The sequence below is a fragment of the Lutra lutra genome, chromosome 12 (assembly GCF_902655055.1).
Source record: "Lutra lutra chromosome 12, mLutLut1.2, whole genome shotgun sequence".
NCBI lineage: Eukaryota > Metazoa > Chordata > Mammalia > Carnivora > Mustelidae > Lutra > Lutra lutra.
This window is the reverse complement of record NC_062289.1, coordinates 23867332-23934673: the sequence shown is the minus strand read 5'-3', so window position 1 is coordinate 23934673 and position 67342 is coordinate 23867332. Positions and strand designations below refer to the sequence as shown.

The window sequence follows — 67342 nt, the reverse complement described above, 5'->3', positions numbered from 1 at the left end:
AACTGCAAATACTAGAGAAGAGGAAAAATCTCAAATCCAAGCTTCAACTTCAGACACCTAGAAAAAATCCAAATAAGCAAGTAAGCAGAAGGAAAGAGCAGAAACCCATATAATTGAAACAAAACCAATAAAGAATATCAATGAAACAAATATCTGGTTCTTTGGAAAGATAAGTAAAATCAACAAACCTCCAGCAAGACTGACCAAAGAGAAGATACAGATTACCAGTATGAGGTACAGGATGTCACTTCCAGACTCTTGAGACATTAAAAGGATAATAAGGGAATGATGAAACAACGTTACGCACATTTGTCAACTTCCATGATTTTAACATCTAATTTTCAACAACTTGTTGAAAAACAAACTTTCACAGTTCACCCATTATGAAATAAATCATTTGAATAGCTCTATAGCTTTTAAGGAAATTGAATTCATAATTATAAAACTCCCAAAAAGAGGGGCACCTGACTGGCTCAGTTGGAAGAGCATGACTCTTGATCTCAGGGTTGTGAGTTCGAACCCAATGGTGGGTGTAGCGATTACTTAAAAAAATAATAAATTTAAAAAAAAATCCCCAAAATGAAATTTCCAGTCCCAGATGGTTTCTCTGGAGATTCTGGCAAACAAAGAATTATAATAATATATAATTATAATAATTACACTAACTACACAGTCTTTTCCAGAAAAGCGAAGTGAAGGGAACACTTCCTAATTCATTGTATGAAGCTAGTATTCTCCTGATAAAAAGCCAAAGGCAATGCAAAAAATATCTCCCTTGAATATACCTGCAAAGAGGTCCTTGACAAAATTTTAGCAAATAGAATTCAGCAACATATAAAACACACAGTGTTTGCCAGAGGCTGAGGAGGGGATAGGCTGGGAGGTCAGTGGGTGTGAAGGTAAGAGAGTAACAGGGATCTTGGTAGTGATGGAAATGTGTATCCTGACCGTCAATGTGGATGTCCCGGTGTGGTACTGGCCTACAGCTTCGCAAGGTGTTAGCGTGGGGAATTTCTCTGTATCTTTCTGCGAATGACTATAATTGTTTCAAAATAAAAAGTTTAAATTATTATTATTTTTTAACTCATTACCGAGTGTCCAACTCCAGGGTTTGGGGCTTTGGGCCCTCAAGAGCTCTGTGGTGAGTGTGCCCCCAGCAGCCCCTGCCTGCGGTTTCTCCTGAGCAAAGTCAAGAGTGGTCCTGAGCGGTGGGTCATTTTCTGGAATCTGCAAAGCTTCCACAAGCAGCATACGGTCTTTAGAACCCACTGCTCCATCTCCCTTTCCACTTCTTAGATACCCTTTTAACTGCCCCTCATCTGATGCTTAATACTATGTTGTCCACTTAAAACATTTGTTCAGAAGGTAGATCTCAATGTTCAGTGTTCTTATGACGGTAAAATTAAAAAAAAAAAAGACAAACCACAAAAAACTTCGGGGTCTCCTGGGTGGCTCAGGTCGTGATCTCAGGCTCGAGCCTCATGTCGGTCTCAGTGTGGAGTCTGCTGGAGAACCTCTCTCTCCGTCTCCCTCTGCTCCTCCCTCTGCTCATGCTATAAACAAACAAATAAAATTTTAAGTCCTTACTGTAACAAAAAAACGGAAAAATTGTCATTACTCTACCATTTGTAATGAAACCATCAGTTATCTCTTCAGAAATTTAAAAAGCAAAAAGAAAATCCTTCATTTTAATCTACGCTTACTATTTCTGGTGACTTTCATTCTTTTGTGTAGATCTGAGTTTCCAGTTGGCATATTTTTTTTATGCTTCAAGAATTTCCTTAACATTTCTTACAGGGCTGGTCTGCGGGCAGTACATTTTCTCAGTTTTTGTTTGAGAAAGTTTTGGCATCGTTTTTTGAAAATTCCACTGGATGAAGAATTCTAGACTTACAGTTTTTTTTTTTTTTTTAGCACTTTAAAGATTTTATTACATTGTGGGTGAAGATGAATGTGTGTGAACTGAAAGGACATGTCAGGAAGAGAAGTAACATGTGGGGTTTAGGTTTGTGAGCAGTGATCTCCTCGACAAAAACAACCAAAAAATCTAGGGCTGGGCAAGACTTCCATTTCAACTCCTGTACTCATGGCTGGAGCAGGAAACTCAGTCTTCATTGCTAAACTCAGAACATCCCCTCCAAAAACAGCTTTTCACCCAAGCAGGGCTGCCTCCCTCCAGATCACAGGACCCAGCCCAAGAAGCCACATCCCATGCTGTGGGCTAGGAACCCAGGAGTCCTGGGGGCTTCATAGGAGGGCAGAGGCCAAAAGGAGGAGAGGACTGGACTTCTCAGCATGACTAGGACCCCATGGTTTTTGTCATACTCTGTGAGTCTTACTGCAGCAGGACCTTGGCACCTAAGCCGATAAGTGGGGTCACAGTTCTACGTTCCCACCTACTTGGAACTATTTCTGGGTTTTCTAGTCAGTTTCATTGGTTTGCCTATTCCTGTATTATTACTATACTATTTAAATTCCTATAGATTTGTAATTTAATACATGTGATTTAATATATAGTCATATTAGTATATTAATATACAATGACATATTTTCAATCTCTGAATACGTAATCACATATTTTATTTTATTGTTTAAAGATTTTAGTTATTTGATTGATGGAGAGAGACACAGCGAGAGAGGGAACATAAGCAAGGGGAGTGGAGGAGGGAGAGGCAGGCTTCCCACCGAGCAGGCAGCCTCATATGGGGCTTGATCCCAGGACCTTGGGATCATGGCCTGAGCCAAAGGCAGATGCTTAATGACTGAGCCACCCAGATGCCCCATAATAATATATTTTACTTTTGTAGGGCTAGTGCTCTATTTTATTGTAAAAAATCCCAACACACATAGAGCATAGTAACAGAAATTTCTTTACTGTTCACCTCCTACTTCATTTCTCCCCCTAAAGCTAACAAACCCTTCACCAATGTTTTATAGCCTTCTATCTTCTAATGTTTTCCCATTGTATATTTATACACATATATAGTTTATTTTCTGCTCACACCAGTAGATCTATACTACAGCATTTTATTAGCTCCAAGATGCCATCAATAATAACTTATACACACACTACCAAGAAGTGACTAAAATGCCAGGTAAACTATGACATATACTTTCTTTTCACTTATAATTTTTATTTGACATTTATTGGAAGAGTTTAGACTGATTTACACAAAGTGGTTCTTTTTTGTATTATTTCTCAAGTCCATACATTAAACAGAAACATAAGTTGGTTCAGGTGTTTGCTACAATTTCTGAATGTTCAGAATCTGGCTTTTCTGAATCTCTTCGGACCCCTTTTCACACGCTGTGTCCTTCTGTGAGCCATCCAGAGCCTTCTGGCAGCCTTTCTTAAAAGATGACTTTGCTACTGTTTCAGGGAGTTTTTTCCGGGTTGCAGTTGTCGATTCTAACACTTTCTTGATTTCCCAGGAATTAACAGAAAGCTGTTAGGTGGTAGGACTCACATTCCTTCATCAGATGGTCCTTAAATGGTTTTGTTAACTAAAATCTTCAGGGTTGGCGTGCCTGGGTGGCTCAGTGGGTTAGAGCTCTGCCTTCAGCTCAGGTCATGATCTCAGAGTCCTGGGATCGAGCCCTGCATCAGCTCAGCAGGGAGTCTGCTTCCCCCTCTCTCTCTGCCTGCCTCTCTGCCTGCTTGTGATCTCTCTCTGTCAAATAAATAAATAAAATCTTAAAAAAAAAATAGAATCTTCAGGGTTCACCCATGCTCAGGCAACATAGCTATATCCTGACTGGCACCAAGCCAATGGCATTTAAAAGAAGCCATTCATTGTAATGTGACTTCTGATTTTCAGGAGGTGTTGAAATGTGTTAAGATGTGAGTCTTGGAGTCAATTGATAAAACATGTCAGTATTTTTTCTGTAACTTCCTTTTCTCACCTAATGACATGTGCAGGAGATCTTCTCATGTTCATTCATAGAGGCCTGCCTGAGATTTTACAGGGAAAACATGCAGCATTCCACAATGCGAATATTCCACAATTTATCTAGCCACTGTTCTATTATGGATATCTGTCTTGTTTCCAAATATTATGAAAATGCTACAATAATTACCGTTCACACTGTTTATTGACAATGGACATTATCAACTTAGAAATTGTGCTAATAACATTGGATTAAGAGTGATGTCTTGCTGTGGTTTTACTTTGCATTTCCCTGATTACTGGTAAGAAAAGAAGCTTTTGTGTGTTTATGGTCCACTTACTTTTTTGGTGAATGGCCTGTTCCTAATCTAGTTGTTTGGAATTTTAAAATTTATCAGTACAGACTTTTATGTATTCTGGGCCTGGATATTTATCCTTTGCTGGTTATACATGTAAATGATTTCTTCCAGGCGGATCCTTCCTTTTAGTTTTGTTATTGGTCTCAATGTTCAATAGAAATTTTGAATTGATGGAGCCAGATCTCTCAGGAATTTCCTTTAGAAGCTTTTGTGTTCTACGTTTCGCTTAGGAAAGCCTCCCCCACTCAAAGATTATACAAATATTCTTTCTTCTGTCTTGTAACATCACAGTATTTTACAGGTTGTGCGGTTATCTCAGTTATTTAATTCAATCCTGATTTTATATATAATGTGAGGTTTAGAGACCAAACTTTCATTTCTTCCAAAGGGATACCTAACTGATTGAGCACTGTTTATTAAACCATTTGGTAACTGATTTATTTCTTGGTATGCCTCCTTTATGATGAACAAAACTTTCATATATGCATGTTTCGTTCTGGGCCCATTATTGCATTCCATTGATCTGATCTATCTGTGTCCTTGAGCCAAGACCAGGAAAGTTCTCCTGCCTTTGAAATGTGTTTGAGTGCCTCCTGGGACAAATTACCCCTCATTGCTTTTCTTTTTCCATTTGCAGGGAAAGGTGTATGCAGTCATTAGAGGGTTGACCACCTGGATTAGCTGCTGTGTGACAAATCACCACATACAGAGCAGACGCAACAATTAAGCCCCATTTGTTTACTCCCAGTTTCCACGGTTAGGGAGTCTGGCACATTTTCTCTGGTTTTCATGAGGCTGAAATCAGTGTGTCGTCCTCACCAGAGGCTCCGAAAGGTCTGCATCAAAGCTTCCTCAAGCTGTTGGCAGAATTCATTTTCCTAGGGTTGGAGGACTGAGGTCCCCGTGGTCTTGCTAGGGGTTGGTTGGGGACTGCTCCTAGGGGACCTAGGGGCAGCACTCAGGTCTGCCGGTGGCCACATCAGCCATGGAGGGCCTCCCTCGGGTCAAAACTCTCACACGTGGCGCTCTTGGACTTCCTCTTCCGTGACCAGCTAAGAAAACCGCTTTTAAAGTGCTTATATGCTTCGGACAGGCCCACCCAGATAATCGCCCTATTTTAAGGTCAACTGTGCCATATAACGTCACCTACTCACAGGCATGAAAGGATTATTCAATTCAGGGAAGGTACACCTGGAGTGCAGGCAATCTTGGGGTCCACCGTACAATTCTGCTTATCACATCACCTAAAAGCGGTATGAAAGAGAGGTCTTTTCCTTTGGGTAGGAGGTTATTTCTGAGCACTGTTCTGTGCTAGGCATGGGTGGCGTGTGTGTGTGTGTGTGTGTGTGTGTGTGTGTGTGTGTGTGTGTAGAGGACCTCCAGAGAAGCCCGGGTGTAGTTTCTACAAGGAGCTCATAGTCTGATAGGGTTAGCGGTTAAAGGAAGCCGGGGGCACATGACTTCCCAGATGTCTTCTCTTTTCCACGTTGAGTATCTCCAGCAACCTCGGTCGCTGCCATCCAGGGATGGAAATGGCCTCTAAACATCTCTCCATTACTTCTCTCCTGCTGAGTAGGAGTAGGGGGAGTGGGGCAAAGACAGAACTTTGCTTCAGGCCTAAGCAATGTGTAGTCCCTGCCTTAAGTGAAGGTCAACCAGGGTCACCAGTCTCCTGTGAAGGAAGCTGGAGGATCTGGGAAAGCTTCCAGGAGGAGGTCGGCTTTGAACTTGGCCTTGAAGATTGGGAAGAATTTCAATAGGAAGAGCTGGGCACAGGAAGGGTGATCATCCAGGACTGACATGGCAGAGGCACGGATGTGGCAGCCTGTGGGCTTTTCCTGGAAGGGCGAACAGCAGGATGCAGGGGGACCCCCCCAGAGAGCGTGTGCGAGGAGGAGCAGGAGCGGGAATGCCGTCGGGTCTGGACTAGATAAGGCAGAGAAGGTCAAACTTTGGTGAGGTTGCCTGCTCCGCTGGATACAGGGTGACCCTAGAATGATTTTTGCCACTGCCCAGGGGGAGAAGCTTTATTCCAAGTTAATATTCCACATTAACACCTAACATGAAAGAGAGAGAGACAGGCATTGCCAAGACCACGAAAGTATCCCTCATGAGCTAGTAAGAGGGGACAGGACTCACAGTGGAAACAAGTACATCTTTGCAGTGTGGAAGTTAGGTACCCCCCCCCATAAGTGCTGCGGGCCTTTAGCTGGCTGGGACAGACCATGCCTCTGGAGCTGTAGTTTTAACTGAGCAAAGTGCCACTTGTTATGGGTTGAATTGTGTCCACCCCGCAAGGGAAAAAAAAAATGTTGAAGTCCTAACTCCTGGTATCTGGGATTGTGACCTTACTTGGAAATAGGGTCTTTGCAGATGTAATCAAGTTATGAGGTCACAGGGGTGGGCCCTAACCTGACAGGACCGGTGTCCTTATTGATAGAACAGAGACAAACTGACATGTGGGGAGAGGGCCACAGGAGGACGGAGACAGAGCCCCGAGACTCATCTGGGAGCCAAGGAATGCCATCACCAGCCGCCACCAGAGGCTGGAAAAGTCAAAGAAGTGTTCACCCCTACAGGTTTCAGAAGGAGTGTGGCTGTGCCCATACCTTGGTATGGCAGAACCTGCAGTTCTGTGAAAGAGTTAAGTTTCTGGTGCTTACTTCTGGTCTAGAACTGTGAGAAAATAAGTTTCTGTTGCTTTAAACCAACTTGTTTGTGGTGCTTTGTTATGGCTGCTGTAGGAAATTAGTACTACATTCATTGTTCATTCTTTAAACACATCACGTGTGCTCCCTGAGCCAGGCTCTGTGCTGGGGGCTTCAGGCCCTCTCTCTGCGGGGGGAGATGCTGGCAGTCCGTGTCACAGGATACCGATGGGAACCCACTGAGAACCGGAGCCTCAGTCTGCAAAGATGTGGGGCACGTGGAGCGGGATGGTAATGACTCTGTGAAGTCACCCAGGACAAGGTTCGAGCAGCAGGACTTTACTGATCACTTCCCTGGGTCCCAGAGGTGCCCTTCCACGGTACCCAGAGGTCCCACAGAAAGGGGTGCTCAGGCAGGATGGGGAGTGATGCCCACAATCTCCCGAGAGTGAAAACAGTGCAGGAATCCCTACGCGCTTCCATAAAGCAGCAGCTGGCAGGAACCTGGAGCCCGTCTGTCCCAGCCCAGGGTCTTGGCATGGGTCAAACCTGAGGTTACTCATTATTACACCTTCAGCAACTTCTAGAACTTTTTAAAGTTTCACTTTCTTTACCTGGACAACACTGACAGACATAGTTAAGATCTGAGGCTTGACGTGGGGATAAAATGAGAACAATGTATGTAAAAGTAGGTAACAATGTGCGGGTGCATAGGAAGGGGCCAGTACAGTTCAGCCACCACGGCCACCAGAAGACTCTTAATGGAAAACCAGCGTGTTTGGGGGATGCCCTTTTTGATGTACAGGCCTGACTAGCACATCAATGTGCCCACTGCAGGGGGACTGCTTTGAGCTCCTCATCTGGGCACTAGTGCCCTCCTCCCCTCCCCTCTGCAGCCCCTGCCATGTGGTGCGTGCCCTGGGACCCCCTGATCTGACACCTGCAGGGCTGCTGCTCCGAGATTTGGACACCGGCAGCCGGATTTCAGGTGACAGCATGAAGCAGAGGACCCCTCGGTCCCCTGGTTGGGGGGCTCTTCTTCAGCGCCGGCTCTAAATTCCCCAGATCTGCCAGGCGAAGGGGCCGGCAGGAGCGGTGTTCGCGGTGGAGACCAACAGGTAGTCCGGGGACAGGTATCCTGGCTGAGGGGAGACTGGAGTCAGAGGTGTGGCCGGTGGGACCCTGGAGCCGGCTTGTCCCCAGGAGGGGCGGAGGAACCGGGGAGAGCGGCCGGGGGCGAACTGGCAGGGGATGGAGGAGCGCGGCCCCGGGGCCGGCTGCGGCGGGGAGCGGAGGGAAGGATCGCGGGGCCCACCAGGCTACAGGCAGAGGCGGCGGGAGGCGCCTCTCCGAGCGTTCGCTTCCTGCGCGGACCAGCAGGTGTCGCTCTTGCCCCGCAAAGGCCGCGGGAGCGTCGGTCCTTCGAGGCTCCGCCTTCCCTCCTTCCCCAGCACCTCCCAAGTTAGACCTGGTCCCGCAAAGATGACCCTCGGCTCATCTTGAATCGTTCGCCGTGGCCCCAAAGCCCGATGGCGGAGGCCTGCGCAGAGTGAACGGGGCCACCGCCTGCGGACACGCGTGGGGGGCTCACCTGCTGCCCCTGCGGCCTGGGAACCGGACTGACTCCGATGTTCCCGACGCCTAGAGTTCTGCAGATCAAGGATGTGCAATCCGATGCTGCAAGGACTCCTGGGAAACACTGTGTGACAGCGGTCGTTTGAGTCCACAAGAGCCGGGGTCCTGAAGAAGAAGTACGCCAGGTCCTTACTTGCCGACGATCTGGAAGCTGGCGGAGTGAGCTCTGCTCAGGACAGACGCCCCCTCGCTGGGACGGTCCAGCTTGGAGGCTTTCAGGTTTCCCGGGCCCCTTCTCTTCCTGGGGCCCAGCGACGCTCCCCAGGGCTCAGAAGCCTCCCCTCCAAGCTAGTGGCTTGGGTTCAGAGCACCCGAAGGGACGTCATTACCCCCACGGGGCGTCAGCTCTCCGAAGAGCCCCTGTGGCTGACAGGGCAGCCGCCCTGAGCCTGGGGAGCTGAAGGCCGGCCAGGAAATTGCACAGCCAGGCCCGGGCGGCAGAACAATCGCTGACGTTTAGTAAGCGCTTACTGCATGCCTCGCGCTGTTGTAGGCGCATTACCTGTAATGACTCACTCCTCCTAAAGACTTTGTAAGGGAATATGATCGCCGTTGTACAGAGGAGGGGGAGCGAGGTACAGAGATCTTAAGCCTCTCTGTGACTCAGTTTCCTGAAAGTCCAACAGTTTTGAAGGAAAGTCCTCTAAAGACCCCACGGGCAGGGAGTTCACTGACCTGTGGATCCAGAGGGAAGAGCCCCATCCCCCACCGCGTTAGCCAGAAATTATTTTACTGAACTAGAAGGCAGTTTCATTAAGTGGCAAGGTGTAAGGGTGAGACTAGGAAAATGCTGTATGTTTTTTGTTTGTTTGTTTGTTTGTTTGTTTGTTTTTTGTATACACTGAGCTGAAAGAAGAGCATTAGAAAAAATTGCTCTAGAGCCTGGGGGAAGCTTCTCGGAACAGCCCGAGAATTTTTCTCCTCAATCGCCCCCTGGTGGACAGGGCGCGCAGTGCCGCCGCCTTGGCAAAGTCCCAGGAGGTCCTCCCGGGACGGGATTTCTCACCCTGGTGATGGAAAGCCTCCGGGTGTGGGCAAGGGGCAGCTTGACCCGTAGACACGACGCTGGAGGGGATCCTCCTTGAGTGACTGTCCCGACTGGTGGCCCCCGACAGGCGGGCATTTGTGGTGTGTGCGCCGTGGGGCGGCGGCGATGCTGGGCAGAGATGGACAGAAGGAGCTGGTGCGCGGTGGTCTGAAGCCGCGAACGGGTGAGAAATTCTATCACCGGAGAGACGAGGGCACCTCACAAGCCCGGGTCTCAAGTCTGCCCCGTCCAGGCCAGGGCGGCCCTGCAGTCACTTCCTTCCAGGCGGGGAGGCCTGGATCCCCCAGGACGGCCTCAGAGGCCCCAGGAGGAATGAGCTCATCAGGTGACTTCCAGCGCAGCACGGGGGGGGGGGGGGGGGGGGGCAGCGGTGAGGAGCTGCCCGGGTGCCCCGGGGGGTTGCCTGTGTCAGCGCCTACTGCTTCCACGGCGGCCCCAGGCCCCTGAGCCCTCCCACGGCCCGCTTGCGTAGGCAAACAGCTTTTGGGTGCAAGCCTCCTCCAGAATGATGTACTCCCATCAGCCAGCGTGCACGGACCTTCAAGGTTATTACAGAAGAGCCCACCGATTGCCAGCTCCAAGGCAAAGAGGCTTGGAGGCTTCCTGGCGGGAGGACCCTCTCCCACAGTGCTGGGTGGACAGTGGCTGGGGCTCCCCGTCAGCCAGGGGTCACGGGGGTCAACGACCAACACACTGACCACCATCTGCACCCACAGGCCATTCTGTTCTTCACTTTCACTGCATGAGATAACCAATTCTTTTTTAAAAAATTATTTTTAATAATAAAAAAAGAATACGTTTGTGAATCATCAGGCTTACACTCTGCACAGCACTCAATTGGTTATGAGATAACCAATTTTTTATAAAATAGGCTTTGGGGGGCGCCTGGGTGGCTCAGTGGGTTAATGCCTCTGCCTTCCGCTCAGGTCATGATCCCAGGGTCCTGCGATGGAGCTCCGCGTGGGCTTTCTGCTCGGAGGGGAGCCTGCCTCCTCCTCTCTCTCTGCCTGCCTCTCTGCCTACTTGTGATCTCTGTCAAATAAATAAATAAAATCTTAAAAAAAAAATAAAATAGGCTTTGTGTGAGACCCTTCTGCCCTAGTGCAGGCTCACCTATGTGTTCTGAGCAAGTTTCCGGAAGGTTAATCTATGGTGTTCCATAGGTTTGCTACAGGAAAAGCATTTTCAACTCAAAGGATTTTCAACGCACAGTGGATTTATCAGGATGTGACCCCATTGGAAGCTGAGGATCAGTTGCAGGTGATTATGTCTGGGAGAGAAACGACGGAGAAAAAGGATGCCGCAGGTTGAGGTCAGAGGTAGGAGCGTTTCCTTTGGAAGGAGCCTCAGAGAGTGAGGCCCAGGGCTCAGCGGTGGTCACCAGCAACAACTCCCAAGCCCCCTCCTCGGGGCTGATCCTAGCTCTTCCACTAACTGTCCTGGCCTTCATTCTTCTGAGCCTTGGTTCCTCATCTGTAGAATGGGGATAATCACACCCCTCACAGGGCTGTGAAAGGATTCAGTGAATTCACGTATTTGACTCACTCAGTGTAGTGACTGGCTTGCGGTGAGCGCTCGGTAAGGGGCGGCTGGTACAGGTGATCCTTGAACAATCAGGGGCGTGGGGGGGCTGATTAGGGGCGTGGACCTACGCCCCCTCAACCCCCGCACGGCTGAAAATCTGAGTGTGACTTCTGACTCCCCCAAAACTTAACTACTAATAGCCTGCTGTTGAGCTGAAGCCTTAGTGAACATGTAAACTGTCAAGGAACACGTGGTTTGTATGTTCTATGGACTATATACTGTATTCTGACAAGAAACGCAGCTAGAGAAAAGAAAATGTTATTAAGAAAATCTTAAGAGAGGGGCGCCTGGGTGGCTCGGTCCATTAATTGTCTGCCTTCAGCTCAGGTCATGATCCCAGGGTCCTGGGATTGAGCCCCGAATCGAGCTCCCTGCTCAGCAGCGACCCTGCTTCTCCCTCTTCCTCTGCCTGCTGCTCTGCTTGCTTGTGCTCTCTACCTCTCTGTCAAATAAATTTAAAAAAAATCTTTAAAAAAACCATAAGAGAAAAATACATTTACAGTACTGTATTTATTAAAACACAGCAACAACAACAACAAAACCCTGTGCACACGTGGGCCCGCACAGTTCAAACTCGTGTTCCTCAAGGGTCAACAGTATTATTTTTCCTTCGAAGTGAAAACTTAGAGAACTAGCGACTATGAGCAGGGAGGGCCCATGGGGACCTCCAGCCTAATCGCTTCTCCTACAGGGGAGGGAACAGCAGCCCAGAAAGCTGCTCTCCCCGCTAGTACCTGGGCCTTGTGCCCAGCCCCTGCCAACTCCTTTCTCTGCTAGGTCACCGCCAAGTCAGGACCGCACTCCGGGGAATCTGGGTCTTGCCATAACGCAGCACCTGGGGGAGGGGTGGGGAAGCACCATGGCCTGTCTGTGCCTTGGTCAGGGTGCCAGGCACAGATAACCCAACCCCGAAGTGTTGAAGCCAGCAGCCACACAAAGGCGACTTGCACATGTCACTAGCAAGTCTGGGGTGCTTTTCAGGGGCAGGTGGACCTGGGACCAGAAACGACACGCTGTCTCTCCTTTGTGCTTCCTCGGGTGGGCTTAGTCCCCTGGTAGGCTCTCTTCGTCGGAGCTCAGGGCAGCCACTAGCAACTACAAGCCTATGTTGTCTTCCTGTTTTAAAATGTGGGTTTATTATTCAGATAAGGTGAGGCCCACCAATCTGGAGGCAATTGCCACTGAAAAGATCGCTGGCTACTCGCTTCCCTAGAAAAGGGATCTCCCTGGAGATCGTTTCCCTAGAGATGGCTCACCACGTCAAGCAGGGCCATGCAGGTCAGGAAGCCGAGAGGGGCATGAAGAAAACCAGGGCAGGAGCCTTATGTTTTTTGTGGGAATGGATACGTCAGGTACGCAGGCTGAGCAGGTTTAGGATTGGCTATTTTGAATAATTTCAGAGGGCCCTGGGGTAATTAAGGCAGAGAGCGAGGCCAACAATGAGGGGTTTGAGGGTGTGGGCTGTGGATGGTTAGTCTGCATATGGAAGGCTTGCTCTCAGGAGAATCATTTGCTGTTTGTAGGAACCAGCTAGCCCTATGAGGGGCAGTCTTGCCAGGGTCAGTGAGGCCCCAGATAATAAAACATCAGATATACAGAAAAAACAAAACAGAATACACCTCACGGTAAAGAATGTGCTTGTCTGCATTGCCAGCTAATGTCCTGGAGAGGCTCTGGCTGGCCCACTTGTGTGATATGTTTAACACTAAATGCTGGAGACGGTGCCGGGAAACTGGGCCTCTCGTGCTTTGTGGACGGGAACGTGAATGGCGCAGACACTCTGAAAACGATCCGTCAGTTTCTTAAAAAACTAAGCCGATGTATGACCTAGCAATGACACATTTATGCCAGAGAAATGGAAGCTTCTGTCCACATGAAAATCTGTACATGAATATTCATAAGTTTATTTTGTAGTAGCCCCCCCAAAAGCCAATCTCAAATGGTCACATACTGTATGATTCATTTATACATTCTTTTAAAAAAAAGATTGTATTTATTTGAGTGAGAGAGTGAGAGAGAGAGAGAGAGAGCACAGAAGCAGGGGCAGAGGGAGAAGGAGAAGCAGGCTACCGGCTGAGCAGGAAGCTTGATGTGGGTCTTGATCCCAGGACCCTGGAATCGTGATCTGAACTGAAGGCAGATGCTTACCCGACAGAGCCATCCAGGTGCCCCTCATTTATACATTCTTGAAATGACAAAATCAGAGAGATTGAGAAGAGGTCCCTGGTTGCCAGGGATTAGGGACGGCTTGGGCAGAAGGGCCCGCACGAGGGAAACCTTTCTTGTTCTGGAATAGTTCCATATCTTGCCTGGGGTGCTGCTTATGGGAATCTGCAGCGAAATGGCTCAGCACAACACACATTGTATCAAAGTCATTTTCTTGTCCATGATAGTGTACTGTACTTATCTAAGATGTAACCACTGGGGGGAGCTGGGTGAAGAGTACCGGGCTCTCTCTGTCCTATTTTTGCAACTTCCTGTGAGTCTATAATCACTTTAAAGTTTTTTTTTTTAATTTTATTTATTTATTTGACACAGAGAGAGAGATCACAAGTAGGCAGAGCAGCAGGCAGAGAGAGGGGGGAAGCAGGCTCCTCACTGAGCAGAGAGCCTGATGTGGGGCTTGATCCCAGGACCCTGGGATCATGACCTGAGCTGAAGGCAGAGGCTTTAACCCACTGAGCCACCCAGGCACCCCAAGTCTATAACCATTTTAAAATGAAAAGTAAACAGATCTGAGAGTATCTTAGTTCTGAAGGGTATGAAAACCCTTGGTGGGAACTCCTGCTGTGTAAGGTCACAATCCCAGTGGCCTGGAGGAAAGGTGTGGGTTCTTCTGCTTGTGTCCTAGGAGGAGACAGACTCTCGTTTTGTTCTTCCAACGACCTGGCTATGATTCTGCTGAGTGATGAGCTTCAAAGCGAATCAACCCCGTTAGCTTCAGAAAGGAAGAAATAAAGACCAAGGGTCTTTAGAAACAAGAAGGCTGATGGAATTTTATGTATCCAACCAAAATGAATTCTTACTGGCAACCTGCGAAACGCTTCCAATATTCAGCGAAGTGATCAGGGGACACTTTTCTGTGTGCTGTGGTTGTAGGCACATATAAAATATAAAAGCATGGGGTGCCTGGGTGGCTCAGTAGGTTGAGCAACTGCCTTCGGCTCAGGTCATGATCCTGGAGTCCTGGGATCGAGTCCCGCATGGGGCTCCCTACTCGGCAGGGAGTCTGCTTCTCCCTCTGACCCTCCCCCTTCTCATGCTCTCTCTCCCTCTCTCATTCTCTCTCTCTCTCTCTCAAAGAAATAAATAAAAATCTTTAAAAAAAATATAAAAGCATACGGATGAGAACAGAAAGAGAATAACCAAAATGAGTATGATTTTACAGGAGTAGGATTAAGGGTAGGAGTTCCTGCTCTGCTTTTTAAACTATTTGTGAGTTGTTTGTGGTATTTTTATTTAGTTGACATTTCATTTTATTTTTAAACGTATACTCCAAGATATATTCTTCTCCCTTGTCCCCCAGCAACTATTTTAGCCAGCGTCTTCTGTATCCTTCCGTATTTTCTTGATGTAAATCCAAGCAAGCCTGAATGAAATTCTTTCCCTGCCCCATTCTACCATAAAAGGAGCTCTAAACCATGGTTTCTGCTTGGTTTTTTTTTTCCCCCACTCAATCCTATCATGCATGGTACTTTCCCCCTAAACAAACAAAAGGGAAAAACAAAGGAGCAAATGGAAGCGTGAATGTTGTGATTAGCAGCAGGGCAGGCAATCCAGGATTCTGCGTTGAGAGCTCACCTGGTTGGTCAAAGAAGTTCGTGCCCCCTCCTTCCACTCCAGAGCTTTGTCTCCGCTCATTTTCTAGTGAAATGAAGGACGTAACATCCTTTGCCATCAAACCAGCAAGCACGGCTCCCCATTCCAGGCAATTGCACAAGTGTCTGTTTCCACACTGATTCGTCGGTTTTGAGGACTGGATGGGAATAGGCAGCGGCAGGGAGCGTGACCCTGCTGGACGCATGTCACCACGACAGTGAGGCTGCTGCGAGGGGCCCTGGCTCCGGAGGCTGCCTGGTTCTGGTGAGGCTGCTGACCTCCCGTGGCAGGCCTTGTCAGGGACCCTGCTTCCTCTCTTCTGGAAGCTGCAGGTGTCTGGGTGTGGCCAGCCCCACATCCTGGAGACAGGGCTGGCTCCAGGGAGGTAAGGGGGGGATGCCACCAGGAACAGAGGATGGCCGGATGGTCGGGAAAGTAGAAGCGCCAAGTTGAGCATCTCACCAGGTGGTGACTGCCCTCAGCCTGGCTGAATTCGTGTCCTTCTCCCCCCTGTGCCTGGATGTGGCCCTTGGGAAAAGCCAAGAGGGGGCCGTGGAGGAGACTGACTGTATTGAATTTTGCTCCCACTCTGAGATACATTATCTGTCCCTGGGGCAGAAGAACCAACAAATGGCCGACCAATGCCGGTGACCCGGCCCCGGAGCGTTAGGGCTAGAGAGAAGCCCCAGACCTCAGGCACCCTGGCCCTCGGGAGCCCCACTCCCCAGCCAGCTCCCAGCATCCAGTGGATGGCCACCTCAAGGGGCCTCAGTTTTCTCAGGGCAAACGACTAAACGGCCACCTTCCCTTTCATCCTGGGATGCAGCAGAAAGGAGTTAGCTGGGGTGGCACACCCGGGTGTCCACGGTGAGGAGGGAGCTAAGTGGGGGCACAGCCAGGGAGGAAAGATCTTTTTGCTGGAACATGAAGCCCTCTTGGCTTAGATTTGATTTCTTTGCCTCGATGGAGCGAGGTGTGGAACCCATTTCCCCTTCCTCCTACCCCTGCTCCAAGAAGAACCGCGGGTCAAGTTGAGCGCAGGCCGCCCGAGGCCCCCGGGGGAGAGAGTGGGCAGGGGCAGGGCTGCGGGGAGGGGGGCTCAGGGGGAGCCACATCCCCACATCCGAGGGGCAGCTTCTGGGAGCGCCGGCAGACAGCTGCCTGGCAGGAAAGCAAGCCTCGTGTTGCCAGAGCTCATTCTTCAGAAGTGGAAGCCATATTTTTATTGACGTTTCCTAATGTTGAAACGTTGGCAAACGATTCAAAAAACTGTAAAACGTGGCGAGCCAGTCCAAACAGGTCTGAGGGCCAGATTCCAGATTTGCTGACCTCAGGCCCAGGCCTCCCGGGGCCCTGCGCGGTCTGCGGGGCGCACACCCAGCCGGCCACAGGTGCAGGGGGGCCCCCCTGGCCCCCGACTGGCCTCACCCCCCCAACCCTCAGTCCGCTGGGGGACACTTTCAGACTTCGTTCTGAGGCATCGATGAGGGAGGGTTTCTGGAAGTTTGGCCCCTCTCTTGCCTACTGTTTCCCAGAAGCAGTTGGAAATCGCGGGCGCGCTCCTCAGTGACACTCGGGGGCCCCGGCCAAACCAGTCACTTCTCTCCGGGCCTCTCTTTATCATGAGTAACACGGAAGAGGGCCAACAGGGCACGCATCCAGATCAAACCTTTGTTGGCTCCAGAACCAGTTTTTATTTTATTTATTTATTTTTATTTGAAGATTTTATTTATTTGACAGACCGAGATCACAAGTAGGCAGAGAGGCAGGCAGAGAGAGAGGAGGAAGCAGGCTCCCTGCCGAGCAGAGAGCCCGCTGTGGGGCTCGATCCCAGGACCCTGGGACCATGACCTGAGCCAAAGGCAGAGGCTTTAACCCACTGAGCCACCCAGGCGCCCCTCCAGGACCAGTTTTTGTGTTTTTTTTTGTTGTTGTTGTTTTTTTGGTCATTTTTGTTTTTTTGTTTTTGGTGGGGAGGGAGGAAGAGTGTTCCTAACATGATATTAAAATGCAACAATTTCCCCTCACAGTTTTCGGTGAGTCTCGAAGGCCAGGCTGTCTGCAGAAGGATGATGGGAGCCTCCAACATAACATTTTTCGTTTTTACATTTAAGATTTTCTAGTAGCCGGGACGCCTGGGTGGCTCAGTTGGTTAAGCAGCTGCCTTTGGCTCAGGTCATGATCCCTGTGTCCTGGGATCGAGTCCCACATCGGGCTCCTAGCTTGGTGGGAAGCCTGCTTCTCCCTCTGCCTCTGCCTGTGCTCGCCCACGCTGTCTCTCTCTCTCTCTCTCTGACAAATAAATAAAATCTTAAAAAAAAACAACAACAAAAAAGATTTTCTAGTAGCCACATGAAAGATACAGGTGAGATTAGTTTCAACAATACATTTGACTTAATGCAATGTAAAAGTATTATCAGTTTAGCACGTAATCGATTTAAAAACTAATAGTAAGGCATTGTCTTACTGTTGGAAGCCCAGTGCGTGGCTTGCACTTACAGCACATCTCCAGGGCTCCACAGCCACACGTGGCTTGTGACCTCCACATTGCATAGCAGAACTCCAAGGCAGAAGTGACAGCTATTTCCACATCCCCAAGTGAGATGTCAGGTCCCCCAAGCGGGAATGAGAACTCTGCACGTCACCTAGTGCATACAAGCAGGGTGCATCTTCTTTTCCTCCCACCGAAATTCTCTTTCCACTGGAAAAATGTCATCATAGTGAAGGGTGGCCATGCTGTGTCCGGTTTACCCGGCATGCATTGCTCTCCAACCCGGGCAACCTGACACCTGTCTGTCTCCACCCCTTGCCCATCTGATCAGGGCACGGTCTGAGGAGACAAGACCTGCATGGGAGAGAGCTATGAGGAGGCCTCAGGGGGGTTCCTAGCTGACCTTGGCGTGTAGCCTTTGAGAGCCAGCGGGAACATCTTCTCTCTTCCTTACCACCCCCTGAGGGAGCCAGAGGCAGCTGTAAGCAGGAGGAGAAGAACCTCAGAGACAGGCTCCCAGCCTGCAGCAGCCTCAGGTGGGAGAGGGAACTTCCACTTGACACGGGGTTTGGGAGTTTGGGATCCTAGATTATGTCACCAAACTGAGTTCAACTAAGACAATTTTGTTTCTAAAAATAACTAGAGGATTGTTTTTAAAAGGTTCCAGCACAGGGATGCCTGGTGAGTTGAGTGTCCCAGTCTTGACTTCGGCTCAGGTCAGGATCTTGGGGTCGTGGGATCGAGCGCTGCGTCGAGGAGGTGGGGGGGGTCCCTGCTCAGTGGGGAGTCTGCTTGGGATTCTCTCTCTACCTCTGCCCCTCCGACTCGTGCTCTCTCTCTAAAAAAAATTAATAAACCTTATAAAAAAAATATTCCAGTGTGTGTTCTGGGTGAAATGCAAACCGGTGAGACAAGACCATTCATAACTAGCAAAGCGGTGTGACTCATTATATGGGGTTCATTATAGCATTTTAAAAAATTTTGGTTATATATGAAAATTTCCATAATAAAAGTTGCTAAATAGTGGCCAGAGGATTTTTTTAAAAAGGAGAGCCACAGAACCTGTCAGAGATTCACTTATGGGTAAAATCAGAGCTAGCCCCACAGAGCAGGTTTCAATGGGTAAGTTATGAGCAAAAACGGTAAAGTAATAAAATTGTTTCTGGAACACGTCGCGTGAGACCCAGTTGCCCAATGCACCGTTTATTTTCTTCTCAGTGGGTGAATGTGTACGCTCCCATTCTCCAGCTCTTGCCTCCTTTGTTCTTTGGGGTGTGCCTTGTTGCTGAGACACCCCCAGTCCTCACCTCAGCAGGGGCTGGGCTCCCTGGCTTTTTTGGGTGATTTGGTGACACAATAGCTCCTTGCAACAGACACCCAGATGGATGTTCCTGGAGCATGGAGGCCCTCAGAGCGTGGAAGGACGACCTCTGTGAAGATACTGAGCGCAGCAGGGACCATTAGTCACCAAGGATCGTTTGACATTTTGAAATGAACTCATGGGCTCTCATAAATAAGCCCAGACCCTGAATCACGCCTGGGGCAGCGTGGCTGTGGCTGGGGGTTGGGAGGTCCCCGCGTTTCTGTGTCAAGTGCCGTGGGATGCAGTGTATAATGTCTAAATGTGTGCAAGTGAGCAGTGCGAGAGAAGGGGTCCTCGCTTGTCTCCCCGAGGTCTAGTGTTCGGAGCCACAGCTCCTGCTGGGCGGGTGGATGGTTTCAGTTACTGTCCACACTGGTAACAAGCCTCTCCTCACCGCTGGGTATGAACTTACCCCTCAAGCCTCAGGCCTGGGCCACTTGGGGTCCATTTGGTTGCCCTTTCTTGACCTGGAAGGTGCGCCGGCCAGAAAAGCTTTTCCTTCATGTTGAGTCCATATTGCACAACAGAGGCCTCCTCGAGCCTCTCTGCCTCTCTGAGAAATAAGCATTTCATACATCTTTAACTTTTCCCTGTGAGTAATTAGCTAACACATTTTGAAGGCTTCCAGGGGGCGAGGCATCGTTCAGTACTTGTGTGAATTACTGTATACTCACTTAACCCTGTGAAGGGGGGAGTTATAGTTTCCTTGCTGCATACACAGATGAGAAACCAGAGGGATACCTCCCAAAGGTTGCTGCTAAGTGTGACCTGCCCAGGGACATCCAATGAGCCAGGGTGACCAGATCCAGCCTGGCAACCACTGCACGATCCCCCTCCCAGGAAGTGCAAGGGAACCAGGCTCCTTGTGGGTACATATCGAAAAAGAAAACAAATCCAAAAGTACCTGACTCCTGGAAAGCTCTGGGGTGGGTTTCCCCCGAGGGCCTGGAAAAGTCCAGCAGCAGCGCATCTCTGGGCCATGCAGCTATGGGACATTCCAGTACATCCATGGTGACCTGGGGCCCTTGCCAAGCAGGGGTTCTTGAGTGACTTAGAAGAAGAATTGGTGATGAAGAATTTGTCATGAGGTCACATGTTCTTTCTGACATTCAGGAGCGTCCTCTGTGGGAGAATCCTGCCCTCTGCCCAGCTGGCCATGCCCAGCACGTGTTTGGTGATCCTGCAGAAGCGGTCTGAAGAAATGAACAGACAATGCCCAACACTCAGAGTTCACACAGTGCTTTCTTTCACAATTCGTGTCTCTCTCTGTAACATGGCAGCAGTGCCGTAGAGCCATTATAGAGATTAGAAAGCAGCAGGCTAGGGTGGCCAGATCTACTGCTTGGTGGCTCGGCCGGGACTCAGATCACACATTCAAAATCGGATTTATCAATTAAAAAAAATAGAAAAGGAAAAGAGATGTCAATGGGATTTTAGGACAACCACCCCCGTGTGTCTCAAGGATTTCTCTCCAGCCCAGGTCCTCTGGACTTCCTGGTTATATACAACGCCCTCCCCTCCCTCCTCCCAGCCCCTGGTGCTGATGAAATCAACAGGGTAATTTATAGTCATTCGCCTTGGACAACGAGGGCAGCATGATGGCTGGACTCATCAGCAGGCCTAGGTGAGAGTGGGTTTCTGGGTTCCCATTTCAAGGAACGTAGATCCTTCCAGGCTGGATGATGATTTAGGATGAATTTTCTTTGCAGTACTTAGATCCATGACAGGGATATAGAACTCATTGAACCTCCTTACTAAAGGTTGAGGAAAGTGGGGAGCAGGTGGGGCGGGGAGGAGAGGTGACCTGCCAGACACAGGATCATCTTGGTCCCATTCAGCCCAGGGGAGCCCAGGACAGTGAGAAGCCTCCTTCAGAGAGGCAGACACCCCTGCCTGCCCTTGTTTGATATCTTAGAGTTCTTCTGTGGGTTATTTTGCCCCCCTCCCCCCACAATGGCTGTATCTCCTTGGCCTCTACCCTTTCTCTTGCACCCACTAGCCTGGACAGAAAGTTGGTCCTAACCAAGTGGCCTATAAGACATGCCTTGGACAAAGAGCTTCAGGGCAAACCTTTGAGGCTTCCTTTGCTGACTTGCCGATGAGGATGAAGAAAGGTGGAATGGGCTTCTCCGAGGTCACACAGAGCCAAGCTAGAAACCCAAATTTTCCATTATGAGCCCAAAGTCTTTCCGCCCCAGCCCTGAGAAGTAAGTCTCCTGCCTTAACTCCTACAGCCCGTGGTGTCTTTGAGATTCATGTCCCTGAGAGCATATTCATTTGCCAGGAATTCTTACCTTTTTTAAAACTCATAAATACATGTCTCCCCAATGGAACTCTATGCCCTTTGAACCAACTCAATAGATTATAGAGCAAGCAAGCAAGCAAACAAAAACAATGTAAGCAGGGAAAGAAAAAAGGTGCATCTTGGCCTGGGTAGGACTTTATCCTTAAATCTCTGGATGCCTCCTGTCTACCCGGTTACCCCCCAACTCCAACAGGTAGTGGGAGCTCCGTGGTAGGGTTTCTGTTTCCAGAAATTAAAATTATTATTAAGAAGATCATAAGGAAGAAAAAGTACATTGACAGGACAGCACTGTATTTATTGGACAAAATTTGCACGCAAGTGGACTGCACAGCCCAAGCCTGTGCGGTTCAATGTCAACGAGGGTCATGCACAGAGAAGGGAAACTGTTGTGGGTGTGTTTCATGTTTCACTCAGTTCAGTAACTGTCCTCGATACTCAAATTGTCCCATATTTGGCCAAGTCTACTTGGCTCCTGTGTCTTTGATAGTTTCTTTCCCATCGCCCAGGACAAGATATCCTAGGCTCATCTTGTACAACTCTCCCAGACATTTCCCCTTGAGACACTGGTTTCTTTTGGTGGGAAGTGATACACTACTCTCAAAATTTGGTTACTGAAAACAGCTGAAAAGGTTACTTTGTGTGTGTGTGCTCATTCCACGCCACCCCTTTCTCTTCTTCTTTTAGGAGCATTAATACGTACGATGCTCTCTCTTTTATACCCTTCATGCAGCCTTCCTTTAACGAGCGTGGCACGCGCGCACACACACACACACACACACACAGACCACATAGCTGTCATTTTGGTTGTCTAAACTTCATTCTCTAGTAGTTTCTTAAGCAAGGGCTATGGAACTCCCATTCCCTCAATTTTGCATGTTGTTGTTGTAATTTTTTTTTTAAGATTTTATTTATTTGACAGACAGATCACATGTAGGCAGAGAGGCAGGCAGAGAGAGAGGAGGAAGCAGGCTCCCAGCAGAGCAGAGAGCCCGATGTGGGGCTCAATCCCAGGACCCTGGGATCATGACCTGAGCCGAAGGCAGAGGCTTTAACCCACTAAGCCACCCAGGCGCCCCTGTTGTTGTAATATCTGTATTTAAGAGCCAGCTTGGCTGGGTTAAAAAAGTCCTTGGCTCTCATTTTCTTTCCTTGAATATCTTAAATACCTTATCCATTTTCTTGTGGCATAGAATATTGTTATTAGAATGTTTTTTAAGAATTGAATTTTCTTTTCCTGATGTGTTACTCTGTCTTTTTGTCAAGATGTCCAAAAGATGTTTCTCCTTTTTATTTTTAAAGTCCAATACTTGGCTGGATGATAGCTTGGATGCATCATTTGGGATCAGTGAAGTGGTATGTCCTTCCCATTCCTTTCAGACTTTTTGTTTCCCCAGTTTCTGGGAGAAATGTGTTACTATTTCCTAACTACAGTTATAAATTTGCTGTTTTTTCTTTTAGTCATCAACATTTGCTTTCTACATTTTAAGGCTGTTTTTATTATGCACATAGGAATTTAAATTTGCTAGATCTTTCTGGTGAATCAAAATTTTTATTGCTAGGAAATACTTCTTTCCCTGTAGTACTACTTCTTGATTTTAAATCTCTCTTTTTTAAAAGATTTTATTTTTAAGCAATCTTTCCACCCAACGTGGTGCTGGAACTCATAACCCCGAGATCAAGAGTAGCATGCTCCCCCAACTGAGCCAGCTGAGCACCCTGAAATCTATTTTTTTCCCGATAATGTCTACTCTGACATTCTTTAGGTTTTTGATTGCTGTCTCTTTTCCCATAGTTTAACTTTTAACCTTTCTCTCTCTTTGTATTTTAAGGATGCTTCTTGTGAGCAGCTCATAATGGGGTTTTGTTTTTATCAAGTCAGCTGACCTTTAAATTTTTAAAGGATTTAACCTATTTACATTTTAATCTAATTACTAATTCACTTGGGCTTAAATGTTATTATTTATTTTCTTTTTGTCCCAGTCGAAGTTTCCTTCTCTTTTCTTTCTTGCCCTCTTTAGTTCTTTTTAAACGATTTCATTATTTTCTCTCTTCATTTGGTAGTTACACTTTTTACAAAATATGGTTTTTAGTGGTCAAACTTGGAAATTACAATACTTTTTTGAGCTATCCAGTTTCTAAAAGAAATGATCACTTTTATCTCTTTTTTTTGGACAATGTGACTACCTTAGAAAAATCTCAATTCCATTTACTCATTTCTGATGTGCATGTTAACTGCAGTTATGTGGGCCTGCCCAGCAGCCTGGGAAGCTTTCCAAAGCAAGGCTCTGTCTCCACCTGCCGTCCTCTGCATATCAGCAAATGCACCCAGGCTCGGAACGCCCACTTTGCCTACCTGAGTGTCTGCTCTGCGTGGCATCTTGGTCCAATAAGTGTTCAGTCTCGTGTTAGCTCTTGGATGCCTTTCATAACTTTTACAACTAATTCAGCTTTTCTAGGTGGCCTTGGTGAAGGAGTTGATCTGATTTACCTGGTCTGTCACTAATGGCAGTGGAAATTGCGTGCCAGTCACCACAGTCTTGTTGATGAAGGCCAGTGAGCGGGTCAGGTATTGCTACTAACAGAGTTGTCGGAATCCCCAAGTGCTTCCCGACCAGCGGTGTCTGGGGAAGGTGACTCACAGACCCAGCGTGTGGCGTGCCGAGGGCCATGTGTGTGACAGCCAGCCCTGTGGGCTGGACAGATTGCCGAGCTGTCTGAGTAAACAGAATCCAGAAGGGCACCTGAGGTGGCCTGTGCCGCGCTGAGCAGATTTGGGATCAGTGCCCAGGACCCAGGGCCATTGGGGCCTACCTAGCCTCTACAGGTCAACACGAAAATAGGCTCTTTGTTCCACTTTCACAAAGATGGACACAGCAAGTGCTCAGTGCTGGTTCAGCAGCCTGTGGTTCAAAAACTGGAGCCTGAGCCAAAGGTCAGCATCGGCATATCCTGCCAGGGGCCGAGGAGAGGCGAGACAAGGCATTCCTGGAACTAGTGCGTAGTCTTTCTTATGGATCTGAACCAAACTGGTGCGGCGGGGGGGGTGGGGGGGGGGGTGGGGGGGTGGGGGGGGGTGTGGGAGTGGGGGGGGTGGGGGGGGGTCGGGTGGGCGGAGCGGGGCTCTGCATGACCTTCACTGGCAAGGGCACAGTGTGGGGCCAGAGTTTCCACACTTGCCCAATGCCATTTTCTTGGTGTTGTGGGCTGAAATACATCCTCCTGAATTCACACGTTGGAAGTCCTAATCCCCAGTTACCTCAGACTGTAACTGTATTTGGGGATAGGGCTTTTAAAGATACCCTTATGTTAGATGAGGTGGGCATGTGGTCCGTGATCCAGCAGGACCTGGTGACCTTATTGGAGGAGGGAGAGACAGCAGAGATGAGCACGCACAGAGAGAAGGCTGCATGAGGACGCAGCTAGGAGGTGGCCATGCACACGCCAAGGAGAGAGGCCTCAGGAGAGTTGAACCGGCCAACACCTTGAGCTCTGACTTGCAGCTTCTCAGACCGTAAGAAGATCTATTCCTGTGGTGTTACCCATCCTTCTTGCCGTCTGTGGTGCTTTGTTCTTGGCAGCCTGGGCACACAAATACACCTAGGGTACCGTCAGACACTCTCAGGCGACAGAGGTGATGGTACAAATCCCTGTCCTCCCAGGAAACACCCCCTAGCCCCACCTGGTCCTGCGGTATCCAGCTTTTGGAAAATCCCTTCCCAGGGCTTCGTTTGTCTGTTCTGTTTGCCAGCCTTAGTCTATCCTCCTTCACCAACCACCCACTTTCAAATGAGAACATTCTGGCAGGTTTCTTCTCTGAAGGCAGGGAGTCTAGATCTCTGGGGTTTCTGTCCTGAGGGTTGCTGCCACCTGAATTTCTGGCTCTGCTGGAGCACCAAAAGGACTTGGGATTGGATTTGCTCCCTGGTGGGGTTCCCACATCATGGGGGGCCGGGACACCTTGCCACTTCATGGGTTGCTCATGACTTACAGGAACTTACCATTCCTAAGCCTCTTGCCCTGCTGTTTCTAGTTCTGTTCCTGTGAGCCAGGCGGGGCTCTCAGGGTCTGAGAATGACCCAAACCAAGCTGTGGTTCTTGCCCTCATGGCATGACAGCTGGGACCTAAGCTAGATGACCTGCAACCCACAGGTGAGCGAGGCCGGGAAGGACTTGGGAAGGTGGACTGGGAGATGAGACACCAATTCACTCCTGGGTGGTGAGCTTGCCCGCCTGCCACTGCTCCAGGGTGGGTGGGGGGACAGGCTGTGCGTGTGCCCACGTGTGTATGTTCAAATCACATTTCCTTTTGTCCTGCAGGCAATGGCACATGCATGAAATTCACTTTTTACTTATTGACCACAAAGCACTAGAAACTAAGATTTCAGGCACAAGGAAGGGCACTGGTAATGAACAGTTTCTGCTTAAACTCAGCTCCTCGTAAACATACAAGTGATAGGATACCTCCCACGTGTTCCCTCCCTTTGCTAGTCCTAAAACCTGAAAGACTGCTCCAACAACAACCTTCATTCTAGATAATTCTGTATATCTAATTTGAACACCAAAGTGATGATTTTAAAATGTGAGTCATGTATAAACCTCTTTTTAAAAAGGGGAAACCTGGGTGGCTGAGTCAGTTAAGCGTCTGAGTTTGGCTCAGGTCATGATCTTGGGGTCCTGTGATCTGCCCTCATGGTGGGCTCCCCACTTAGCGGGGAGTCTGCTTCCCCCTCTGCCTCTTCCCAGCACCCCCTTTGCTCATGCTCTCTCTCAAATAAATAAAATCTTTAAAAATAAATAAAAAAAGGAAACCAAAAGTCTAACGATCCTCCCAGGGATGACAAATTATTTCACCGATATTACTTAAATAACTATGAACACAACATTATTTAAGCTCTGTATGCTTAATAGCCCTTACCTAATGCTACCCAAGACCAGTGTACAAATGAAAGGCACAAAGTCTCCACACCAGTGAAACTCACGGTAGCACGCTTTCTTGAACAGGATCCACCATGTTATTTTCCTGAACCCAACACTGAATATCGTGTTTAGTGACACCACCTGTGTGGTGCGATGAAGCAGTTACTCCGTGTCTCTCCCCCACTGGAAAACCTGCAAACACCCCACTTGCACTTCTAGAACACTGTGATGTTGTTCATGAATGAAGTCCTCCTTTCCATTCTTTTAAACAATACTTCGTGGCTCTAAAATCTCTAGAAACAGTTATGAGATGATCTTTTCATATGCCGTGGAACATGTTTACGTTGATTTTTAAGATTTTTGTTCAAAGGAAAACTGAAATTCTCATGGAGGGGTCAGGGATCTTTGGAATATATCTGGTGCTTCTCAGGGTGTTTGTAAACCCCAAGTCAATGGATTTGAGGTTCTGGCTTTCCTGTGAGCAGCTTTCCATCTGCTTCCCTCTGGTCTGCGTTTGTATCCCGCTACTCTAAGGCCCCGTGGGGCTGGGTCCCCAGAAGGTGCATGGGCCTGGCTTGTTTTTATTTTTCTTTCCCTGGGTGGGGCCAGGTGCGCGTGATGTGTGCAACGCAACCAAAACCCAGAGGGCGGTTGAGCTGCCCGAGGGAATGCTCCCCGCTCCACTGGGGCTCCCCAGCTGTCTGGCGTGTCCCCAGGTCTCTGGGCTGGGGCTGGCCCAGAGAGGGGACTCTGCCACACAGCGGATCCTGGCTGGGAACTGGCTGCTGACCGCGCCTCCACTGGAGGAAAAAATAGCAGTTCGGTCCTTGGAAAAAACTAGCGCCTCACACGACCGGAATAGCAACTGGAGACGTACTTAAAAACAGAAACACCTGCCGCGGAATGTGACAGGAAATGAAATTTCAGAAATGCCACCCTGCAGCCCCCCAGGGAGGCAGCAGCCCCTCCCTCTGCTTTGGTCGCCAGCTGGGACCTGCCCCCACAGGGAAAGCCCCGCCCCCGTTCACCCGCGCCCCGCCCCCGACCCCCCCCTCTGTGGACCAGCGGGGGCGGGGCGCTGAGGCAGGTGCAGGGGGCCCGCGGGGGCCCGCGGCGGTGGGGGGGGGCTGCCTGCTGCGGGTGGCTGAGACCCCTGGCTCCCATGTGGGACCTCCTGGCTGGTAACAGAGTCAGGGAGAGCGCGTCATGGAGTGAAGGGGGATGGGTGGCCCCCTGAGGCCCACCGGGCACAGCCTTCCTTAGGTGGACCCTACAGCTCTTGGCAGGTCCTTAAGAAGATGACGTCCCTTCAGAGGTCTCCATGGGGCTTTTCGGGAAAGAGGAGGAGTGCTGTGTTCAGTCTGGCGCCGGGTCGGCAAAGCGGGGTACACACATTCCAGAGGGTGTGGAAGATCGTCCGTGGGGTCCGGGAAAGGAACCATTAGTCTGTTTAATGTTTGCCTTCGGGGAAAGAGAAAGCTGTGCAGCGTTATCAACATCAAATGCCTATGAACTCTGGCCCCTGACCCCTGAGGGTGGTGAGGGAGGGGAGCCCTGAGGGAGAAGTGGGGCCTGCAGCTTGGGGCAACGGCCACGGCCACGGGCCGGCTGAAGGGGAGAGATTCGATTCTCTACACTCAAGTAAGCTAACTCGGAAAATGACAGGTGGCTTTAAGTCATCCTTGTAAGGGAACCTGGGACTGGAGAGGACCGTGATTTGGAAATCAGTGTGAGCGGCCCTTGGATGGCAGAACTGACTTTTCTCACCTTTGCGGGAGCTTGTAGTGAGCCAGGTTATGAGGTCAAACCACAGAGCCTCCCGCAGATCTGACCAGGAGATGGCCAAACCGCTGGGACTTTACATCCGTAGGCGCTGATGTCCGCCGTGGCCTGATCACCAGAGAAAAGTAAGACACTTACAAATACTGTTAATTTCATCTTGATTGCACCCTTTTCAATCTTTTTTGCAGATGTTTTTCCTTATATGGAAAATGTAATGTGTACGTAAATAGATAGATACAACGTATAAAATAAGACAAAGAGAACCTATGTGGAGGCGTGAACAGAGCTTTGTCTGCAGGTAAGGGCGGGCGGGCAGCGCAAACACTGGAGGATGGCTGATCGAGTTTTTCAAACTGGAGGTGCCTCAGAATTACCAGGAGGCTTGTTAAAACACAGGTCGCTGGGCCCACCTTCAGGGTTTCCGAGTCACTCCCTCTGGGGTGGGACTTGAGAGTCTGGGCTTCTAACAGGTCCCCAGGCGCTGTTGCCGCATCTGGGGCCTGTGGGGTCTACGGGAGTGGGCCCAGTCCAAGGGGAAGCAGGCCGACGCTAGGCCACGTCAGCCTGCCTCATGGTGAAGACCAGGGTCTCCCTGAAGACCATGGATAGCCACCGCCCAGCTGGCCACACAGCCTGGAAGTCTCCCACAGAGACAGATCCTTTAGCCTGAAGCCTGGCTTTGCAGCCATGTCTGGAAAGCGAGGAGGGCAAGAAACAGCACTAAGGGACCGCTCAGCTGCCTGGGGCACAGGTGCAGGGTAAGGGGCTTAGAGCCCACCTACTTACCTCACCTGAGGACACAGGGCTTGGAACTCTCAGGCTGTGATGTCGCAGAGATCTGATGGCATCCCTGCAGGGACTCGCTAGCTTTTGACCTCAAATCTTCAATAAGGTAAACTTTGTGCAACGGGACAAAAATATCTTATTTTTCCACTCTCTTGCTGCCTCTGAGAAGGGTGGTACTGGAGGAGGAACTGAACTACCCCTGGGGGAAGGGGCGGGGCAGGAGCTGGGTGGGGTGGTCTGCTGGGGGTCGGGCAGGAGGAGGAAGCTGTGGTCAGCACTGGGGGGACTTGAGAAGGAAGCTGTGAGCAGTGTGTGTGTGGCGGGGGTGGGGGAGTAGTTCAGGCCTCACACTGCTCCCCTGTCCCTTGCACTCATAGCAAATAGGGCAAAGATGGGGCTGAATCCCGCATCTCTCATCCGGTGGCAAAGGCCTGGTGGGGAGGTCTGGGCCCTGGCACAGTACGGTGGTTTTTCCCTATTCCCCTCTGCTCTGGGCTCCCTCCCACAAATATTCACAGCCAACTTCTTTTCTTTCTTTCTTTCTTTCTTTTTTTTTTTTTTAAACATTTTTCCAGGGAGTCTCTTGAAAACCAGAAGCAGTAACACACCAAGGGATGTAGTTCTGATGGCGGGATTTCAAGCTCAGGCTAGGAGGTAAAGAGTCAGTGTCTCTTATAAAGGGGGCCCCCATCACATCCATCCCTAGGCCATGTGCTTCAGAGGGAAGCAGTGCTGTCAGGTCGGTTTTCTGCACCTGCCTACCTTGGCTGCCAATGAAGAATATTAGAATTCCAGCCCGTGGCACACAGCCTGCAGGGAGCAGCCGGGCCCCCAGTGTGGCCAGGCACAGGCGCTGGCCTGCTAGCGTGCTAGGGTAGGGGCTGGGGTGGGGTGAGGGGGCCTGCGCTCCTTCCTTCCTCAGCACTCCTCACAGGGCCCAGGGTTTGTCCTCAGGGGTAATTATGGAGCCTCCTTTACCCACAGCATAGTGCCCATGAGGAGCCAGTGAGAACAGTGTGGGCTCTCAAGACTGGGGTCCAAATCCTTATGGCTAGCCGCTGGCCTTGAGCCATGGGTGATGAGGGCGCCCGCTGTGGATGGAACCGGGGATGCGGTGAATGTGTGCAGAGTGCCAGGCCCTTGGGGTGCTCCCCTGCCACCTTATTACGGACTGCTTCAGTCTGGCTACATGTGGGTTACTGCACTGAAAGCTAAACTTGGAGAACTTATCCTGGGTTCCCCGGGTACATGAAGGTGAGAGACATTAACTCATTCATTCATGCACATGGAAATCCTGAGTTCTGAGTGCAGGTCAGACAATGAACTAATAAGTATTAAGAACAAAGAACAGTAAAGACCCCTCTGGGAGGGGTGCCTGGGCGGCTCAGTCAGTTAAGCATCTGCCTTCGGTGGTTCAGGCCATGATCTCAGGGTCCTGGGATGGAGCCTGAGTCAGGCTCCCTGCTCAGTGGGGAGTCTGCTTCTCCCTCTCCTCCCCTCCCTGCTGCCTGTCCCCCACTTGTGCTCTTTCCTTCTCTCTCTCAAATAAATGAATAAAATCTTTAAAAAAAAAAAAAAAGCTTCTCTAGGAGGGGTTTTCATGCAGAAGGGCTTTGAGGCTCAGGGTGGGTCTCCCTGGAGACTGTGCTTCTGGGGGAGGCAGGGAGAGGGAAGTAAGGGCTGGGCAGGCAGCAGGCACTGCCAGTAGATGGAAGCCCATTTCCACCCCCAGGCAAAGCAGCAGAAGAATCACAAAGTGGCTGCCCTGCCTAAGGGCTCACAGTGAGACAAAGGGGAGGCTGAGGCTGGAGGGGTCTGGGTCCAGACAAGGCTCCTGGTCCCTACGGGAGCCCTTCTCTGCTTACCTTACCTCCTAGAGGCAACCTGCTGTGCCAAAGGCCACCGAGTCAGGGCTTTGGACTCAGACCTGGAAGCAGATCCTGCCCTCCTGCTTTGTGTTGGTAAGGTCATTTTAGTGCTCTGAGCCTCAGTTTTTCCATCTGTAAAATGGTGCTAATTCTATCTCCTTTTTCACTCCACTCAGGAGAACCAGGTGAAATCATAAGAAGTGCTTTGCTGGGGCGCCTGGGTGGCTCAGTGGGTTAAAGCCTCTGCCTTCGGCTCAGGTCATGATCCCAGGGTCCTGGGATGGAGCCCCGCATCGGGCTCTCTGCTCAGCAGGGATCCTGCTTCCTCCTCTCTCTCTGCCTGCCTCTCTGCCTACTAGTGATCTCTGTCTGTCAAATGAATAAATAAAATCTTTAAAAAAAAAAAAAAAGAAGTGCTTTGAGGACAATAGCGCCTTATACTCGATACCTACTGTGTCTACAGTGACAGCCTCCTCCTCAAAGGGGCTTTTATATTTTAAAAATAGCAAATCCAAAGTGAAACCCCTCAAATGTCACCGCAACATGGAGCAATCTGACCTTTCATCCTCGTTGATGGAGGCGAGCGAGGCAAGGACCCCCACAGATGGATGGCGTGAGAGGAAAAGCTGAATCCGGGCGCAGCTGTGCGCGCGGTGCGGGGTGGACGCGGCCGGCTCCCCCTCAGCTGGCCGACCGACACCGGCGTTAAGGCCCGAGAAGCTGCAGCGAATGTCCCGGGTTCAGTGGCTGCACAGCTGGCCAGTGGGCAGCCGCTTCCTTCGAGATGGACCCAGGGGATGGCATCGAGACAGCAAGGGCCGCCTGTCTGTACCCTGCCTCCTGGGATGCCTGGGGCACTGGCGGTCTCCTGGGCTCTCCCCACCTCATGCTTTCATCTGAGCCTTTACCCGGCCACGCACAGCTACCGACCCAGGACCTCTGAGAGCAGAGGTCTGGCCCTCTGCCTGCTTTTGCCTGGCCCGTGAGCTGAGAAGAGTTTTCACACTCTGAAATGGTGTGAAATTCTTAAAAAAAAAAAAAAAAAAAGTAATATTTTGTGACATGTGACAGTCACACAATTCAAATGTCAGTGTCCATAAATAGGGCCTTGTTCCCTCGTTGTGTAGTCTTGGGCCACTTTCACGCTACAGGCAGGGCTGGAGGAGGGGCGACAGAGGACAGATGGCCAGAAAAACCTGAACTACCTATTATCTGGTGCTTTGCAGAGAAAGTGTGCCGATCCCTGACTTAGATCCCTCCTTCCTGGGGCATTTGAACTTTAATTGACTCTCCTGTCTTAAGCAGCAGAGATGAAGTCCTTCATGGCAGACTCTAGACGCCTATCCACGGCAAGTGGCTCCCTCCGGCTGACTCGGCCAGGAGAGGTATGGGGAAAATTAGAGCCGAGGAACAAAGAGCCCCCAGGTTGTGAAAGAGCAGACTGGAGTTTCTAATTCTGGCTTCAACTAACTAATAATTATGTGATCTGAGTGAAACAGCTTCTCCCATCCTGGTGCTTTTCTCATCCATTCAGAATCTGCCCTCTTGGCCTCAAACGGGGAGATAATAGCTGTGAAATGCTTTGTGATCTAAAATGCTTTGTGATCTAAAGCATCACTCAAATGCAAAGATCAGCCAGGCTCTGGAATCCTGATAAGGTACATTACTTCCTCTCCAGGCGAAGGGAGCAGAAGGGACCGCAAGTGTCGCCATGCTGTTCTCATCCATCCCGTCAAGATGCTTGGTTTGGCAACAAGACTGTGGCAGATCCGTGGCATCTGTGCCGTTGACGTTCAGTCATTCCCAAACCACCCGGAAGGTCCCCGGCTGTCCACTTGTCATTTTGCTGAGACACAGAACCGACTTACGCGGTTGCTGCTCACTGAGTGAATCTAGCGGACGGACAAGCAGCCTCATCCCAGGACGGCTCCCTCTTCTCTTGTTAGAACAGATGTAATAACTAATAAAGTGATTTAAAACTTCCTTTATAAATGACGGCTCTGTACTCCTGACACAGGCCCTCTCAAAAGTCTGGGGAGGAGCTCCCTAGGAGTGCTGCGGGTCCACAGTAAAGCATTTCCTTGCAATCAGGAGACTCTGGCCTGAGGCGGCCCTGTCTGGATTCTGTCCAACGTGCCTTTAAGAAAAACTCCAGGAAGTGGCTTCCTTTTATGGCAGTCCCAGTTTCCGGTTCCTAGAAATAGCTGATTTCAACAGCACCTGATGATCACAAGTCCCAGGTCACCTGAGGGGGCCCGAGGCCAGGAATGGATGACAACCACATTTTATTTGGACACCGAAACCCATTGCCGGCCGAAGTGCAGCCACGCCCCGCACTGGCCCTGGAGTGGGCCACCGAACGTGCAGCTAGTATGTTTGTTTCCATTTGGCTAACGGACACGTGTGCTCTTAAAAATGCAAACCCACACTGGAGCCTGTGCCAAAGACAGTTGTGACAAATTGCATCACCTGGGTTTTCTTGTTTATAATAACTAGCCCATGCTGGCAGCGCGAATTGGCCAGTTGTGTGCTATTTTAAACCCTTCCTGCTCTTTTTCTCATTTGTGCCAAGGGCACACAAAGCTGTCTAGAAGGAAGGAATTCAATCAGCATTAGAAGAATGCACTGAAGTTCTGTTTCCTAAGCCCCAGGGGAGATGTGAGTGGGAGGGGAGGACCCGGCTAGCCAAGGACAGAGTCCTTTCTGTGTGTCTGTTTCTCCAGGCCAAGCACTGGACCCAGCTGACAAATGCTGGTGGGAGGGGACCATGGAGGTTGTCTGGTGGCAAGGAGAGGCCTGGGAAAGAGTGGGGACCAAGAGGGGGTGGAAACATTTCCTGAGGCTTCATCCTGGCCCAGAGTTTCCATCTGCCGCCCCCAGAGTCCCATTCCTCCGCCTGGCCAGGTCCAGCTGACCCTGGTGGAAAGGGCAGCCGGCAGGATTAGTAGTCACCCTGTCCTTACCCTCGTCCTTACCCCCACCCAAGGCCAGAAGCCTTATGGAGCCATATTGTCTTTCTTGGGCCCTCCAGTCAAGTGCCTGGCTGCTGGACTGAAGGTCACCTTTTTCTCTGATCTCCCTCTCTGGTCAGTCTCAGAATTAACACACTTTTGTCCTCTCCCCAGTCTCCTCCCCTTTTCTGAAATGATATGCAAATCCCCCTTTACACTTGGGAGTGTTGGGGACGGTTCCGTGGGGTGCGACCCCTCCGTGTGGCCAGCCCACCACTTGGGTTCACTGTGGAAACTGGTGACTACACCACCAGCCTGCCTCCCAGTCCCAACAGCGCGGTTCCTTTGCTCCATACTGATATGCGAGTGAGTGGGGCTAGCAGTTCTCCCCTGGCCCGACTCCTCCTGAGGCCCCAGGGCATCAAAGCACAGGCTTGTGTTGTGGGAATGATGGGAGGGGAGGCAGCAATGTAGGATTAATTCCATCTTAAAAGAGGCACCACACGGCTTTGTATCTGCTAAGGGGGTCAGGCTGGCCTTGCGGATAATAGGCTACAGTGTGTGAACCCCTGGTGTGGTGTCCACAGGTGCTGGAAGTCGATACACGGATGCCAGCAGAGTCTGATTATTATGAACACCATGGAATAGACAGGTACTTTCTATGGATGAAGTACTTTACACCTAGGGGAATTTTGGGACCATAGTTAATAAGCTATGAATTCAGAGACCTTTAAATGCTGAAAAGTATTGAGAAAAGGTAGGTTCCAGGTTGGCCCCCCGGGAGGTTGTGCCAACCCAATGGCCAGCATGGGCTCAGCTTCCCCAGTCTGTTCTGGGATCAGCATCTCCTGGGGTTCAGTTCTGCAATCTCACCGAGACTCGTTCCCCCGTCATCTGCAAAATGGCGGAACTGCCCTACTTCAGAGGATTGGCAGAAGCATCAAACGCAATGACAGAAGGAACTCTTCCTGGAATGAAGTCATAAAGAGAAGGTGAGGCACTGGGGAGACCGGAAGCCCCGAAGTCTGGAGACCCGAGTTGGAGAGAGAGTCTTTCCTTGCCTCAGGCTTCCTGTCCCCTGCTGTACTCTGTTGGCATCTCCCTCATTTGTGCCATCTTTCCTGATCAAAATAGACTGTTACTCAAGTCCAGAGCTTTTTGTTCCTCTTTTGTGTTCAGAAGCAATGGCAAGCCCGGCCGCCTATGAAGCCCCTGCAGAGCCTGACCACGGGGAAATCCATTCGTTGATGCCCAAGAGAAGGGGCTCCCAGAAACCCAAGGAAAATCATCTGTTGTGAAGCCGGAGGATTTCTTCTCATGACACCGTTTTATAGACAGAGAGCACACCAAGGGTTCCGAAAGATCTCGAGTCCCCCTGCCTCGAACAAACGCACCAACCCCAGGGGTATGTGGTATGTGAGAAACATGTACCAAGGCGTATCGATTTCACTCTTAGAAGTACATGTGGGGAGTTAAGTCCTTTTAATATCAAATATGGATGTTTCAGAAAATGCAAATTGCTCATCGATCAAGATTAAACGCAAGGCTTCAAAGTAGTTTTGGGCTTGCAGCTTAAAGCAGTCATCCACTTTGAGTCTGACTTTGCCTCGGTGACCCTGGACATCATTCTGGCAAAAGGGACCAAGGAGTCACACTTAGGGATCTTTTTCCATCTTTTGATGGAGGAAGGTGAACCAAGAACATCTTACAAAGCCTTGCAAAAGTAAGATAGCGGCCCCCGACCCCTCCCAGGGCCTAGAAGTGATGTTCCTGAAGACCTCTGCTTCCTTCATGGAACCAGGGTCAAAGGGATAAGCCACAGAAAAATGAGACTTCTCAGAAAAGTGCAGATGTCCTAACTTCTCAAATAAAATTTGAGCACCCAGAATGTGGGTTTTTTTTCAGGCCGCTTAGTCCTTCCTTGTTTGCTCCACAAACAGCATCGGATCTTTGACCAAATAGATTTCAAGGGGACTTGATGCAGCTGCCAGCCTCATGGACACCGATCCTTGGCACCAAATGCAACCGAGGGAGGATCTGGTGAGCAGCAAAGCCAGCCGCTGGGGCACAGTGGTCTGCCATCTGTCAGCGGAGAGATCTCGGAGTCCCCAGAAAGGCCGAGAGGAGGCTTCATAAAGAAGGGGGCCTGAGGCTTATCCCATTTGGAAGGCAAACCGCTCAAGGGGAAGGAAGCAGTAGAGAGCAGGGGTCAAGGGGGACCTCGGAATCCCACCGGTGCTGCCCCTCAGTGTGTGGCCTCAGGCAGGTGCATTCACTGGAGATGGGCTTCTCCCCTGAAAAAGAGGGGGTACTTCCCTTGCAGAGTTTAAGGATTAAAGGCGACTATCTAAATACTTCAGAGCATGCTTCACTCAAATACTCATAAATGGTGGCTCTTTTAACCATTTAAAAAGTTTTGTCACTTGCCCATAGAATGTCTAATACCTAGGACTTGCTCAGGTTGACTAAATGGCTAAATGAGGGCTTGGTCAGATGTTTATCTAAAGCAGTGGTTCTCCAGTGGAGCAATTTTGCCCATGTCTGAAGGCGTTTTGAACTGCTGCTGCTGGGGGTGTGTGTGTGGACGTGTGTGAGTTTGTATGATTAACAAGTAGCTGGAGAGCAAGGATGTTTCTAAACATCCTGCAACACACAGGACAGCCCCAGCTCTCCCCCCTGCCCGGTTGTTGCCCCAAATGTCAGTAGTACTGAGGTGGAAACAAGGGAGAAGCTGGGGTTCACCCACCCAGATGAGGGGAGGAAGGGAAGCAAATAGATTTACAATTCTGGGATCTGGCAGCAAATGAGAATTCCTGCAAATATCCTTGGGAGAGGAATCCTCTTCTCAATGAGGACAGCTTCAGCAGTCATAACATACAAGGTTAAGTTAGAGAAATTGGATTCTGACTTGATACTCAGAGATCAGTGGACTGACTTCAGCTCTTTGGTCAGACGTGAAAAAGCTACAGACATGAGAGGGGCAGCATGGGAAAGCAGTTGGAGGTTGCAGTGGGGCCCAGCAAAAAAAAAAAAAAAAAAAAAAAAAAAAAGGGCATCATGTACCAGTAATAGATGAGGCCCATCTCTCATTTTTAAAAAAAGATTTTATTTTTAAGTAATCGCTCCACCCAGTGTGGGGCCGGAACTCAAAACCCTGAGATCAAAAGTCGCACACTCTACTGACTGAGCTAGCCAGGCGCCCCCCTCCATTTTTTCCCGCTAGGATAAGGCAAACTACATTTAAGAGACTATAAAGCACTAAACAAAGGGAAGTTTCCATGATTAAGGAAAGACTAATTCCTCAGAAAGTCAACGAAGGTATCTGGCAGAGCCAATATCTGTTCATCCTAGGGCCTTCAAGATGAAATTAATCTAAGTAAAAATCGCGACCTGAACACAGTTCTGGCCAATTTTTGACTTTTCAGTTGCTGGCAGAGCACTTTGGTGCCCAATAGGAGTCCACACATCAATTCTGAAATAAGAATTAGTGCCTCAGCCCAGCCCAGGTCCTTCCTGGTCACAACAGGTTGAGAATACAAAGTAACCCTGTTGTATTAAGAAGTGCTAGTGAAATCTTTGGTTGGGGAGCCCAGGAATTCTGGAACCAGAGTTCAATGGAAAATGCTCACATCTCAGTGGTATAATCTTTCTAAAGATGCTTTTAGATTTGGGGATTTTCATTTTTACCTTAAGCTAGTTAAACTTTTAAGCCTCAGCTTTTCCCCCGCAAAATGGAAAGAAGGGTCCGTGCCTGTACCCCTAGGGCTGCGGTAAAATGAAGTAAGATTAAGCACCTGAGTTCACTTTGTACTGACTGGGTCACCCAACTAAAGGTAGTGTTTTAAAACCCGCAGGCTTTTTACTTTTGGTTTACATTGCTCTTTACCAGTACTTCCCGTTTTCCCAGAGCTGGGCTGGGTTTTAAGAAGCAGCAGAATATGAGGGATACGACCCAGAAACGCCTATTAGTCACCTCCCAGCACCTCTCAAGCTTTGTTTCTGGAGTTTCATGTCCTCCTCACAGGTAATCATTCCCACTTTCCAGATAAAGAAGATGAGACTCAAAGTATACAGTCTGCAAAATATGGGATGAGATGCCCTCGGTAAAAACCAGAAAAGAAGGGAGCTTGAATTGAAACAGAATCCAAAGCTGAAAAATAAGCTTTGTGGGCCCAGTCCAGAAGCAGCTTCCAGGATGAAATGACCAGGCGAGCACGGGGCATGACTAAAAAAATGAGATGTTGTCTACAAGGTGGCATGCTCAGTTCCTGTTCCTGGATTTCAAGGCCTCCGAGAGACAGACTTGGAGTCCATTTGATTCTGTCTTTTACCTGGAAAGACATACCTAAGGGTGTCCAAATAGTGGTGATGGAAGGGAAGGCAGAAGAATGTTATTCCTGGCAAAGTTAAAAGAAGTAAGGTCAAGGGCTGAAGGAGGTCCCTGAAAGGGTTGAGGAAATGGAATAACAAAAGCAAGGTTGATCTATTAGTAAAGAAAGTAAAAGCAAAAGGACCATTTCTGTAATCCTTGACCGTGATCTTTTGACCTGAAGCTGTATTTTCCAGAAAGCAGTAGGAATCACCTGCTCGGGAAGAGAAAACATAAAATATGATCCTGACTCCAGAGTCCTCACCGAAAGCTTCTAGGTCTGAGAATAAGATTGGTTTGGTTTTCGTGTGGATCAGGAGAAGCCACTGGGGTAGACCAGGAAAAGGAGACGCTGGGGGTGTGCTTCCTCAACTTCAGAATGAGACTGTGGTTCTCAGAATTGGAACCTCTGCCATGTACGGAAAAGACAATCTCGGAAGGTATGTCTAGCTCCTAGACAACTGGGACTTCCAGAATTAGAAAGAAACATCCTAAGCCGTACCACTGGTGACTTCACACGTGTGGAAAGAAGAATGTGCTTTTCAAGAAGTACAAATTCGGTAACATATGGAATTTGAGCGGAGGAAAGCTCCACTGAATCCAAACCCCACCAAGAACCCATTCATAATCTGTTCTGACAATAGTTGGATACAGAAAAGAAGTCCTCAGCTGAGGTAGTAGTACAAACTGTTTTAAGCAAGTAGCTTTAAGAGCGGCTTTCAGACACCCACACAATTATTTTCACACATACGCAATTCTTAAAATTATTTCCAGCAAGTTCTTACAGACTCTACCAACATGGAAGAAATGAATTAGTCCATCTTTCCTGTTTTTCTCTGTGGTTTTAAAGTCTTACTTTCAGAAGACTTTTCTTCACAAGTGGTATTAACCATGTCTTAATAATTAATAGGCATGACTATTTCTTATTAACTCTATTATCATATTCTGTCATCCAACATTGAACCTCGAAGACTTTAAATAAAGGTCATTTACACATACATCATCAGCATTAGCAAAATCCACAAGCTACCAATCCTTTTTGAAATCTTATTTGTCTAGTTGTAAATCGGTCTTTAGAGTACAATGCCTGGTTTCCCTGTTTCATCACATTACATCTATGACTCAGGTAGTCCTGAAATCACTACCCCATTCAGGTCACTTGTTATGATGTCTTGGTAATTCCCCTGAAATTGCAGCAACAGAAAATGTCAAAAGTTCCACTGTTTGCTTTTGATCTTGGGAAATGTCATGGAAGATACAAGCCTTGGCGCTTTGAAAGGGAAATACCAACATTTATTTCCTGGTTTTAAATACGAATTATTGCATTCTTACAGTGCCAGAATCGCATTTTAAAAGCCTTCTCATGTTTCAATTAGTAGAGGCTAACTACTGTTGACTTATTCAAGAGCATTCTAATTTAACAGGCCCTTCATCTGTTGCTGGGGCATAGGTAGGTCATACCTATATTTTGAGGTTTTGCACAGCCTTTAAGATGGTGAGACTGACCTTCCCCATCTTGGTGTTCAATATTAATGTATGCAATAAATTATGCATAACACTGCTAGACACTTTGGGTAAACATTGAAATGCACTGGTAGGCTCTGAACAAAGATTTATATAATCTTGGCCTTCCTTTCCCATTTCAAACTAGCAAGGTTCTTAGTACCGAGCCAGTTCTTTTCAGTTTTTTGTTGTATATTCAGCTGAATATCATAGGTCCTCCTTTTTTTTTTTTTTTAAGGATTTTATTTATTTGACAGACAGAGATCACAAGTAGGCAGAGAGGCAGGCAGAGGGAGAAGGGGAAGCAGGCTCCCTGCTGAGCAAAGAGCCCCATCCGATGTGTGGCTCTATCCCAGGACCCTGAGATCATGACCTGAGCTGAAGGCAGGACTTAACCCACTGAGCCACCCAGGGGCCCCTCATAGGTCCTTCTCAAGACTTTTATGTTTAATAAGTAATTTATGTACACTCTTAGAGAGATTGAAGATTTATAAAAACACAGAGGCATCAGGTTTCAACACCTCTGTCTTCCATGAGACCTTTCCAGAACACCCTGAAGGGCTAGAGATCTATGGTTTCTCTTCAGCTGTTTTCCTCTTTGGCCTATCAATTCCCACTTCTCATCGGTGAACTCTACTTACTATTTAAAGTGTCTAAATGTTTATCTTCTCTAAGGACGGTCTCCTGCATTGGTCTATAAATGTTACCTTTAAAATATAAAAGGAGATAAACATTAATACAAAGGGAGCATGGAAAATCCCAAAAAGCAAGAAAATTTAATTCTTTCACGTTTTCAATTACTTCTCATGGTCAGCTTGAAGATCCTTTAAGGGAATAATTACTCTAAGATATCCAAGAAGGAAAGTATGGCAGTTGAAAGAAAACAGCTAGTCTTCTTTGGTGGGGGAGGGGCAGAGAGACTGTCTTAAGCAGGCTCTCCATCTCATGACCGAGATCATGACCTGAGCCAAAATCGAGAGTCAGATGCTTAACTGACTGAGCCACCCAGGCGCCCCAAGAAAACAGCTATTCTTAATCTTTATTAAATGTAGTCTCAATAGGTTTTTCAATGTCCCTTCCTAATTCATCAGTGCCCCACTGCCCAGTTACTCAATCACTAACAAGAAACATGGAATAGCCATGAAACAAGTTTACTGCAGCTGAATTATGTTGTGGAAGTATACGGTCATGAAAAAGATGTTTACTATGTAGTATAAACACCTAGTCTCGCTTATTTACAAAAAGTTTTGGAATGATAGAAGTAGAAATTTAAGTGGGACCGGGAATGGGGTGGGGGGGGAGTTGGTAGTATTTTGAGAACCACCGTCTGGTTTTCATGCTAAGGGAGCCACTGATAAGAATAATTGGGGAGGATATGTGCTATGGTGAGCGCTGGGTGTTGTTTAAGACTGATGAATCACAGACCTGTACCCGTGAAACAAATATTACATATTAAGAAATAAATTTTAAAATTTTGAAGTGTAAGAACATACCTGTACCTATTTTCAAAACCTGAGTATTCTAGCCTTTTCTTTCTTAAGATTTTTTTTAAAAAAATTATTTATTTAAATAAACATGTATTTTTATCCCTAGGGGTACAGGTCTGTGAATCGCCAGGTTTACACACTTCACAGCACTCACCATAGCATCTTTTTTAAAGATTTTATTTATTTATTTGACAGATCACAAGTAGGCAGAGAGACAGGCAGAAAGAGGAGGAAGCAGGCTCCCCGCATAGCAGAGAGCCTGACGTGGGGCTTGATCCCAGGGCCCTGGGATCATGACATGAGCCGAAGGCAGAGGCTTTTAACCCACTGAGCCACCCAGGCGCCCCTAGCCATCTTTACTCTTGATAAAAACCTGCTTTGCAATGGAATTCTTTCGTTAAGATCCAGTATAGAGAGAACAACATGCCATCATACCTGAGCTGCCAGCCAAACCAAGTGCTTACAGCCCAGCACCAGCCCTCTGAGGCCGGGAAAATGGAAGACGATTACCTCTGCTATCCAACAGTTTGCTTTGCTCCACTTTGCTTTTATGAAAGCCCCACTTTACTACACGTTAACCAAAACAAATCAGAGGAGGATTTACACTTTTTAACTGCTTCTTTATCACTTTCCAGCTTACAAAAGGTTTTACAGAACATTTAACTTCAGATAGTGGGGGAAACATGTAATGTTTCCCCCATTCTTAACCATTCACACTGCAAACCCACCACTGGTGTAGTAATTCCCTGGTAAAGGCAGGCGCACAGGTTTCCTAGAGCCTCTCTCCCTGTCCTTCCCTACGCAATAAAATGAATGCAAACATCAAGAAAAGGCAGTTCTAGACTTAGAACTTGGGTAAGTGCTTCTCAGTTTTGCTAACATTTTCAGACAGTTTTGGCTTCCTCTGGCAAGGAAAGTCTCCAAAGTAGATTATTTGCAAGTTCCTCTGAAAATATCTTGACCTTATATGAGGTACTAGAAATTCATATTCGTTGGTTGTTCAGTCTATGTTGGAGGTGTAGAAGGATAGCATTCTGTTCCTTTGTCTGAGGAGGATGTTCCAAGACCCCCTGTGGACCCTGAAACCACGATTAGTACCGAACCCTAAACGTGCTGTTTTTCCCTATACCTGCATACCTATGATAAAGTTGACTTATAAATTAGACACAGTAGATGAACAAGAATGATAAAACACTGACAATATGCTGTAAAGACAAAAGTTACGTAAACGTGGTCTCTCTCGCTCAAAATATCACCCTTCTTGTGATGAGAGAAATGCCTACATGAGATGAAGTGAGGGTAAGGACACAGGTGTTGTGAGGCTGTGTTAGGCTACAGAGGTCATCTGCCTCCCAGCTGGAAAGTAACTAATTGTGGGTCACTGAAATGGTGGAAAGAAAAACTGAATCAGAGGGGCCAGACGACAGTCCTGTACCACACCCAAATGTTTCTCCTTCATGGTTGTGGAGGTTAATCCTAAAGCTCACAAAACGATTCTAGGGCACTGATCTTACCCATCATCAAATCTCTGTTCTCCAGTTTTCTAGTGCGGCTGAAGAATTTCTGTTCAACACCTACCATGAAAAGACTCACTGTGGCTGTGCAATATCTCTAAGAATGAACAGAATTTTGTTTTCTTTAGAACATCTTAGGAAGGTCTTTATTCTTGCTTTGTAACAAATGGCAATAATTTACTCCGATCAGTATCAAATCATTTCATAAATAGAGTAATATTTTCATCAACCACAAACCTTTCAGAAGGTACTTCCTGAAAGTTTAAAAATGTGTACCTTCGTATTAGAAATTCATCTTCTAGATTTAGTGGTTAAAAAGACAAAAACCTGTATGTAACAAAGGATAGAAACTGAGTAGAGTCTGGATGGATTCAGGATTTTAGTTAACATCAATATGTAAAAAGTCATTATTTACAATTAGGATAATAGTAATCGTGGTCGACTACACAAGCAAGCAACGGAACAATCCAAACCTAGCTAAATCTCTAATTTCCCTATAACGAAAAATTCTCAAAGGAAAAGCTAAATTTGGATGGAGCATAAGCGACACAGTTAACACTCTAAGAACACACTGAAAAAAAAAATCACTCTAAGAATGGACACAGGGAGCTGGCCTGGGAGAGGGGAAACATTGTAAAAGAAAATGTTCAATTCTGGCAAATGGCCATCTTCCAGCCTAAACTAATGATTGCATGAAAAATACCAAGGAGAATACATTCAAGTTAATGGAAACAAGTCTTTATTAAGTAACTTTTAATATCAGAAAAATAAAACTCTTATAATTCTCTTTACAGCAAATATATAATATCAGTGCTTTGGCCATCTTAAGTTAAAGGCCCTTTATCATAAAATATATGGTTTTAAACTTTACTCAAATTGAATTTATAATCCCTATGACTTCCCTACATATACATAACAAAAGAGTGTAGTAAAATTAGCAAATACTAAACTATATTGATAATTTATCATTCTTAGTTTGTGGTTTTTAGAAACAGTACACGCACCTAATATATGTCGTTTCCTTGGCTTATTAGTTGCAGTGTACAATGCAACAAAATACAAAATACATGCTTGGTGAACATTCGTTCGTATCTACAAGACGGCAGCTAAAGATTAGGTTTCAATACTGACATTTAACTATCCTACAAGCAATTAGCATTACATCATAATATGCCATCAAGGCAATTTTTATACTGAAAAAATCAAAATAAAAACCGTTATTTGTAAACTTTTATACGAAATGTAACTCTTCAAGTGGAAATAAAAAATAAAATTTGTCTATTTACTATTCAATACACATAGGATTTTCAATTTTTTGTTATATTGAGAAAAAAAGCTCTTTTGTGTTGGGAAAATAACGCTTCAAAAAATAATTAGTAGAAAAACCCACCAGTATATTGTTTTGTCCTTTCAATGCCAGCACAGATTTGGGAACATACTGAGGATGAAGTTATAGACATCCACAGGTGAAATGTAAAAGTGTATCTTAAAGAAATCTTTCCTTGTGATTGGAAATAGTTTTGAAATGAAGTAAACTGATTGAAGGTCATCACAGCTGCTTTTGTAAATTATGCTAAGGGCATTATCATCCCTCTCTCCCTCCCCCTCCCCTAAATTACTAAAAAATAAAAATATATTTATAATGTGCAAGACAAATATGGATTGAACATAAAATGTTTCACATTTTGATCTATATTCTAAAAATTAATCAACAGCTTGATCAGACTCATGAATGGAATGTTCGCATCCTCAATTATTAGCCAATACAGGTGCATCCCAAAGCCCTTCCTGAAATGGGAAAACCCAGGTGGCCATTTCCACATTCACCGAGGCAGGCAATGGGTAGGAATTCACAATCGACACAATTGCATTCCTGATCCACTGATCATACCAGCCGTGAGCGTTCTGGGCGAGATGAAGGTCAATGTAGCAGTTTTTGTCCCAAATTATAACCAGTGATCGAGTAAACTGCCATCAGCCCTATTATTACCAATAAGTAATCACAATGCATTAAAAAGTTACTTGCAATCCTGCAGAATTAGGCATAAGTTGTTGTAAAATAAAAAACGAACCTGTTTTGTCAAAACTGGCAGTGTAAAGAAGGCAGCACTGGAAGTGTCTGGATCATCTGTAATGCCAAGTACCCTCCATAAACTCTTAATGTGGCTAGGCTTTGGGACCCACTGTTCTGAAATCTAGACGTATAAACTTTGCTCATAGGCTCACGCAACCTATGATTATCTTCACTCAGCCAAGCTGAACTTCGGTTTTAACGATTCTTATACAAGCTATGTCTCTGGGTCTACAGGATAGTATTAATAATTCAAACCAAACTAATAGACAAGAGACCACTTAGGTTTAGTGTTACCATAGCAGCCTTTTATAAGTTTACTAACAACTTTAGCCTAATCCCAATAAAGCCTGATAACAGTCATAAGAATTCATTAGGAAGTTTACTGGGGGTACCATTATACCCATGCCTTTACGAGTCCATATAGAGATATAGTATTTATGTATATATATATAGTTAAGAGTGAATTTGGATTGCCTGAGTAACAGCTGTCTGGCAAACTGGACATGATGGCGTTCTCTTTTCACAGATCTTGTTGGCACATTCCATGCAGAAGAGGTTGTGGCCACATGGAACTAGGGCAGCAATAACTTCATTCTCAAAGCAAATCACACAATCGTGCTTTCGTCTTGATTCTGGAGGTGAGCTAGAGGTGGAACCACCATTGGAAGAGGAGTAACTATTGGTACCATTAGAAAAAGCAGGGATGTATATTGGAAGGCCAACATGGTTGCCTGTACTAGGTGGGTCGCTCCTAACCCTCCGAGCAAGCGGGTGTTCAATGCTCTCAGGAAATGTAGGAGACAGACGAGGAGTAGATGGCTGACTTCCTCTACGCTGAGTCTTCATGTTACCAGAGGGATCACTCCCAAAGCCAGAGAGTGGGTTAACTGGTTCAAAGGGAGTCCAGATAGTTTGAGCAGATGTTGGTAAAGAGTCAAAGGCAGGAGAGTCAACTGCAAGATCTTCTGAGCCTACAGATGGTAGTGTATCTCCAAACCAAAAGTTTCCTGTGCTAAATGGGCTTGTTGGACTAAAGTCAGCCAGCCTATTGCTTCCAAAGTAGGAATCTGTGGAACCACTTCCCAGAGAACTGGAACTATCATTTCGATAATTGGATATCATTCTTGCGCGGCTGGGAGGAACAGGATTGGAGGAGAGCCACGCAGAGCCAAGAGTGCCACCTTCAAAGCTTACATCGGTACCGTTGTAATGGAAATCATTTTCTTCATTGAGTTCAATATAGTTTCCTGTACGCATGGCGATATGCATTTCTATTTCTTCTCGTGCTCGGTCAACATTTTCGGGCATCCCTGTCACTTCGAAGACAGGCTCTTTATCTCTGCTTGGAGTTACTATGTATGTGTGGGTCTGCTGCTGAATTCTCTTAATAGTTGCTCCTTTGGGCCCAACGACCAATCCTACCACACGATAGGGGACCCTCACTTGAACGGTGGTTTGACCTGGCAGATTTGGACTACATGACAACCCTCCCAGGGCAGGGCCATTTTTGTTTCGAGACGCACGGATCATGGAGAAGTGCTCTGCAGCGGAGAGAATTTCTCTTTTGGCCATGGCAACATCTTCTTTCCGTCCAGTGACAACAAAAATGGGCTCTTCACCACGAACAGGTGTCTTGATATACGTGTTTGTCTTGGCTCTCAGTGCTTTAATTTTACAACCTGTTAGAAAGAAAATATTTCGTAAGAATCAACATCTATGTCAGTAAAACTGATAAAGACAGGTCACAGAAAGCTCCTTTCAAGCTACATGTCTGCTTCTGGGCAGTTTTTTTCTTTATCATAAAAACCTGTCACTAGATCACGAGAATGCTTTCCCAACTCCACAAATGCTCCCCCATCCTCAGGTATACCTGTCTGCTGGCCTTTCACTTGGAGGCGGCGGCACCTCTTAAAAGTCACGCCTGTTGTCTCCTTCTTGTTATCAGTCACTGCGAATGATGCACGGGATACTGTGTACAGGCAAGCTGTACCATATGCAGGTCTGACTTTCAGAACAGTAATAAAATAACTCCCTTGCAGGATGTTGGTGGCAAAGAAAAACCACTAGTGCACATGTAAGACACTGAACAGCTACTGCCTCATTCAAGCTATACAATAACCCTAAGAACTAGGTTACTGCCCTCCTTTTATTGCTAAGGAAAATGAAGCTTACAAGCACAGTTAAACCTACTCTAACTTCAAAACCTATGGTCTTTCTGTCAGTCTGAGAACCGCAAATTTCGCACAACTCTAAGAAGTTGTTTAACCGACTTCCACCTAGTTGTTGTATTTTAACATCACTCTCCACTCTATAAAACTCATGATGAGCACAATGCTCATGGCTCAAAGGCCATCTCGCATCTGCTCACATCAACTGAATTTGAGGTTAAGCTATCCTCATATCTGGTTATACTAGTCCTACCTACGCATTAACTAAATTAACTTTGACATAAATCAGTGAAAAATGAATGCATAAAGACACTATGCTTGTATGAAAATGAAGCGGATTATTTTTTGAAAATTTCAATAAAGGGCTGCCTGGGTGGCTCAGTCAGTTAAGCATCTGACTTCAGTTCAGGTCATGATTGCAGAGTCCTGGGGGATCAGCCCTGGGTCCGGGCTCCCTGCTTGGCAGGGAGTCTGCTTGTCCCTCTGCCACTCCCCTGTTAATGGTCTCTCTCTGTCTCAAATAAATAAGTAAAATCTTAAAAAAAAGAAAAGAAAAGAAAAGAAACTCTCAGTAAAAGATGTGTACCTTAAAGAAAAAAAAAGGGTGTTGCTGAATTATGTATGGGTGAGACAACTGTAAAGGCCTGGGGTAAGAAACTAACACAGGATGACTCTGCATTCACTGTAAAATTCCTGCTAAACTCAAAAGAAACATATTGAAAATTGTATGGAACATGGGCACTGCATGTCATTTTATTAAAAGACTACTCAGATTGGCAGACCCATTCTCAAATAAAAGCCTTTGGCCCAAATCCCAAGTGCATTTAAGTTAAAATAAAATATCTGAGATGCATATTCATAACTATCCATAATTCTTTAAACTTTTAGAGTAATCACCTATTACCAGTGCCAACTATGTGAGATTAGACGGCTTCAACGTGTAACTTAAAATGTCAAATACACAACTAAGGCATAGGACTCTGGGATTATACTTTCCAAAGATCTTAACGTGAAGCTTGCTAGAACAGATCTGTCCTCATGAATATGTCATATGTTATTCCTAGGTTCCTTAAAATGAAGGTGCTCTTAAAGACATAGGTCACACTTTGGGTGGTCTTTTTCTTAAAATTTTCCTCCCCCCCCTTTTTTGCCCCCAATAAACTCACAATGTATAAAAACTAAGTCTTAAAAACAAAACAAAACAAAAAAACTAGGTCTTCATATATACCGTTCCTAACCTGCATAACTGCAACCTTCCCCCAAGTCCCCTTGCTTCCAGGCCCACCTTACTCCCACCCATTCTCTATAGTCATTTAAGTCAAATGGTGGTTTCTAAATAAAACACAGATCACATGATCACTTCTTTGCATAAAGCGCATCAGCGGCTCCCTTTAGCCATAAGCATAAAGTCCAAACAACGTGGCACACAAAGCCCCCTTTACCTGGGACTGGGTTACCTCTCTCTCGAGATACATCTCTCTGCTGGTCTCTCCTTTTCCCCTTCCTCACTTCTTCTTCTTCTTTTTTTAAAGAGTTATTTATTTGAGAGAGAGAGAGAGAGAGAGAGAGAGAACTGGCACATGGGGTAAGGGAGGGGCAGAGGACCAAGCACACTCCTTGCTAAGCAGGGAGATCCATGCAGGGCTCCTTCCCGGGACCCTAGGATCATGACCTGAGCCAAAGGCAGATGCTTAAGCCAGTGAGCCACTCAGGCGCTCCTCCCTTTCCTCACTTCTTAAACTCTGCTGTGAGTTTCCACCATATTAAACTTCTATCCATGTTTCCTTGCTTCCATGACTAGAATGCTCCTTTGTCCTTGGCTCTTTACTCCCACTTCTACTTGCTTAATTCCTGCTGGCTATACAGATTTTGGTTCAGATGTCTCATCCTCTGCAAAGGTTCCTATCCCTCAAGACTGCTTTGTGCGCCCTTGCTAAACATTCCCAAACCACTGGGCGGTTGACGAGAAGTACAGGCCTTTGGGGTGCCCATAGGGCATGTGCTGATTTCTGCATAAGAACACTGGGCCTTTCTTATACATATTGCTTTGCAGCTAAGCTTTTTTTGCTGAGTTCTTCAAGACTCTTATTCTAGCCCCATGCTGCTAATACAACTTTGTTGAAAGGAGTTGATTATGCTAACTTCAATTATAACACATTCAACACAACTTTATTCAAGCTACCACTAGACTTATGTATCTTAACCCAGACCTATTCCACCTTCCAACAAAATGTAAAACTTACAAAGAAATAAATGGCTTTTTTCCTCACTGCTGGATCCTAGGTACCTATCATGAAAACACTTTTAGCATTAGGTTTACTTGAATGTGAAGTTATATTAATCTGAGAAGACTTGGTGCAAAACTGCAAGGAAAGCACTTAGTACATAACTGGATGAGGTAAGAAGGGCCAAGGGGAGAGGGGTGGCTTGTGGGCTATCAGGAAATTATTACAATGAGTTGAATTTATGCTACTATAAAACTCAGAAGTTTTAAGCACTAAGAGTGCTGCTGTAAGTTTACATCTATAATGAACTATAAGATTAACTTGATGGTGTAACTTTTAACTATATGACAGTGTTACTGCTTTTGCTCCAACAGAAAGTGTGTTAGAAGATAAGAGCAATAAAACTTTTATATCTTTTTTTTTTAAGATTTTATTTATTTATTTGACAGACAGAGATCACAAGTAGGCAAAGAGGCTGGCAGAGAGAGGAAGAGAAGCAGGCTCCATGCTGAGCAGAGAGCCAGACGCGGGGCTCGATCATGTCCCAGGACCCCAGGATCATGACCTGAGCTGAAGGCAGAGGCTTTATCCCCCTGAGCCACCCAGGCGCCCCAAAACTTTTATATCTCCTTATTGATACAGAATCTGAATCTTCAGGAGACTCTCTCAATTCAACACGGAAGGTGTCGCTTGGGGCTGTGAACTGAGGGTACTTCCTAAGGCCAATCAACATGTGACTGACAGAGCTGCCCAAGACATTCTGAAAGGCTAACGTCAACCAATAACTAACTGTTCACCCTATACATCCAGGGCAGTTATTGTTATTATTCAGATACTCTGGGCTACAACTTAACAAGAAGGCAGTCTGCTAGCATCACATTTCTAATGAAGAAGGTCCTGTTCATCCTGCAGAAAAGCACTGGGCAATTTCTATTAAGCACAAAGGGAGAAATAACAAAAGGGTCTGGGGTTAGCTCCTCTCAACCCATACTAATACTGACCACTAGAAAGTTGAACCGAGTAAAGTTCTCCAAATAAATACCTGTGACTATAAGCAACTGTCAGCTGACCTTAGTAGAATACTTTTTGTTTAATACCTAATAGGTGTATTATTAACTAAGAAAATATGCCTAAAGGTACACAAAACACTCTCTGGCCTATGGCTGGTACTAACAAAGAGGTGTTTAATAATTGGCTCAATAGGAAGAACAGAAGACAAACATTCTGAGCAGAAACCACTTCTGAGATAGGAGAGGAAGATCGGCCAATTCTGCCACAAAGACAGTGTCTATGGGTTTTGCAGATAAAGGTAAAGGTAATTGGGAAGATGGCTAAACCAACCCCTTTAAGCCACTAGCAACAAAAAAAGAAGAATATATCTGTTCTCTCTCCTAAATTTTGTAAGAAAGTTTTTTTCCCCCATTTTGTTTTATTTTATTTCTTTTCAGTGTTCCAGCATTCATTGTTTATGCACCACACCAGTGCTCCATGCAACACGTGCCCTCCATAATACTGACCACACACTAGCCTCAACTCAGATTAGGACTATAGGAAACCTCATCAATCATAATACTGTTTCTACAGGAACATACATATTATGAATTTCAAACAACTAACACATGATTTCTAGAATATATATACTCTAAAGTTGGGAAAATTTGAATAGGGAGAGTTATAAATAGGCAACACAAACTAAAGAGAAAACAAACTTGTTTTATTATTTTACAGGTGAAGAAGGTTAAAAAGCTTTTTGGAGTATTTTAGATTGACTTTCAATCTGAAAAGTCTAAGATATTTAAAAAAATCATGGAAGAATTTATAATCTCAGAGGGGCAAAAAACTCATAAGCCTGAAGAATACAGATAAATCAGACTGCACATTAAAAGAAACAGCTCAGGGCATGGAGGTAGCTCAGTGGGTTAAGCCTCTGCCTTCAGCTCAGGTCATGATCCCAGGATCCTGGGATCGAGCCCTACATCGGGCTCTCTGCTCAGCAGACAGCCTGCTTCCCCCTCTCCCTCTGCCTGCCTCTCTGCCTACTTGTGATCTCTGTCAAATAAAATCTTAAAAAAAGAAAGGAAAAGAAAAGAAACAGAAAGCTCAAAGAAAAGGAAATAAATAAATGGCTATGGACCATGAAATTCCCATTTTCACATGAACTGAGGTATCTTTTTCCACCTCTAAGACTATCTAGTATCAAAGCCAGAGCTAGTAAGAACAGGGAAAAGGACCTTCATATTTAGCTGCTGAGAGTATGAATGGCCTGACGGCACTTTGCATTATTTATCAAAATTACAACTGCATGGATCCTTCTGCCCCTACAATCCCACTCATAGAATTGATTCTGTAGAAATACTTGCACAGGCGCAAAATGACCTCTGTATTATATTACTTAATTGTTCGTATTAGCATGTGGTCAGTATAGCTATATAATGGAATACAATGCAGTCATAAAACTGGTTGATTTAGGGGGACAGGGTAGGAGGGAGACTTAATTTCCCTTTACACTCTAATTTTTTATAATTTTGAACCATACAAATGCATTAGCTTTTTCCAAGAAATATAATTAAATCAGAAAAATTTTTAAAAATACAAAGAAATGACACATTTTACTAGACTTAGAATATTAATCAATCTTTGGCTAGAACTGATATTATTTTAGACTGTATGAACAGCAGGGCAAATGATATCATAACTTCAAATGTGAACAAGGCTTTTTAATTCTAAGAGATAAGGACTAGCAATTTTTTTTTTTTTTTAAAGATTTTACTTATTTGACAGAGATAGAGAGCACCAGGTACAAGCAGGAGAACAGAAGGCAGAGGGAGAAGCAGACTCCCAGCTGAGCAGGTAGCCTGACTAAGAACTGATCCCAGGCCCTGGGATCACAACCCGAGCAGAAAGCAGAGGTTCAAACGACTGAGCCATCCAGATGCCCTAATAACTGTTTTCTTATAGCTATTGACAAAAACCAACCTATGGCAAGCTGTATACCAGAATATGCAGAGGTTCAAAACTAGGATAGCACCAACTTTAATAGTTGTAATTTTATTTTGATTTGGAAGTAATTTCCCCAAATAAAAAAGTCTCCGACTTACCGCTGGTATAAGAACCCATTTCCTCTTTCTATATCACTGAGGCTAGAGCTGTGTTTGCCTTAAAAACCCTTTAGCTGCAGCCAGAATTATGGTCCCTGCACTCCCTGGTACGGCAAAGGTCCTGTCTTGCTTTTTCAGGGTAAAGAGAACCTCTCCCACCAAACGTGTCAGTGATTAAGAGGGAGAGATCCCCTGCTAGGAGAGGAGTTAAAAGAAAAGAACTGAAATGATGGGATCTTCATTGTTTCTCAGACCATGGTTTACTATATTAATTTAGTAGGTTGCAATCAACATTTAGAAAGGGGGGAAAAAAACAACCCAGCAACACAAAGCTCAACGTGTTCCAAACAGGTGTACACAGAGCTGCAATGCCAAGTGTTCTTTTGCGGAGGATAGGGCAGTGGTATCACGGAACAGGTTAAAAGTAGTAGTCAGTAGCTCCAAATGTTATAGGAAGTGTTGCTGACTTTTTTTTTTTTTTTTAAGATTTTATTTATTTATTTGACAGAGAGTACAAGTAGGCAGAGCAGCAGGCAGAGGGAGAGGGAGAAGCACACTCCCCCGCCACTGAGCAGGGAGCCTGATGCGAGGCTCGATCCCAGGACTCTGGGATCATGACCCGAGCCGAAGGTAGCCGCTTAACCGACTGAGCCACCCAGGCACCCCAGTGTTGCTGATTTTTGACAGAGTATTTTGTTTTCCAGAAATTCATTGTATTTTCCAGTCACTCCATAAATTACATGCATCTTACATATAAGGTGACTGGAAGAAGTTAAAACCCTTACAAACACCAAAACTGTCTTATGTGTTTATTTTAACTTTGGGTCATCCTTGGCATGTAACTTTCTTCAAAAATTTCCCCCAATTGTTTTGTTTTGAGGAAAAAGGATCCTACTAGGGTATCAGTGTATGTACACACAACAAACACACTTTCTTTAAATAAGGAGGGAGCAGTGAAAACTCCCTGAGTAGCTCTTTACCTTTAAGAAAATTAGAACTCCCTGGCTTGACATTAAAATCTTCTCCTCACCAACTCTCTCCCATCAAGCAGCCAGAACCTACCTTTTCTTAATCTTTATTATCTCCTAAACATGTCTTGTTCCTCTTCTATCTCTACTCAGATATTTCCCTAAATAACATGGAAAACTTCCTCCTGGTACTCCCCCTCCAAACCTTATAGCTTTGAGTAACAAACATGGCCATTTAGAAGATGAGGCTATGTGAGGGGCTCTATGAACTCAGTAATAGTACAACGGTACTGGCTCTTATTATTATGGCTACGGCATATGAATCTTCCAAGGCAAACAAGGAAACAATGTAGGAAGCAGAAAACTGATCGTCTGTAGGCCTTGGTTCTAATCTATCACCAATTACTCCTGGTTTCAATGCTAGGTCATTCAACCTCTAGGTCCCTTCCAATGTGAAAATTTTTTGACCAAGTCCCCCTTCTCTTAGGAAATACAGTCACTGCTTCTCTTTTGGTCTTAAAAGCACTTGGGACAATCAGATACTATGTTATTTCACACACACACACACACACACACACACACACACACACACACACCTATTCTTCCTCTCCTCAAGGAAAGGCAGGTTGAGTAATGGTTGGGAACATTGGACTTTGGATCATTATTAACCTGCTTTGTGAACTTTAGCAGGTCACTAAACCTTTATCTCTTCTTCATGGGTGAGACTGATTAAAGATATTTCTTTCACTTGGTTTTTGCGAGGATTAAATGAAATCATGTATTAAAAATGCTTATTATTATGCCCATTATTCAAGTAGGTATTTCAGCAAAGGGTACTCTTTCAGACTACCCCATCACCCCCAAAACACTGCTTCAATTATTTCCTGAGTAAAATGATCTAATACCCTTAGTTTTGAAATAATAAAAATTTGGGGCACCTGGGTGGCTCAGTGGGTTAAAGCCTCTGCCTTCGGCTCAGGTCATGATCCCAGGGTCCTGGGATCGAGCCCCACATAGGGCTCTCTGCTCAGCAGGGAACCTGCTTCCCTTTCTCTCTCTCTGCCTGCCTCTGCCTTCTTAAATAAAATCTTAAAAAAAAAAAAAAAAGAAAGAATAAAAATTTGTAGTTTTCCAGTTTTCCAAACTCTTCTAGATATATTCTCATTTAATCATCGTAACAGTGATTTAAGCAGGGCAGGAAAGACTTTAACTGAATTGCTCAAGATCTCCCAGCTGGAAAGTCAGATCTCAAACCCATATTGTCTTAATAACCACAATCTCCTCTTACTACTCCATACAATTTTTCTCTAAAAGCACTAGAGAAACACATTATTTCATGTTCCATGATGTATTAGAACGAGGGTGGTCCTTCTCCTCATGAGCTAGCCTAGACACACCATTCAAAAGCTCCTTTAATTTTACAGGAACTCAATTTCAGTAATATATCTTCAAAGACTGATGAATATCAGCTAAATCCCAGTAACAGTGTTTCTTATGTACACAAACTGAACTCAAAATTTAAATAAACTGTTTAGATTAGCAATGTAAACTATCCCTAAATGCACAATATACAAGTAATAGCTTTCCTTTCTAAGGTTCAAGTGTCCTTGTAGCTCTTCTAGTCAAAATCCTCTGAAATTTTTTGTGAAGAATACAGTCTCATTGTAAATATCACTGACAGGACTTCAAACAGCTTCATTTATAGGATTTTAGTTCTGTTGTTATCAGTATTCATATTGACATCTAATGCTTTAAGTAAAGTACATGTCTACTGCCCTTAAAACAAAGTCGATCTCAGGTTGACTGGCTCCTTACATAAAGGGTTGGGGACTAAGGTAAGAGAAGAAAATCCCAATTTCTGTAATATGGAAACTAAAACAGTAATAGTACAACGGCAAATCTGATAATCCAGTTCAATAAAATAAGCAAGTATTTACTTTGCTTCAGGTACTTTAACTGACACCAAGGATGCAAAGATGACTAAAATTCAGTGCTTGCCCTCACTGACTTGTATCAGCTCCAAGCGCCAGAAGGATTTGATGTCTACACACGTTCCTGTACAGATATCAATCTCTTATTTTCTTTTCTTATATTGGTGGTGGTGTTCAAACCTTCTATATCCTTACTGAGCCTTTGTCAGCTTGCTCTACCACTTAATGAGATATGAGTGTTAAAGTCCTTAATTCTATTAGCTCGAGGCCCTGGGTATGTTACTTATATCCCCATAGATCTGTTTCCTTATGTGTGCGGTGGAACGGAGAATGGATCAGATGAGATAAACTGTCTCACACGCTTGAAGGTTTACCATTAAAAAAACAAACAAACCAATTTTCTATAGGAAGCTGAAAACACTTAAGGAATTTTCCTCCTCAAGATAAAACTTGTATTTAGATTGTACAAAACTTGGAGGAGATATGTTTAAGTCAACCTAAATGAGAATTTGAAATCTGGTGTAGTTTTGCATGATTTTAGGGATTCTTTTTGGACAAAAATCAGAATGTAAGCGCTATAAGAAATAATCTAGCTCAATCTCATTTTATGCACAAGGAAAACTGAAGCCCAGAATTATAAACCGATGACCCCTAAATACACCATTATTCTCTCAACCTGCCTCAGTTTCTACTTGATTCTTAAACTAAATTTAAAATGCCCCCTCTGTTTTCACTTAGAAAAGAGGACTGAAATAGTTAATAATTTAAAAAAGGGCTCACATTTGGCCTTTCACTAAAGCTGAAACACCTAGAAGAGGGTGTAAATTAGAGATGAACGGTCAAATAAGTTTCCTAATTGAGGATTTTAAAATTAGGTTTATCCCTTTTGGAGGATGTTAATAGAAACCTTAGACTTAGTTCTGTTTGGGTACCATATAATCAGATTCATTTGTAAACTTTAAAAAATACACTGTGCATCATTTAGTTAGTGCTATACCCTGGGAAAACTTAATAATGTGATAATTTTTATTTTCAACTAGCATTTTCTCAGAGTACAAACCTTGCAGTAAAAAAAAAAAATGTATAAACTTTATCCTACTCCATATATAGTTTATTATCTCTACACTTGCAATTGTGCCATGTGTTTGTACTAATGACATCTTCTCAAACTTGATCCCCACAACAAATGGGGTGTGGGAAGGGGCCAGGAAGAACAAGTTGATGGAACACGGTTTTTCCACAATAGAGACTCTGCAAGGTTAACTGATTTGTCCAAGGTCACAGGCAACAAATGGTGAAACCAAGTCTCTAACAAGTTTTCTAACTCCAGGCTCCAATGTCCTTTCCTACAGTATACTAAAATGATACTGATGGAAAGGTAGAAGTCAAAGGGAAGAATGGTACAGAAGAAGGAACAGTAATAAAAAGGTCAGCCCAAAATGCAAATCTTTTACAACAGTAACCCTTTGGGACATTTTTTAGCTGTTTGGAACTATTCCCTCCCCACTCTCTTCCAACCATGTTAAAAAGACCAACTACTTCATGCTAATCTTCACCTACACCTATAATTTTCACTGAAGAACTGTCTTTACCATTTTAAGTCCTAGTCTTATTATTCCATGATACAACTTTAACTGTAGTCAAATCAGGCTTCCCTGCATACACTGAATTGCAGTTTTTGCTTCCTGGACAAAGGAAACAAACCATGCCCACATGAAATTGTTCTTAAATCCCAAACAGTGGCATCAAAGAGGTTCTAATGTTATGCAGTGCAACTTAAAATTTTCAGAATCAGTCATGGAATAAAGATTCGATCTAATCCAATAGCATTAGGCTTTGCATACATTCAATTTAGTATATAGTTGGGCTTGGCAACACTAATACTGGAAATTTATTTTGAAAGTCTAAGTATCAGATTTAATCTTTACAAATGTCCATATGATACCCCTGTATGGTGGCATGGGGAAAAAAATTAAAGTAAAGCCACAAATTATGGTATATAAGCCATCTGGGAGGCATTAAGATGCAGTTTAATAATAATAAAAAAACCTATCACTTTAGAATCTACCTGAAGATCAGTTGGGTTTCAAAATAAATTTTCCATAATTTATTTGGAGTTTTCTAAAGGAGTTTTTAAGCTGAAATTACACTTTTCTCTTTTTTTCCATTGGGAATTCAACTTTAAATTACAAATTCTACATAGCATAAATAAAATAAAAAGTTCTGTAATAATTCTTTTGATCATAAAATAATACTGTGGTAGTCAACATGGCCATTCACTAATATTCTAGCTCTCTTCTATGGGCACATGGTTGTAATGGACTTTCTCACCTACTTGAAGGTAGGTGTGGTCAGATGACTCTAATTAATGAAATATGAGCAGATAGTAACTACTACTTCCGGGTTTAACATTTAAAGACCAGCATGTCCTGGGGCTCCTGGGTGGCTCAGTGGGTTAAGCCTCTGCCTTTGGCTCAGGTCATGATCTCGGGGTCCTGGGATCAAGCCCTGCATTGGGCTCTCTATTCAGCGAGGAGCTGCTTCCCCCTTCTCTCTGCCTCTCTGTCTACTTGTGATCTCTCTGTCAAATAAATAAATAAAATCTTAAAAAAAAAAAAAAAAAAAAAAAGAAAAGAAAAGACCAGTATGTCTTACTCCACTGTCTCTTATCCTGCAGGCACATGGGAAGACCAGTGAACACTTGAGATGGTGGCCGCTGTGTTGGCCTAAGTTCCTGAATGACTGAAATAACCAGCACCCCTGCGAATGATAAACCTTTATTGTTTTAATATTGAGATACTAGGCTTTGTTATCACAACATAATTTAAACCCATCTGCACAGAAATGCCATGTAGCCAACAGACATTCAGATACCAGTTGGGTCTAGTTCTTTTGCATTAGAAGAATATAATGTGTGAAACTGCTAAAGCCAAGAAAGTACATGAAAGAGTGGTTCAACTTAGTTTCAGATTTAACTTAACAAAAATATGTACTTATCGCTTAAAGTTTCATGTGTTTCAATTTATTTGTCTATCAGTGTCCAGAGATATTACAGATAAGATTACATCCGTCTGAAGAGGTATCTAAGCCTAGGGAGTTTAAGTGACTTGTCCAAGATCACAAAGTGAATTACTGGTACAGAGTAATCAAATTTAGGAATTTTAATTTCTGATTGCTGATTCTTTCCAATATATCACAGTTGAGCAGACACTGTTCAGGGAATCTGGGGTAGTTTTTATATTAAACATGCATTCTGAAACATTTTTGTATTCAGTTTAAGGCAAAAGTATTAAATCCTTCAATATGTGCAAATATTAAACTCAGTCAAAATCAAATCGACAAATTAAGCACTATCTTTAAAAAAATTTTTTTTTAAAGATTTTGTTTGACACAGAGAGATCACAAGTAGGCAGAAGGCAGGGGTAGAGAGAGGGGGAAGCAGGCTTTAAGCACTATCTTATAACTAAATGCTACCTCTTCCCTTGAAAACTTAAGATGTAAGAAGAGCTACCCAGAATTTCAACCCATAAACTTTGTTGAAAAATTTCTAAAGAGAAATCTCTAACATAGTAACACTTTCCAAATACTTTACACCCTGGATCATTTTTAGATTGTTGGTAACCAGGGGGTAGAAAATACACCCTTATGTTACTACTTTATTTTCCATTTCCTCCTAGTGTATCAAAATAGGTCATTAGCTGAATAAGGCAGGAAGAACAGGCAGTAGATTCCCCACCCATTTGCAAAACAATATCATTGAACCTTTCCCAATGGTCCTAGAGCTAATACAACTGTTATCAACTAAATTTAAATTTTAAAGCCTAGAACTTACAATATCTGCTTTTTAAAGCTACCATGTATATAACACAAATTCACTTTCTGAACTATAAATGACAGACTTTTTAGTTAGGCATAGGAGAATGAGAATATTAGGATGATAACTGTGCTTTCTGGGTAGCAGAGATAGCAAATTTTATTAAGTAAATTAATTTGGATAGTTAAGATACTAAGTTATCCAAACTAGAAATAGAATATCCCAAAGTTCATGATTAGGGCAGAAATCAACCCAAATATTAACCTTCCTGAGCAGGATGCTTGAATACAGAAGCAGCAACTTAAATCTTTGAGGTCAAACTGGTCTAAATGTAAGTTCCAGTTTTTGAAGAGGGTATCTTTCAGACATCCAGTTTCTACATCTGTAAAATGGGGATGATAGCCTAGCAGGATTGTAGTACCTGGCAAAGAGAAGGCCAACAATCCCTCCTTCTCCATAAAAGAAAAAAGACATTGTATTTTAGCATTGTTTTGAAACATTCTGTCCTCATGAAATGTGTTTCTTCTTGAATAGGGAATTTATGTATGGCAAGACCCAAGTTTCTCTTTTTCTGTCAGACAGACATACACAAATAAGCATACACCTTATTTTAGTTGTGTTAAAACCTGAGGAGTGGTTCTACCCTAATGAAACGGGGAAAAATGTCACAAGGATGCATTTATGACAACTTGAAACACTGTAACATCTTCATTATTTAAAAAGTGACCATGTACAAAACCACTGGGAATCAGTGGAGACAGAGTAGCTCAATATAAATAAAAAAACAATTTCCAAAGGGGTCTAGCTCAGCCACAGCCAAAGTAAGGTATAAGAAACTCAACTGGAGTGCAGGAAAAAAAAAAAATTAGAACTCCAATTCCCATTTTTACCCCATTCTTTAAATTCTTTACATGTTTTATAGTACATATGTATCATTCATACATTAATATTCAGACATTGGGAGTACAAGCTTAATTTGTTTGACAAGGTGTACAATAAAAAAAAAAAAAAAAAAAGCTGAAGATGACTTTTCCAGACTAGAGACTAGAAAACACACATATAAAGTCACTAACGAAAATAGCTGAAGACCCACATTAAGTTTAAACAGTAACATAAAACCCTGAGGTACAAGATTTTTAAAACAATTGACTTTAACAGTCAATATTTCCTTATAATGTAGTTAAGAATGGGTATAGAGTTTTTTTAGTCCAATTGGATATCAACGACTGTACAAATTAGAACCAAATCCACTGCCTTAAGCCTCTAGTTAACCACTGTGAACGTGTCCTGCAGGTAAGTACATTTAACATAAGTCAAGTCTGTTGTCAGGTTCACCCTCAATGTCCATATTCTAAAACATCTATGATTATACAAAAAGCCTCCCCTAGTTCCTAGCTTTATTTTACAGTATGGTTGTTTTCAATGAGATGCAAAGCTTAAAAGAAGGGGCCAATTTAACATTTGCAAATGACCATATGCTACTGGGGAGTACATATATGAGGTCAACACTGCCAACTTTCATCACTATCAAAAGCAGCAGTTTGTTTGTTTGTTTTTTTTTCTTTGAAAGATACCGGAACCCAGAGGCCATTTACATGAGTTCTAGTCTATATGACTCAGAATTCCATTTGTCCTACCCTTTGCTTCAGAGCTGAAGTCAGAAATGTCTCCATCTGTGTCATAATTATTTCCAAAACCAATTAAGAGATGGCAAACAGAAAATTATGACTTCAGGTAATGAATAAAATGGCAAGAGCGGTTAATTCTTTAGAATGAAAATTTAGTTCATCCAAAGCAAACAAGTAAATTAAGTGATTTGCCCTCTTTATTCACTTAGAGAAAAGACAAATTATCACACTTTTAAAGTGCAGGGGTGCCTGGGTGGCTCACTCAGTGGGTTAAGTGTCTGACTCAGGTCTTGGTCTTGGCTCAGGTGACAGTCTTTCAGTCACAGGATCCAGCCCCGCACTGGGCTCCATTCTCAGTGTGGAGTCTCCATCAGATTCTTCCTCCCTCTCCTTCCGCCCCTCCCCACTCATGTGCTTCTTCTCTCTCAAATAAATAAACAAAATCTTTAAAAACAAAAATATGCAAACATTGTAAGGTGCCTTGTCCTCCATGAGTGGGAAAACACTTCATATGTTTTATTATGGTGGAGGGGGGAGGTAGCAAAGGGGTCAATGATCCACTAGAGGCAGGAAAAGGGGGGCAAGACTTTAGGCTCTTAAGAGAATATAGAGGATGATGACATACTTGTAACAGTACTGTTAACTCTGAGAACTATAAAGTGTAAGAGGAATAGTCAGCAATTTGTCTCCATGTCCTAAGACATAAATAGAACCACATTTCCTTATTAACCAATAAACACAGCCCAATAAGCACAGAAAAACCAAAGACTTTATCTCATTTGCTATTAAATAAATTATAAAATGTTAAATTATTTTAATAGATGGTACAAAATAAAAGCTGGGAATGAATTCAGTTTACTTTTAAATAATGGATTTGTATAAAGACAACATTTTGTGCAATTAGGGACCATTTTTTGGTGTTTTAAAGGGTACAATACAGATAAAGACAAAATTTTGTGTTATTTGTATTAAACTAAATATACAAAAGATTTCATTATCTTGTCCCTCAAACTGGCAAGTAAATGTTCTTTTCTCACCGTCAACTGGCACCATAAGCACATTGAAGCAACTTGTGCTGAGGAAGCGCCATCCTAGTACGGCATTAAGGGTTTTTCATACTCTGGCCAGAAGGCACACCTTCCCAGCCCCTTTTTAACCACACACACCCCTTTTAAGACCCCAAGTATCCAAAAAAATAAAATAAAATAAAAAATCACAACTTTTTAATTATACCCAGATTATTATCCCTCCACACTTTTCCTCACATTGTTCTTCAGTCATTCATCTCTATTTGTTGAAGTCCTACCCATTCTCCAAGTCCCTCCGGGGTTGATGTTCTCACATGTATGTTACTGTCACACACTGTGGAGAGTGCCATTAACTACACATTTGTTTAGTACCATTCCACAGTTGATTAGACAGTTTTTTAAGTGCAGCAAGTTTGTCTGGATCAATCTCACATTTCCAACTGCCATAAACTCAACACCTGGCAAAACAGAAACTTGAAACACAGCAATTCCTTGATGTTCTTAACTGAATGGCCAACTCATTCTGGACTTTTCAATTGAGATATTACAATTTTATGCTATGTAAGGTGAAACAGTGCTCTCCTAGATTAGTATCCATAAGTACTGCAAAACAACTCCCCTCTCAAAACCCACCCAAATAAAGCAAACAAAAAACAAGGCATCTGAATCTTATGAACTAACTATAGCCATAAACTCTCAATTGAATGGTACCAGCTTTGAACTGTGCCTTTAAAGCACCAGTCATCAGGCAGTCTGAATAAGCTATCTCCTTTACCCAGATTTCAGACGGGTTTTTCTTATTAAAATCTGAGAGGTAAGAAATGAGCCAACTCTGATATTTGAAACCACCATTTCCACAGACCTCTTATTTATGTGTACTTTAGACCACTTGGGAAAGATGAGATCATTTAAGCAGCAGCGCCATTATTTCTTTATTTGACCCCAACCATGCTCTCAACCTAACAGTACAGAGACCTGCATCAACCGGTCTAAGCTACATTGTAACGAGGCGGCTGGGGGTAATATTTACTCCCTTAGTACAGGAGAAAAAGCTATGCTAAAGTGCAGAGGACCTTCCCTAAAAATGTCGGATACTGAGGTACTCTGGGCATCCCCTTCCCCCACCTTCACAAATCTACTCCTGGAATCTGAGACATAGGTCCTTTGTCTGAACAATGTGGGAGGAGTCTGTCTGCAGTGCTGGTGTGCTGGCAAGTGAAGAGAATTTACTGAAAACTGTATAAACGCATAAAGTTCCTTAACTCAATTACCTTACTGTCCATTTTTTCTTCATCGTGTACAATGCAAGTGTTCTAAAAGATAGCCAATGTGCCTTTTCCAGGGTTCAAATGTATCAAAAGAGAATACAAGAAGATCAGAGTTAGGCTGCTCCTCAAAAGCTAAGTTTCTGAATAGCGGAGGGGTAGAGGGGGGTGATGGTTTTACCCACCACTTGAACATTCCCTTCCCTCTCGAACGAGCTCTTTATACAAAGCCTCCATTTCTGTCAATTTCTTCACCGAAACGAGCTGCTGTAAGATAAAGCTGAGTGCTTTTTATAAGACAGTCGGCTGCGCAAACTTGCAATCTCGCAGCTTTCCGTGCACAACACCGAATCCACCGAATCCCGACCTTTTACCACCTCACTGAGGTTTTTGGTGCCACGCCAGCCTACTGTTCCACGAATACAGCCCGAGTAAAGTGAACACCACCGGATTGGGTGGCTCCAGAAACTTAACACCTTCTACCACGCAAAAACCAGCGGAATACCGTGGTTTTTCGCAAGGTGACCCATCTTCTCATCTCATTTACCACGGTTCCTCGCAGACCCCTTCGCGATGGACTTGGGGGACTCGCCGGGTTCAGTGTTGCTGCCCGGAGCTCTTTTCTTTCGTCTCCCCACCCACGCCCGGGGGGGCCAAGCCCAGGGGGACTCCCCTCCTCCCTGCCGCACTCACCCTGGCGACCGACAATCTCGGCGACATGCTCGGAGCTGGGCACCGGGACGCATTCAGTGGTGTTGACGCTCTTTCTCCGGAGCAGGGCCGCCTGCTCCCCGTTTAGGGCGGCCGCCGCCGCCGCCCCGCAGCCGCCGGGGCCGTAGGCGTGGGACAGCATCGCCGCCATCATGCCCTGGGCATCGTCCCCTCCGTAGAGCACCCCCGCCGCCGCGGCCGCCGCGGCCGCCTCCCGGGCATCGAAGCTGGCGGCGGGCAGCAGCACCGACCCCAGGGACCCGCCCGGGATCGGTTGGGTCTGGGAGGCGGCGGCCGCGGGCGGCGACAGCAGCAGCAGCGACGGTCGGTCCTCCTCCTCTGCCTCCTCCAGCTCCTCCTCCTCCAGCAGGTCTCCGTCCAGCTCCGCTTCCTCCCCCTCCTCCTCCTCGTCCTCCTCCAGCTCCAGCTCGGCCGCCTCCGGGGGCCCGGGCCGGCCGGGCGGAGCCCGCTCCTCCGGAGACAGCCCCGCCGCCCGCCGGGCCTGGCCCTGCGCCGCTGCCGCCGCGGCCCGAAGCGCCGGGGTACCGGGCTCCGCCGGGCTGGGGTCGTCGAGGCCTAGCGCGGCCAGGCGCTCCCTCAGCAGGAGCCCGTCCCCCTCCAGCTCCGGGCCGCCCGCGGGCGGCGGCAGCGGCGGCGGTGGCGGCGGCTGCGGCAGGGGGGCCGGGGCCGCCGCCAGGGCCAGGGCCGCGGAGCTGCCGCTCGGCATCGCGGCGGCGTGCTGTCAATGGCGGCGGCGGCGGCGGCGGCGGCCGGGTCAGGCGCGGCGGGCGGCGAGCCCCATGGCGGACAGGGCTCGGGCCCTGCTCAGCGCGCAAACACCTTTCCTCTGGGGAGGCGGCGGGGCTGGCGACCCGGGCGGAGGAGCGCCAGGGCCGCCTGGAGACTCGAGAGGGCGGGGTGGAGGGGCAGAGGAAGGAGGCAGAGGTAGGTAACTAGGTGGGTGGGTGGGGACGGCAGCGGGGCGGGCTGCAGGAGGTGGCAGCGGCTCCCCTCTCAGGGTTTCTTTTGTTTCATGGCCTTAACCAGCCCCCGGCGCGCGCGGCGGCGGCGACGCCCCACGCCGCGCTCCGAATGAAGCCGGCGCGCTCTGATTGGCTGCTTTTAATCTCTGGGAGCCCGCCCTCTCCTCCCCGCAGCCTTCTAATTCCTTTCCCTAGCCCCACCCCCCCACCCTCTTCTCGGGCCCCGCCCCGCTCCTCCCCAGAGCTCTCTGATTGGGCGACCGGGACAAGCCCGTCCCCGAAGCCTTCTCCTTCCGTCCTTTCCCCTCCCCCCTCCCCTCCCTCCCCTCTCCCTACTGGCTCACTAGGGGACGGACTGTGATTGTTCGCTTTATACGTCACTCTTTGTGACGTCTCCAGGTGGGGGCGGGGAAAAGTAGGAGGGACGAAGGCCCTGTAACAGGCTGAAATTGAGGACTAGGGGTTTTCGCGCAGGCGCGTGCAGTTGCAGCACACACCTGGATTTCTCCTTTTCTCCGTATCCCTCTAGCCCCCCGAGGTCGGGTCTTTTAGGGCACTGTGTGAGCGGCCTTGGAGTGGAGCGTAGGCATGGGCTCGGAGGATGCTGTTTCGCCAGGTTGAGGACGAGATTTCCTCCTTTCGGGGTAGGGGCCTAGGGAGAGTCCGCGGAGGAGGGGCCAGTGAGGTGTCCTATCCGGCCGCGGGGGTGGTTTCCTGAGCCGCGTGGCTCCGGGGCCTTCCCCTACACGACCCGGGAGCGCTCCTCCCTCCCGGCAGGGCCCGCCCACGCCCGGCTGGCAGAGTTTCCAGTGCCCGGGGGCCGCTGGCTTCCAGCGGGAGCCTTGATGTGCTGAGCTTCAGTCGTTTGGGGGCTCTTCAAGGAAATTAAATCATTGTTTCCTCCTCCAAGGCGCTCTTTCCACAGTGTGGCCCAGCTGACCACACAGTGCTCTCTTTTCTGGAGGCTTATTTTTAAATGGCTTAGGCTGTGACATAACCGCCCCCCTCCCCCCATTTAGTACCAGTTAGTATCCCCACGTTAGTCTTAACCCACATTGTCCTACAGACATATATAAGGCGGGCAACATAGCATAATTTTAAGGTTTCTAGTGGCCCCATTAGAAAAAGTAAGAAAAAGTAGACTTGATTCATTATATTTAAAACATCACTTCAACATGCAATCAATATAAAGTTATTAGTGAGATTTTATAGTTTTTTCAGTCTTGAAAATGGTGTGTATTTTACAGACACTCAGCATAACTCAGTTCGCTTCACACCAGCCATATTTCAAGTACTCAAGTACATATTTCAAGTACTCGAGTACATATTTCAAGCAGCTCTAGACCGCTTGATTTTTGAATGACAACTTGGGACCTTCTTATATTGGATTTATTTTTTACATCTTACTGCCTCAAACTCATATGAGTGAATTTTAATTGAGCTCCTACTCTTCTAAATTGTCTAGAATGTTACAAAGAACAGTAGTTCAAGAGGAAGCTAAACTATGTCTTCTCTTTCTCTAGTTTGTCCCTTTACAGTCACGTGCAGAATCCTTACTTCAATTTACTCCACCCCCTCAATCAAAGGCCTAGAGAATTTTAGCTAACACTACAGCTTTCCTGTTATTCCAAGGTTTCCCTAGACCTTATATAACCCTGTGTGTTGCTTCTCTAACAGCTTATTTGTTAGAAATCCCTGGAGCAGGGATTTCAAGACTGGATGTACAGCAAAGTCGAGAAGGGCTTTTTAAAAAAAAGCTAAAATCAGAGCAGGGAGAGGCAAACTCTGGATATTTGGATTTAGTGGGAAATTTGGAGTGGGAACCTGGACATGTTTTTAAGAAGCCACACAGATTATTCTGAAGCTCAGCTAGGGTTGAGAACACTGATCTGGGGTGTGGTTTTGGCTTTACAGAAGGAATTTGCCATTAGCTCTACTGAAACATGATCTTTTTCTCCCCTACCTTCCTAATTAGGTACAATTTTTACTGATTTACTACATCTACACCCTTTCTGTGTTATGCCCCAAGGACATATTATTTTGTAACATCTTAACAAAGGTACTGAAACTTTCAGTGTATCAGTGAATAGCTTGTATAACAACATTTTCTTATAGAATATACATATACTGTATGTTTGCTATCTGATATTTCAGTTTAAATAATAACCATTATTTGAAGGGTAGATCTTCTAGCAAAGCAAATCTCGTCAAGGGAGAAAATCAAAACATGCAGTGGCCAGGGGCGCCTGGGTGGCTCAGTGGGTTAAAGCCTCTGCCTTCGGCTCAGGTCACGATCCCAGGGTCCTGGGATCCAGCCCCACATCAGGCTCTCTGCTTGGCTAGGAGCCTGCTTCCCTTCCTCTCCGCCTGTCTCTCTGCCTACTTGTGATCTCTGTCTGTCAAATAAATAAAATTAAAAAAACAAACAAACATGCAGTGGCCACTCCCAGGATACATAGGTCATTGGGAGGAAATATGTAGTAGAATTACAAATGAAATTCTCAAAAGTTCCTTTTGCCACCTCTTTTTGTGAGTTGTCATTTAATGCTCACACCTTGGTCTTAACTTCTCTTCCCAAGGACCCAAAGAAAGAGTGGGATTGATAGTTTACAAAACATTTTTCTTTTGAGAGGGAGAAGTGTAAAGAATAGATAGATTCGTATAGATAAGATCCCTTCAGGAAGGGTTTTTTGTTTTGTTTTGTTTTTGTTTTTGTTTTTTAATTCTAAATGGTTTAACCTAGGTGTTCCTAATATAAAAATTGCTTTCTGCTTCATTCCCACATAATAAATGAGGTTTCATAAGTTCCTATACACAAATGTATATATTCATGCATTTATACTTGATCAATATTGTAATTTATGAACAAGGTAGGAGATATTGAAGCTCAGGGACCTTCCCATTTGGGTCTAAATTTGTCTTGTATTAAATTTTGTTTATGAAGCAAATTTAAGATTTGCTTTTGCTGTAAATATATGCCTGGGATTCCTTCATTTAAATTCATTTAACAACACCATCTTTTCTCCCCCAGTCACATAACACCCTAATTTGTACCTGGGTAGGGTATCTCTTTCATTCGTCTGCTGCCATTTATGACGTAAGTAGATACAGTAGGGCAAGAAGAGTTGCTTTA

General features: G+C 45.8%; 1 protein-coding gene and 1 long non-coding RNA gene across 4 annotated transcripts; one reads left to right on the top strand and one right to left on the bottom strand.

Moving 5' to 3' along the window:
• Positions 1-27253: 27253 nt before the first annotated feature.
• Positions 27254-32474, top strand: LOC125082058 (uncharacterized). 3 transcript variants are annotated; one of them, XR_007121874.1, is made up of 4 exons: positions 27254-28730; positions 29200-29278; positions 30502-30585; positions 30999-32474. It is a non-coding gene; the product is annotated as an uncharacterized LOC125082058 (long non-coding RNA). The 3 variants fall into 3 exon arrangements; XR_007121873.1 differs by having other exon boundaries at positions 30956-32474; XR_007121875.1 differs by lacking the exon at positions 29200-29278 and having other exon boundaries at positions 30956-32474.
• Positions 32475-43032: 10558 nt separating this feature from the next.
• On the bottom strand, positions 43033-64508 carry MEX3C (mex-3 RNA binding family member C). The gene is made up of 2 exons (XM_047697201.1): positions 63209-64508; positions 43033-46069 (listed from the first exon to the last, which is right to left on the bottom strand). The coding sequence occupies exons 1-2, from the start codon at positions 63951-63953 to the stop codon at positions 44844-44846; spliced, it is 1971 nt and encodes a 656-aa protein (XP_047553157.1). The 5' UTR covers positions 63954-64508; the 3' UTR covers positions 43033-44843.
• Between the last annotated feature and the right edge of the window lie 2834 nt (positions 64509-67342).

Excerpts from the sequence above, each read along its gene's own strand:
- MEX3C (XM_047697201.1), bottom strand. The coding sequence starts at position 63,953 with ATGCCGAGCGGCAGCTCCGCGGCCCTGGCCCTGGCGGCGGCCCCGGCC. Across the intron at positions 46,070-63,208 it reads CGAGATTGTCGGTCGCCAGG|GTTGTAAAATTAAAGCACTG; the intron begins GTGAGTGCGGCA and ends TCTTTCTAACAG.